The sequence below is a fragment of the Carica papaya genome, chromosome 2 (genome assembly GCF_054855325.1).
Source record: "Carica papaya isolate Zhongbai chromosome 2, ASM5485532v1, whole genome shotgun sequence".
Lineage (NCBI taxonomy): Eukaryota > Viridiplantae > Streptophyta > Magnoliopsida > Brassicales > Caricaceae > Carica > Carica papaya.
The window spans coordinates 30,183,134-30,248,269 of NC_142310.1; the positions used below are offsets into that span (position 1 = coordinate 30,183,134).

The 65,136-nt window shown below is 32.3% G+C and overlaps 4 protein-coding genes across 6 annotated transcripts; 2 read left to right on the top strand and 2 right to left on the bottom strand.

Annotated features, from left to right (window-relative positions):
• Positions 1–8,879: 8,879 nt before the first annotated feature.
• On the bottom strand, positions 8,880–11,684 carry MS1 (RING/FYVE/PHD zinc finger superfamily protein). The gene is made up of 3 exons (XM_022054371.2): positions 11,174–11,684; positions 10,770–11,052; positions 8,880–10,688 (listed from the first exon to the last, which is right to left on the bottom strand). The coding sequence occupies exons 1-3, from the start codon at positions 11,478–11,480 to the stop codon at positions 9,293–9,295; spliced, it is 1,986 nt and encodes a 661-aa protein (XP_021910063.1). The 5' UTR covers positions 11,481–11,684; the 3' UTR covers positions 8,880–9,292.
• A 14,324-nt stretch (positions 11,685–26,008) lies between these two features.
• LOC110823873 (protein BASIC PENTACYSTEINE2-like) lies at positions 26,009–28,252 on the top strand. 3 transcript variants are annotated; one of them, XM_022054367.2, is made up of 2 exons: positions 26,009–26,244; positions 27,142–28,252. In XM_022054367.2, exon 2 carries the CDS (start codon positions 27,147–27,149, stop codon positions 27,987–27,989), a length of 843 nt encoding a protein of 280 aa, XP_021910059.2. In that variant the 5' UTR covers positions 26,009–26,244; positions 27,142–27,146; the 3' UTR covers positions 27,990–28,252. The 3 variants fall into 3 exon arrangements, with proteins under 3 accessions (XP_021910059.2, XP_021910060.2, XP_088070127.1); XM_022054368.2 differs by lacking the exon at positions 26,009–26,244 and adding an exon at positions 26,251–26,354; XM_088214001.1 differs by lacking the exon at positions 26,009–26,244 and adding an exon at positions 26,359–26,377.
• A 1,818-nt stretch (positions 28,253–30,070) lies between these two features.
• LOC110823647 (putative clathrin assembly protein At1g25240) lies at positions 30,071–31,590 on the bottom strand. Its single transcript, XM_022054085.2, has one exon. The coding sequence runs from the start codon at positions 31,501–31,503 to the stop codon at positions 30,367–30,369; it is 1,137 nt and encodes a 378-aa protein (XP_021909777.2). The 5' UTR covers positions 31,504–31,590; the 3' UTR covers positions 30,071–30,366.
• A 3,797-nt stretch (positions 31,591–35,387) lies between these two features.
• On the top strand, positions 35,388–43,258 carry LOC110823649 (uncharacterized). The gene is made up of 2 exons (XM_022054087.2): positions 35,388–36,143; positions 42,636–43,258. The coding sequence occupies exons 1-2, from the start codon at positions 35,565–35,567 to the stop codon at positions 43,239–43,241; spliced, it is 1,185 nt and encodes a 394-aa protein (XP_021909779.2). The 5' UTR covers positions 35,388–35,564; the 3' UTR covers positions 43,242–43,258.
• Positions 43,259–65,136: the final 21,878 nt, after the last annotated feature.

Below are 65,136 nucleotides of genomic sequence, written 5' to 3' on the forward strand. Positions count from 1 at the left end.
CTTTATTTTATATACCCATTTCATACTGACCTTTTTTGCCCCTGTAGGTAGATTCATCAATTCTCATGTATCATTTTTGTAACGGCCCCGGAAATTTAAAATGAAATATGTGTATTAAAAATGTCAAATGCGGAAGCGATATCAAAATTTCGATTAACATCCCTTACACTAAAACCAAAAACGTGCTCAAAATATAAAAGATCAAACTAACTAAAAGAGAAATTCGAAAGTAAAAGCTATGAATATGACTATGGAGTCTTTAGGCGTCCCCTTCGTCGTCTTCCTGCGGAACGGGCTCGGGAACAATGTCTTCTTGATCTGAAATGATTAAATAAGGAATGAGCTACACTAGCCCAGTAAAGACATCACGATATCTCACCGTCACGGAGGTAAAGGTGGGTAGAAAACACGAGAAGACCAATGGAGCATGATGTACAACAAATCCTTTTATTAATAATAAAACTTTTACATCCACTTACCTCGGTGAAATTCATAAAATAATATACGAAAGCAATAACATTATCATCATCATGAAATCATATAAACTATATAACATAATACTTATCACACCTTTTGTAATTCAATCATTACACAACATATTTTTCCTCATTTACCAGCCTACTAGTATCCATGGGGATCCATAGGGGTCCCGCTACCCGTTAACCCTTAACATTTGTAATCAGATTCTAGGGCCGTCCCCATATCCCGTCTGATATGGGCGCCAAAACTATAAACCTCAATACCCCGTCCGGTATGAGGGTGAAACGGGCCGTTCCCATACCCGGTCCGGTATGGGCACCAAAACACATAAGGTCCCCATACCCCGTCCGGTATGAGAGACCACAATCCCGATAGGGTTCCCTACGGACCCGGTCCGTCCATCATCTCCCAGGATATCTAGTCAGACTGACCATATTATACAATTATCAATCTACATAATCTTTCATTCTCCTTTTCCTCAGTCAGCATCATCAATTCACATACAAACAAGCAAGACAGTAATTTATGCCAAACAAGACAACATACAGCATCGGTTTCTCAGTTATTCAACCCATAATCAATAAAACAGTAAAATATGCACATGAAACTATGAAATGAAAACATCAAACCTCATACTGCATTTAAAACTGTAAAATAGGCCAAATAACAGTTAACCGACAAACACACTAGACTCGGGCTCCATTAGCGACCTTAAGCAATTTTACACATTCATTGATTCAAGAAATACCGTTTTATCATTATTGAACTTTAATACCGTGATAGGAAATAAGGTGAGGGGTCCTTACTCGTTTTGGGGTCCGAACACGGCTTCACAGTGCGCCTACAGGCTGTCCCTAATTTTTCCTGAATTTTTTCCGGGGAACTGAAATGCACTACTGGTACCTGCATGTGTTCTAAAAAATCCCAAATTAGGCCCAGGGCCCCTTTCGGCCAATATCACAATTCCGGTACGGTGGCTCCGCCGTGCTCCGGCAACGGCGCCGCCGCTTGCGGCGGCGATTCGCCTCAGGTTGGCCATTTTCGGCCGTTTCCGGCCGAATTCGGCCACACTTGCATTAGTCCATGCGATAAAACAACCCTAAGGCCTTCGGGGGGCCAAAAAAATTACGGAAAACCGAAGCTTACCGGCGGTGGTGCTCTCGGGTTCGGCGGCTCTCTGGTGAGGTTCGTGTTTTGGTGATTCGACTCCGATCAACCTGTAGAGAAAAGAATGGTGATCACGGTGATATAAAAATTGATCAAACCGAGGCCGGGAAGGGCCTCATCGGAGGCAAAAATCGAGGAGGGGTGCAGCGGCGCCGCTGGGTTTCGGCCGTGTTTTCCAGCCGTTTAGCCAGGATTTTGGCTCCGATTTGGCCACAGGGGAAATCAGCGTGAAAAAACGAGTCGGGGGTATGAAATTTACCTCGATCGGCAGTCAAAAATCTCCCCGGTGCGGCGGCAGGTGGCGGCGGTCGACTTCTCCGGCGTCTGGTTCGTCTTCTCCGGCGAGAGCAGACGGTTAGGGTTTTTGTGGTCAGGTGTGGGGGTTCTATTTATACCCTTTTGCCTTTTGATCTCAGCCGTCCATTTTGATTTAATCTGGGCCGTCCGTTTTTGATTGAATCTGGACCGTCCGTGCGATTGCATCTGGGTCGTCCGATCGCGCGTACGCGGATCGCCAACGTGGCCCGTCCCCGGGTCGACGTGGCTGCTGACGTGGCACTCTCTTTTTTTTTATAATAAAAATAATTAATAAGAAAATTACAAAAATACCCATGTTTGGGCGTTACAATTTTTTGTTATTACTTCAATTTTCATATCCATTGTTGCTTTCTAATGTGCTTTTTTTACCACATCTTTAAACCTTCATTCATTGTAAACATAGCTGAATATGCCATGTCTTCTTTCTTATATAAACCTTCTCCATTTACATAATCATCCATCCAATTTGGTTGCCTTCTTAACCTGCACTGACAAATCTTAAATGAAGATCCTTCACCAAAACTAGATGAATTACCTTTATATAATTCATTTATAAATTCAGGTTCCTAAACATTGATGCAACCATTATTTTTAGCTTCATTCCCTTCTCCAACAGCTACATCCAGTTCATTTTCATTATTGTTGCAATCAAATTCAGCCAAAATAAATTCTTCATGACTTTTGCCCCAATCTCAATTATTGTTTTCTTTAAATACCACATCTCTACTTATTATAATTTTTTTTAAAAAAAAAATAGGATCATACAGCCTATATGCCTTTGACTCTTCACTAACTCCAAGAAAAATGCATCTTACACTATTGTCATTAAGCTTTGTCATTTTACAATCAGGAATATGAGCATGAAATAAGCATCCAAACACCTTGAAATGGTCTACATATGGCTTAAATCTACTCCAAGCTACTTCTGGAGTTCTATTTTTCACTGCAAGCATTGGACTTCTATTGAGAATGTGAACTGATCAGTTTACAGCTTCTGGCCAAAAAGTTCTGGGAATTTTTTTGCTGATAGCATACTTCGAACCATATTCATGATAGTTTGATTCTTTCTCTCTGTAACACTGTTTTATTGAGGGCTATATGCAGCTATTAGGTGTCTTTTGATACATTCTCACTGCAAATGTTAGTAAATTCAAGTGAGGTGAACTCACACTCACGATCAGTACGAAGACACTTTATAGTTAAATTTGTCTCTTTTTTAACGTGAATCTTATATTTTTTTAAAAATAATGAAAATTTCTGATTTTTTTTGCTAAGAAATAAACTCAAACTTTATGACTATAGTCCTCACTAAAACTAATCATATATCTTTTGTTGCTATTGGATGTAGGATTGATTGGCCCACATATATTAACATGTACTAATTCAAGAATTTGAGAAGCTCTCAAAAGTGCCTTACTTGGGAAATGGATCTCTATGTTGTTTTCCCACCAAACAATCTTACATATATTCATAGGAGTTTCAAAGCAAGGCAATCCTCTCACCATTCCCTTTTGTTGAAGTTTTAAACCACTAAAGCTTAGATGACCATATCTACATTGCCAAAGTTGAGTTGGATCTTCTGTGAAAGAATTAAAACAAGCTTCCTCTTTCAATTATATTTGAGCAAACAACTTAAACATTCTATTTGAAGAAATTTTGACCTCCATAATTAAGCTTTTATCTAGATGATAGATTTTACATGTTCCTTTGTGTATAAGGATTGCAAGTCCCTTCTTAACTGATTGACCAATGCTTTTTAGGTTGTTCTTTAATCTTGGAACATAAAATACACTTGTAATTACTTGTACAAGACCATTTACCAACATTCACACATTATCTTTACCCATCACGTCCATACTCGAGTTATCTCCTAGTTTCACTTTTTCTATGAAATTTTCATCAAAGTCCGAGAAAAACTAATTCTTGCTACACATGTGATTACTACATCCAGAAGTAAGAAACCACAGTTTTTTTTTTGCTAATTTTCTTATCGTTTATATACTCCATTAACAAGATCTCTTCATTATCTTCCACATAGTTTGCTCTTGCTTATGTTTCCTTCTTTGGACATTCATACTGAAAATGTCCTAGTTTATGACAATTATAACATTCAACGGTGGCTTCGCTGAAACTGTTTCTGCCTCCTCTTTCACGACCTTGCATTCCACCATGACCTCAACACCGTCCTTTTTCTCCCGAAGCATCTCCGACAGTGACCTTGAATGCCTGCTCTTCCATAAGATGAGCCTTCATATGTTGCTCATACACTAACAAACCACTCTGTAACTCCTCAATAATAAGGGCATCAAAATCATTTGATTTTTCAATATAGCACACCACATAATCATATTTAGATGTCATGGATCTCAAAAAATTTTCAATGACAGTTACATCATCCATATTTCCTTTATTAGCTCTCAATTTGTTTACCACAATAAGAGTGCGAGCAAAATACTCTCTACAAATTCTCTCTCCTTCATATTCAACATCTCAAACTCCTTCACAAGAGCCTGTTGCTGTGCTCGTTGAACCTCTGTTGCCCCTTTATATTTATGCTTTAAAGAATCCTAAATGCTTTTAGATGTATCTTTGTTTAAAATGGTTTCCAAGATTGATCAATCTATGGCCTGGAAGAGATAATTCTTTCAAATCTTTCAACTTTACATCATCAATCACCTTTTTTTGTGCTTTAGTGAGTTGAACTCCTTCTGCTATTGTAGGAATTCTATCTTCTATAATATCCCAATATTCCTTTGATCACATAAAATTCTCCATAAACATATACCAGTTATCATAATGTCCATCAAGTTTTGGTATTGCTGATTGCACATATCTACCATCTGTTGCCATATTTTCTTTACTAAAGTCTAAAAAGACTCTATTTCTTAATTTCAATTAGGCCACTATGATGTAGTTCTGATACCAAATGTTAAAATAGCTTTCTGCTTAATACTAATAAACTTGAAACTGGGGAGAAAAGCTTACTTCATTTAGATACTGATTTCGCTACATATATAGCCATACAAAAGAGATTAAGTTGCAGCCACATTTTACACATTTACTAACGTGGCAAAAGAATAAAAAAATAGATAACTAATCTTTAAAACAAAGATATATTCAAATCACTAACATATTATTTTTTGACTCATTCAAAGAGATAATTTTCTCAAAGAGCCTCTGGCTTATATATATACATACATATATATAGTAGAATACATAATAAGTATAGTAATATTACATTATTTCGCAATAAATAAATACAAAATGAATCGCAGTTAAGTTACACTAGAATAATATATCATCCCTTGCATTAAATTAAAAACCAAAATACAAAAAGGAAAGTGCCAAATACATCATATATATGTATACATGTATATTATATAATAAGGAGTTTTAGGTTGAGAAGAGGGGAATCATATCCTGAAAACATGGAAAAACCTTGAAATTTTAAAGATATGTTGGGATATAATTTAAAAACTATATTATATTATTTAAATAATAAAAGGTGATCAGGAAGTAAAACAAAATTTCGTTTCTATGTAATCTATTTATGTGAATTATTCATTGAAATGCTTTATTTATTTATTTATTTATTTATGTGGGGTGTGTGTGAAGATGGTCGACATGGGGAAATGATAAGGTATGTGTTATGTTGAAACTAAGTATTATTGTGAAAAGTACTCTGCAAATTAATAATTGAAGCAAGAAGTCAAAAATGTAATTTTCTGATTGATTAGGCAGCATAAATCAGATAGCTAATTGTAATTAACTAGTGGATTAACACAGATTTAGCAAAGTTAATGACATCATAAATAGATCAACATGACATGAGATGAAAAAAGTTAATTAATGATTTAGAAAAATCATGGTGGTTAACTTGTTAAGTTGAGAGAGAACGGTTATCTAAAACGCTTTAAAATGAGCGAAAGGTGGAAGTTATGACAGGGACCAAGTTTCTACATGGAGACAATTTATAAATTCTTTTACCAACTTATTGCAATAAAATCCTCTTTGCTTTTTTTTTTTTTTTCCTTAAAAAAAGAGGTTGGAATGATGATAAGGTTTTAGGATGACCATCAAAATTGTTTTTTATTTTTTTTATCTTTAATACTTTTAACTTAATAAAGATCATAAATTATGATCTAATTTATACAACTTATACTTTATTTATTTTAAGACTTAATACTTATTATTCTCATTGTTATAGATTTATTTTAAGATATTATATTTATTATTCTCATTGTTATAAAAAATCTACAGTTATTTCGTTCAATACAGTTATTTTAAATAACATAATTTATAATCTATCTGAATAAATAGAGTCAATTCATATATTTAAAGATAATAACTCTTACTATTGTGATCTTATTATAATTATATTGACATTGTATAGTATACAACATTTTATTATTTTTAAGCAACTTACAGAAATTCTTATATAATATTATCATATAATATTTAATAAATATATCTTTGAACTCATCAAGTCATATAACAATAATAATCTATCCACATTTAATTTGATTGACTTGTCGAGTTCATTATTACTAACATTCTTGAAGTTAGTTAAGATCCGACCATGTGAACATTTTTAAGAAACTTTTATCCTATATCAAATTTTAATTTTTTAAATGAGCTGCTACTTTAATGTCTTTATTTCAGTAACTAAATAAAGTTTATGAGTATGATTCTCACTTTATATAAAATAATTAAATTTTTATTTTGAAAATCTCCACTAAATTTTATTAATGATACATGGGATTTGTTATGGAATGCCTTTTGATAGCTTAAATGCACCTCAAAATATTATTTGAGATCATTAGTAAAGTAAATACTAGAAAGATTACTTACAATTTAGTTTGTCTGAAATCCACATTCACAAAAAATAATATATATGATGATTCTATAACTAATTACATAAGCTTGTCAATCTCGTTTACCTTTTTTTTTTTTGTTGGTGAAGTTTGGGAATTAATATTAAGTTGATTTATTTTAATTTCTCAATTGTTGTCTTATTCTTAAAGTAAATAGTCACACAATCTAATACACTCAACTTTCTCGTCTATTATTATTTTTTTAAAAAGTTGATGACTAGTTCATCTGAGCGTAGAGCTTTAGATGGGTACATGTCAAATGAAGAAGTATTACTTCTAGTAAACTTTAGGTCTCTAAAAAGCAAATGCTAAGACATTGTTACCAATGCACAAAAAAAGGACCAAACTCTTCAAGTTCGTATAACTAAAATCATCATCCTTAGAGAGTTAATGATTGTAAGAAACAACATGAACTTGTTAAGTCATTGTTAAAAATCTGACTACCTTAAGTGCCTATAATGTTTTTTATCCATTTGAGTTATCATATTTGTTATGGTATTTTCTATTCTTTTTTTTTTCACTTTTAAATTTTGGAACATTAGCTTTTTAAAATTAGAAAATTTTCTTCTATTCAAACACAAATTTATATTCTAAAATCATTTGTTTGTTTAGGTCCCACAAAAACTCTGTCTTTATAGTGAACAACATCACCAAAAACCTTGCCCTTTGACATAATGTCCTAGTCAATGAAGTTTTCTATATCAATTTAGAAGATCATTTGCCTTACTCCAAAAGAAAGGATTAATCTTGTGTCCTTTTTACAATCTATTTTACATTTAAGTTTTACACATTCTTTTTCTTATTATCATTCTTCTATATCATGAACAAGATTGGATTATAGTGAATACCCTAATGTAATCATAAAATATTAATAAATTTATATTTAAAGTGTTACACATTCTTTATCTTATTATCATCCTTCAAGATCATGAACACGATTAGATTATATTGCATACCCTAATGTAATCATAAAATATTAATAAATTTAATGTTACTGAAGTAACCAATGCCAGAATTATACTTATAAACTTTATCTAGTTGTGCCATTACCCTCCTCTATCTACACCATGTGAAGCGAGGCTAGAAGCAACCCAAATCAATAATATGGAATCATATAGTACTAATAATTAGAAACTATAAATATTCTTGCCTCTCTCTCTCTCTCTAGAAGATGGGATAGAGATACAAATGAATAATTTGATTTGTTTTGAAGTTTTTGTAGGTGAGGAAGAAAACATATACGTTTTGCTCATCTCTAAAAATATTATACTTGTAGTTAACCAAAACCTATAATCAAGGATGGCTTTTTTGAATATCAAGAGGAAACAATTTGGTACTATAGAGCTTTCGGGGAGGAGAAAAAGGCATGGCGAATTCTAGTAGTATGATACTCAAAAGTTTTCTTGTTTAAAGGAAAATATAAAGGTACAACAAATTCTTATTATTTTGAAATCCAATTAAATATATATATATATATAGATAGATATAATATATACATATAGTGGTTGTTAGTGAGTAATCTTTAAGTTTCTACCTGATGTCCCTTCATTCATGAAAGTTACATATAGAATTGATTAATATTGTTCTGTTAATTTTTTTTTATTTTTTTATTTTTTTAAAAAATCTAACATTCTAGCTCACGTCCATTCATGCATATGGGCTTTTGTGATATTAGGTTATTTCGTTATTAATTTAACGTCAAGCCGACAAGAATTGGGCGGCATAGATGGAGGAGTGATTCAATTCCGAATTAAACTGTTATTTTAATTAAGCTATGATTATGTGTGTTATTTGTCATCTTTAATTATATTAGATTTATAACCCACATGCTCGTATAATTGTGACCTATTGCCCCCGTCGGAATTATTATTATTATTTTTTTTTAATATCCGGTGTGTTTATATGTACATGGTAAAATTGTATGTTCAAGTTATCACTTCCCTCAAGAGATCACCCAACAAAATCCTCATATCTTTTAGCAATAAAATTAATTATAAATAAGTTTATAAGGATAATAAGATCAGCATCAACAGATAAACAAAGAGATAATGTTAGTGATATTCAACGATTTGACTAAAAGTATTTTACAAAATTTGCAAATAATAATAATAACAACAAAATTTCATGTGCAACAAATGAGATATGTTATTGCTTGAACTAATAAATAACCTTGAAAACCCTTAATTATGGTGAAAATAATTTCCTCTTCTTATTGTTCTTGTCTTTGTTGGTTTAATTTGGATATTAATTAAAGTAAAAACCCAAATGAATAATTTAGCCCATGTCAATTATTGGGCTCATGAGCCCGATCACGCTGCCTCATGAAATATGTTTTCTTTTTCTTCACTTGAAAATTGACTCGTATCTTTATGATAAAACAGGAAACTGCTTTTCCTTTTTTTTTTTTTTTTTGGAAATTAACAAAACGAGAAAGTAGAGATCTACATGCATGGTTATGGGAGTGAAGAAAGAGGTACGATCTCTCGCTCACATCGGTTGCAGAGGAAAATATGCGGGGCTTCTTGATTATTCGGAATACGAACACACCTCGTATGTTGCCAAACTTCACATATATCGCAAGAGATCATTCTTTCACCATCATCTTCTTTCCCACCACAGGGGCAATCCACAATCCTGTTATTTACACCACTTTCATATATAAGTTCTTTCACAACTCCTCCATCTTTCTTGCAGCTTCCTTCTAAAATTATTTTCCTACCCACTTCAACCACTCCGAATACCAGATCTGTTCCCTTCCCACCATTTAAATTCACTATTGACTCTACCTCTAAATTCCTCAGTCCCCAGTAGATCTCTCTGAAATTTCTCTCCACTTCCAGGTTAAGGTCATCAAATGTATCGTTGCTTTTCATGGTTATGCATTCATATGGTAGCAATGGCCTCTTTGTTGTTGTTGTTCCTGTATTTTCATGGCCTTTTAATATGACCGTGCAATAGAGTCTTAGTTTTGGTTCAAAACCTAGTTCAACTTTTGAAGAAATCTCTCCACAATAGTGATCTTTCACGAAGTATTTGGTGTCAAGAATCACTCTTGTAGCCACTGGTATTGCACTAAACAACCCAGTGTTCATTGCTGCATTGTGGTCTTTCAAAATGTACTTAAACACATAGAACATATCCTTCATGAGTTGAGCTTTTGTGACCTTGTATCGAGCCTTGACATTAGAATTATTGATGACCAAATTGGCTTCTTGGTTAGAGATTACATCAGAGATCTTTTCTAGGCAATATTCTAGTACTTTTGTTACCGGGTTTAAGCTACGACGAACAAGGTAGTTCCCAACTATTTGATTTCCAAGCGACTTGAGCACAAAATCTAGTAAACCTGTATCACCGATATATACACGAGCAGCGTCCCTGACTTCTTGCCTTGAAACCCACCTGAATTCTGCGCTTTTTAGTGCTTCTACAATCACTCTAGTTGCCATTTCAACTCGCTTAGCTGACCATCTACAATTAGCTTCAACGAGGATTCCTTGATTGTAGGAATCAATGGAGCTTTGATCTTTTGGAAGGCAGGATTTAAGTTCTAGCATAAAGTGGAAAAGATCACCAAGAGTAGCCAATGAATTGTCTGATAGTGTTTGGTACCTTGAAAAAATGACTGGAATTTCAAGGTTGAGATTAGCAAGATGATGATTTAGTAAACATAGCGGCATGCCTTGTATGGCTTCAATTGCTTTCTGATAAACAGGTTGGGTAATTCCATATGTTCCACGTCCAAATTTGTATCCCCAATGACCAAACCATGACTCACCATATGCAACCCCATGAAGGAGCCTCAACTCCATGCCTCTCTTCTGTGATGCATCATTTAAACTCACTTTCCTATCCAATCATCAACAAGTATGATTAAAAAATACTTCAAATATGTGTATACTAAAAGTATTTGAGAGGAAATAGGGCAACCTGGCTTTCAATCCAGTGCAGAGACGATCCCAAAATTCCATGATCTGGTGTCCTGTCAAATCCGAACCCACTTCGACTCCATTGATACAAAGCAAATGGCCGAAACCATTAGAGTGAAACACACCATGCATAATATGACCCTGTAATTCCACAAAGTTCAACTTACCCTTTGCAACATCTACCACATCACACCCACCTTCACAGTTCAAACAAGCAGTCACCGTGTCTTTGGAAGGTATCACAAAATGATACTTCTTGTTGCAGATCATATGGTGCCCCCACCCTGCACCGCATATACATACATTACATAGCATAAGTTGCATATATAACATCAAATCCCTCATGTATAATTAAAACAGGAAATATATAGTAACTATGGAGCTAGCTAGGATAAAAGACTTCACCAACGTATTGGCAGTGCTTGCAGTGAATGTTGATTGAAGCCTCAATGGGTTCCTCCACGACAAATAAGAGAATGTGGAATGGAGGATGGCGATGGACTTCAAGCTGAAATGACCAGCTTTGCATTCCACCAAATAAATTACTCTCCAAATTTCCATATTCAAGTAATGCTTCTAAATTATACCTAAACGGCAATGGCCCCTCAAACTCAACTGGGCAACCATGTTCACCAAAAGTCTTGAACCTGAAACCACTTTCCGATTTCCTCTTCCTTTTCCTCAAATCAGTAGTTTGACTCAAGTTTGACATTTTCCAGAGGAACAAGCTGGGAAATTAAGAAACACTGCAAATGGAGAAAGCATATGGAAAATCAAGAGAAATGATGTGATTGATCCAATTCCGAATTGCGTTCAAGGAATTTGAACTACAGAAATCTTGGATTTATAGCTTAGTCACACACTTAGTGCCGGCACAAAAAAAAATTTGGAGAAAGCCCGAAAGAGCCCAAGAGCTTAACTACTGGTGATAGGCATAACTCGTTCCCTGCATGATTTATTTTGAAAATAGTCTCCCATGCAAATATATCGTGCTGTAACGTATGTCGTGACTAGGTTTTTTGCAGTTAATTAATTGTACCATGCATTGAACATGCACTTCCCTGACAATTAGAATCCCATTTAGATTTCCGACAAGTTCTCTAGTTGGACAGAGCGTATTCATGTGTTGTTTTTATCTTCTGGGGACAAAAACCAACATAAAATTTCTAGGCCAACTACCCAATTTAAGTGATATTTTATCATTTGGAGGCATTTTACCATGGAAACCTCACCTGGGTTTTACTTGTTTGCTTCAGAGAAATGGACATATATTGCTTCAACTCTTTCAGATATAAAATTAGATTTGGTTGGGTGGAGGAATGATTTATTGTACAAGGGAAAAGGATACATGGAATGGACCAGAATGTGTGCTTTAATTTTCTGTGAGCCAATTTCTCAAACAACTTATGGGCTGCTAATTAAGGCCTTTTACCAGATTAGCAACCCAAGAAGCAACCCAAGAAACCTTTGTTATGTCTTCAAATTACATAACCCACAAACCATGTATAATTATGAGTGGCATTGCTGTTTGTTTGAGCTTACAACATCAAATTACAGTGTGTTAAATATTAAATTAAAATTAATATATAAAAACTTTAAACCATAATTATTATTTAAATAATATTGCATTCAAATAAAAAATTTAGTGTTCATAAGTAGAGTGTTTAGCTTAGTTGATTTCTTGCTCTTTTTAGGCGTGTGTTTATAATCAAAAGCTTATAAATAAAATAAATTATAACAATATTTTAAAGAAGTTATTAGTAACCTAATTTTTATTCTAGACAGCTAATTAACTATCTAAAAATGTTATTATTAATCGAAACTTAATTATTCATAATTATAAAATTCTAACATATATCTCAATGTTAGAAATTATGATATTCCGTTATTTTTTTCATTCTATTCCTTCTTTCACTAATCCACTATAAAATAAATTATTTCTTAATTAATAGTTAATATTTTTAAAATTTTATTTTGTCAAATAATATATATTCTCAAATTAATGTTAACATAGTAATGAAATTAAACTAAATAAATTAAATATTAGCATAAAATAAAAACAATTTAAAATTAGTACTTTAGGTTTTTAATTTTTCTACACATATAGGTATAAATAAATGCCCACAAAGAGTACATTATAGTTGTTCTAGTGATTAAAAGTAATAGAATTGCTTTTTTTTTTTTTTCATTTTAGCAAAATTATCAACTTGTAAGTTATATCTTTACCAAACACACGAACAAATTGCAGGACCCGACAACCAAAAGCGTATTAAAAAAAAAAAAAAAGAAAAAGAGAGGAGAAGCCCAAAGCAGGTCCAGCTCGGGCATAAGCCCAACTCTTGCTGAAAGCGTCGAAACGGCAACGTTTAGAGGGAAATGAATGCCAAATTAAAGACCACCAAAACGGCGTGGTTCAAGAAGATCTTTATTTGTCCCAAACGACGCCGCTTTCTTTTTATTTTCTCTATCTTGTTGCAGGCATGGTGACTTGGGAAAAAGAGAGAGCCGTACAAAGAAGAAGAAGAAATGGCAGAGTGCCAAACCATGGCATGTGAAGGTAAGGGGGAACGTCGTTCTAGATTTTCACCAAAAAACAAGAGGCTAGATCATTTTTACACTAAAAAGGAAAGGAAACAAAGCAAGCAGACGACAAGATGGCAGAGCTTCAAGCTAAAGGTCAAAAGGGTTGAAAGCTGAGAAAAGAAAGAACAAAAGGACAAGGCATAGAAATGGTTTTCTCGTTTTGGTGATGGAGATTTGTTCGAGGAGGACAAAGGAACTAAGGTCAACACAAGTGAGGCTGGAGATCAAGGGATGAAAACGACCCAAGCATGTTAAGATTTTCGAGGATCCAAAATATTTCTGAAGTCCCCTTCGGCTATAAAAGGAGAGAACCCAAGAGGAAAAGGGGGGACTTTTGGCTGGCTCGAGCAAGCAAGCCCGAGAGACTGAGAGAGTTGAACTTAAAAAAGAAGAAAGAAGAAAATGTTGAACCCAAGAATGTGAGAGCTGAAGATATGAAGTCGAAAGGGAGAGAATGAGAAAAATCTGAGAGTTACGAGGCAAAAAATTTTCCGTTTCCAATGTTACTTGAATTTATATCGAGCACATTATTCATGAGTCGTACTTATATCATGATGAGGAGTCAATGAAAGAGGGGAATACTCATCTGAACTTTCCAGTATGAGTCTTTATCGCTCTTGGTTTCCTTTGATGGATTAACGAATTAAAATGTGAGTTGCTTGCTGAATGATATTGATGGGTACGTCTTCTTTTATGCTCCTTTTGGTTGAGAATGAACGGTGGATATGATTAGTACACTAATCGATGGGCGTAAAGCCTAGATGAAATGCAGCTTTTGCATCTGTTTTTAATGTATAATGGTGACTATGATATGAATTTTTCCACATGAAAGCATGTTTTGCGATACACAATATACTGAAATAGATATATTTAGCATGTGTAATCCAATAATTCTGTAAAAGCTAAAAAGGGTGATGAAATCTGTAGGTTAGGTCTTTTTTCATGGCTATTAGTTTACATTTAGTGTTAAAATATGAAGAGCCCATGTTGAGAAGCCCACAAGGAAGAGCCCAAAGTCAACAACTTGAAGAGAAAATTGGAGCACAACAAGCTGAAGAGGAAAGCCCAAACCAAAGCAAATGTAATCGAGCCTACAGAGGAATGATAATATATGTGATCCACCCTAAAAAGGAATATAAATATATGTGATCCACCCTAAAAAATAATATAAATATATGTGATCCGGCCTAAAGAATAAAGCCCATGTGGAAATTTTTCTAAGAGAAGCCCACTTAAAGATATGTTTGGGAGACGATATTATCGTGTAATTATGATGTAAGAATATCATATTATTTAAGAAAACTCTAGGTATAAACATCTAATTTATACACATTGAGAAGTATCGAGAAAAAATTAAATTCTCTATTCGTAAAAGTTCTACCAGAGCTTTTCTTTAGCCGTTCACTCTTATTACTTTTTTTATTGGATTTTTTTCTGCTTCTTCTGTGTTTTTCTTGCAGATCCATCAATTGCTATATGAAGATTTCTTTTACAAACAAATTTTGATATAGTATCAAAGCATATCGACAGATAAATCTCGACTCAAATGGGAGGTTCAACCATTCATCAAGAAATCTCTCTAATAAGTGGTAATATTCTCAATCACATAAACCTTAATATTCAATATTATATAGGCAATAATGATAGTTCGAGTGCATTACTTATAGCACAACCTCTAGATGCAATAAACTATTATTCATGGGTTAGGTTTATAAGGAAAACTTTAAGAATAAAAAATGAACTAGGATTAACATATGACATTCTAAAAATACAACAGATTCCAACGATTTGTTCATGGATCACCGATTATGATGTAACGACATCGTGATTACTTAAATATAAAATACATTGACACCCGACATCAAGTGTGGAACACTTTATACCGACACTGCTTACCAGCTATATGTTGAGTTGTAACAAAGACATTCAAAATGAAATGCCACCAGGATATAAGAGGTAGAATAAATCATTCCTAACCTTATGTAGAATCAAAACTCAGTGAACACATGTTTTTCCAAAATAAAGGTGTTCTTTAATGAGCTAATGAATTATAAGTTCATTCCAAACTGTACATGCAGAGGCCTAAAAATCCTAGTTGAATACTAACAACAAGATTGGGTGATGAAGTTCCTTATGGGACTAAATATGTCATGTAAGATAGTTAAAGCTCAAGTTATGTTTATAAAGCCTTCTCTTAATTTAAATGAAGTTTATTCAATAGTCATCAAGAAAAAAAGAGGAAAGTGATTTCTTTAGACTCTGTAACAGAAAAGACCATACATTTTTAATGTTAGAGATAGAAACAAAATTACAAGAGAAACGAATTCTCAAAAAGAAAAATATTATTATACCTTCTACAAAACCATTGGGCACATACTAGGAAGATGTTATAAAGCTATCCAAGTAAGCAAGTTTGCTTGTATTGTAAGATAACATAGCACACTATGGATAATTGTTACAAGTTAAATAGATATCCTTGAGGAATAATGCTTAAACAAGCCTTACAATTATTTGTTCAAGAGTGGATTAATGAAGATGAAGAGCTTAAATCCAAGAGAGAGGCCCACAAGGGAGTAAAGCAAAGCCCATTTAGCCTTGGAGGCCTACAGCATGAGCGGGCCACATGTGATTTTCCTTTATCACATGTATGGTTGAGAGGTGGGGGAAGAGAAAAATCTTGTCTACATGTGAATCCTTTTCCCATAAGGGTTTTCCCTCATCATTCTTCTCTTCTTCAAGTCAAACTCAAGTCATTTTTGAAAAAGAATTGTAGTCAAGGAGAAAATTCAAGTTGGATTTGCTTTCTAGTTTTCAAGAAGGGTTTGTTCTTCAAGAAATTAATTAAGTAAAATAGTTGGAATCAAAAAGGAGGGAGGAAACTCAATTCCTAATCGTAGCCAAATTCCCTCTCCCCTCCCCCCTCATGGAGAATTTTTAAGCATCTTCAACTCAACTACTTCAACAAGAATTAATTAAAATTAAAGTTCAAGTTCAAGAAGGAAAAGGAAGAAGCATTGAACCATAACACTAATTCCACTTCAAGAGAAAAGACTTTTAATTCTATTATGTTTGTCTTTTTAATCCATATTTCAATAGTCTCCTAGATAAGCATTTAAGTATAGTTTTTCTAGCATTTTGTTTTTGAATTTAAGTAGAACTAATAAGGCTATACTAATATAAAGGTCATACTCCTTAGGTTGTAATCATCATTTTTCAAGTCAATAAAATTCAGATTATTTTTGCTTTAGCGTTGGCTATTGTGAGTGCTCTTTGGGGAGGTTCTTTAATCGTTTTGTTGAGTTAAAAGTTGAATCTTCTTATCGAGGTAATCTCGTAGCACCTTTTCAATTTTATTTCTTTGTTTCTCAATTACCTTAATTTGCAATCACATATCGGTTGTGGGTTAAGTAGTAAAGGTTTATTAGGTATTGAAGTTTTTCATGCTAAATTGTATGTATGAGTTTTTTATTGCATGTGTTGATTCTGGATTCCTCATCACTTGTAGAGATTAATAATTGGTAGAAGTTTAATGATACTCACTAAAGAGCCAGGACTCTTGCCAATAAGCCCCCCAATATGGGGGTATTATTGTCCTATTATAAGAAAATACACATGCTCTACTAAAAAAAATATAAAATACCACTATTTCAGCTACATCCCTCGTACCCCTCAGTAAGAACTCATCAACCTCAATAACTTATGGCTCTTCATGCTATAGAGAGTCAACATCTTAGAACCCTTCTCCTTGCATCAAAATAAAGAATATTTGTCTTTGTGTCAATTGATTATCTCCCCTCATGAATTGAAGTTACACCATTAAATTACATGACTAAGAATGCCATAAGAACCTTTATATGCGAAAATGTTTATATTCAATCTAATAACCTTTAAATTAATGCTTTAATCATTTTCTTCATGTAAAAAAATTAAAGAGGAGTCAAGACGTATTCACGACTATGTCTTAGTCAACAACCACCATTGGGAATTGTGAAATAAGAAGAATACTAATTGAAAATGGTACCTCACTGAGATAGTCATATAGGAACCCTTCTACCAGATGAATATTCCACTGATAAACTTTAAAAGTTCTACCACTTGCAAGTAATGTTTGGTATAAGCACAAATCAGTTAAAAATTCCATTTTTTTACCTCTCAATATCCATACTTACCAAAAATAATCTATGGTAAGACTTGAGTTCTTGATGAGAATTGTGTCAGCTTATAATGCCATCCTTGAACACTTAACCCTATTTACTGTGGTATGGGGAATATCTTAATATACCATTTAATAATGAACTTCCTAACTCTAAGTGGTATGGGGAAGCATGGGGAGATTAGTACATGGCTTTAAAAATGAAAAGAGTTTTATATAATCATTAAAAATTATCATCTATGAGCTTTTCTAAACTTTTCCAACCACTCGAGTTACTTGTGCTAAAAGAAATTAGTGATTTCTTTCCATTTAAGACTTTTTGTCCCCACAACTCTTAACTCAAACAACTCGTGGACCATATGATAAAATATACATTTGCATCCTTGGCAATGAGAAATCTATCTAAAAAATTTTGTGCTAGGGGTTATATCGTAACTAAACTATAAAATATATGTTGATGTGCCTTTATTTAAGAATATTTTGTATATATTTTGAGAATATTTTATTTATATTATGATAATATTCTAGTATATTTTAAAGATAGTTTGAGCAAAACTCTAATAATTTATATATATAAAGGTTTATAACTCTATCGATAATGTACTATCGTTTTTTATTATAATGGGAAGTTTCTTCTCAGAATTACTTGTAGATGTAGGCATCTCTGTTGAATCATGTAAATCTTATGTATTTTCTTATTTTACTCTTTCCCTTGTGTGGTTGTGTATATATTTGAAGTTAATTTTTACAAAAATTTATATCAGAGCAAGGAAAGAGAAAGAGAGAGAAAACAACAAAAGGAAAAAAGTTGTTGCACTCGGGCCACTAAAAAAAGGGGAAAAAAAAGAAGCATAAATGGTTCTTATTAGTGTTTAGGATCCTTTTTTACTCTCTTTGATTCTTCCCAACCAACCAAGAAAACAAGTAAGGAAGAGGACCAGTTATGAGGGAAATCTAGTCGATTAATGCTTGGATTCTGTCCAGGCAGTAGTGAAACCATAATAGAGGCCAGACGTGTGAAAAAGAAACACATGGTTGTGCATTTTATTCAACAATCTAACACTAGTGGCCACCTCTTATCTCTCCTACTCACAATCAATTATTATCTCACACAAGAGAATTTTTCTCTTATTTTATATCACTCACAGAGGACCAATTTCTTTTCAAGAGTTTTATCTATGTATAACTCATGTTAATTCATCGAAAAATGAGTCTTATAATCATACGAAGCCAACCAACAGTATATTCTAATAGGATTACACATAATCGTTATCAAAAAGAGTCATTAATATCCCTTAGAATCTTGGGTTTTTATCCCTTTTATAAGTGAAAGTTAATTACTCACCTTGAGAGAGTTCTTTTCAAGTTTAGGGCATGGTAAAGGATTTTATCCCATAAAACTTAGTTGGGATTCCAAGAAACAATTATTTCTTACTTAGTACCATATATTAGAACTATGATGAATCAAATAATGAAAAAAGTAGTTTGAAACAAGCCTACTCAAGTATAACTCCATGAACTTATCACACAATAAAACTGACAAAATAAAGTTTCATAAACATCTTATCCAATTGTCTATAAATAATTTACTAGTTTTTTTTTACAATTGATAAAATTTTTATTTTATTATTTTAAAAAAATATTTATTTTAATTTTATATTGTAGATGACATCATAAATTTTTGTTGGAAAAAATTAATTTATAAAGCATGCACAATCATACCAAAGCAAAAGTAGAAAGAAAAGAACACAAGATTTTTACATGATTTGGTAGTGCGCCTACATCCACGGTCAAGACTGGTAAGAAAGAATTTCACTATGTAATCTGAGAGTACATCACCAATAAGTTAGCAAATCTATTTATAAAGAGACTAGTAAAGTTTTTCACAAATAAAAACTCTCAAGGATATACATCAAATATTCTCCATGATAAATACAAAAAAAATCCATATAAATTATCCATCAGAATATAGATAAATATCACTAAAATTTAAGATACATTAACAAATCTTTCCCTTAACATGAATTTTCTCTATCATCAAAGCAGCTGACCATCTTGTCACACTATCTTGCCAATATGCCCACACTTGGGTGTTATTGAGTACCACATACTCCAACCAAGTCTAGACCACACCTAAACTTGCTATCTACTCCCTGAACAAAGTGATATCTGTCATCAAGTTCTTCACATACAACACACCAATCATCTTATCAACATCTGAACTTCCTAATTCCTGCAAATCAACTAACCCTACAACTAATAAGTTATATACAACCATATTCTCATACCTCTGTGGCCGTCTAATTTGTCTTCTCTCTCTATCTGTTACAATACTATATGCACTATCACCTTCTTAATTAAGATCATGCACTTTATTCCAAGGATCATTGAACTGAACTTCTAACTATGTTTGTTTTCTGACATTGTGATCTGATTCTATTATTATCTTCCCCTACTGACTGTCTAGTGAACCAGACTTATTAAATGTCAAATTTATACTGATAATCAACCATGAAGACTTATGATCACTACACCACAACTTGTAGCCTTTTACTCCAGATGCATACCACAGAAATATGTACTTCTTTGTCATCGACTCAAGCTTATCATATTTAATATGAGCACAAGCATGATAAGTGACCACTCTCAACTGAGAGTAATCAACATGTGACCTAGACCATACCTTAAAAAGAGTTTTACTGTCAATAGTTATGGATAGAGATTTATTAACTAAGAAACTAACAGTATTCACAGTTTCAGCCTAAAATTCATGTCTCAGACATGAATGAGACAACATGTTTCGTGCCCTATCACAAAACGTCCTATTAATGCATTTTGCAATATCATTCTCATGTGATGTCCCAGCATAAGTACAATGTCTCAATATACCTTCCATACTGCAAAAATTATCAAACTCATGATTGTAAAATTTCAACCCATTGTGAGTCCTAAAACACTTGATCTTCCTCTTTGTTTGCTTCTCAATCATGGTCTTCCATATGAAAAATGTCGAAAATGTATATTTCTTGAATTTCAAAAAATACACACATACTTTCTTTTAGAGTAATCATCAATCAATGTTATGAAATACCTGCCACTCTTGGAGGAAACTCTATATGGACCCTATAAGTCAGAATGTACATAATCTAACTTACCTCTGGTCTTGTGCACTATTTTTTGTTGAATTTCACTCAGATCTGCTTGCCAAATACACAGTATTCACAAAAACCCAAAGCCCCTTCTTTATACCCCTTTAACAAACTCTTTCTATACAAAACAGATAACTCATTGTCACTCATATGAGCCAAACGCAGATGCCATAACTGATTCTGATTACTGCTCCCTGATGCTACAATAGTTTTTCTTGAAATTACATTTCCCTGAAGAGCATACAATTTGTATTCTAAATTGTCTTTCATGAGTACCTCAGATCCATTACATACTTTAAGAGTATCATTCTCTGCATGATACTTATAACCCCGAGTGGCCAATGTAAAAAGAGAAATTAAATTCCTCTTCATCTGAGGAACATGCCAACACTCAATAATTCTGATGATACCATCAAACATTCTTAATATGATATTATCAATCCCAGCTATAGATAACGAGCTGTCTTCTCCCATGTATATGGTAACATTATAATCAAGAATTCAGGAGTTCTTTTTATGATTTAAATTCACAGATAGAACTGCTCCAACACTACTACTATTACTATCATTAGAATTATTCATGTCAAATATATTAGCAAAACTCTCCTGCTCATTTTCTCTCTTCAAATAGGACAATCTTTTCAAAAGTGACCATTCTCCCCTCACTCAAAATAGTTTTCATTTTTATCTCTAGATTTTGATTTGTCTCTTCTTTGTGTCTTTCCCCTATTTACCAAACCTTCCCTTTTGTCTTATACTCAGTAAAGTTCTTTTACAACTCTTTTAATTTTAGTGCATTGCTAACATCATCTTGTGAAATACTAGTTTTCTCATACAATAGAGTATCAATATAAGTCTCATAAAAAGATGGTAAAGAACACAGAACAATTAATGTCTAATTCTCATTTTTAATTTTAATATCTATGTTATTCAGGTTCATAATTAAAGAATTAAACTCATCAAGATGTTGTTTAATGGATGTACTTTCACTCATTCTGAAATTGTATGGTATTTTCTTCATATAAAAGCGGTTAGTCAGCAATTTTATAGAGTACAACTCTTTAAATTTCATCCACGCAGCTGAAGCTAAAATTTCTTCAGCAATCTTCTACAGAACATTGTTATTAACACTCATAAAAATTGCACATAAGGCTCTATCATACATATTTGTCTTTTCCGACTCTCTCATACTCTTAGGATATCTTTCTTTAATTGCCCCCACAACTTTTGAAACTAGAGATTATCTCATTATAATCTTTTATAGACTGAAACTTGTACCACCATCAAACTTTTCTATTTTATACCTTGTGGATGTCGCCTAGAATCCCTAGACTGTGCACTAAAAAAACAAACAAAGAAAAAAATTTGTCGAAAAATAAAAAACCATTCCCAGGGAGTCATCACTGCACAGAAAACCATCAAATGCGACCACTGAGTGTAATAGCCTAAACTCTCATCCAAAGTCTTGAACGAATGCCCACAATGTTATGATGAGATAATCAATAAGAATATTTCACACAACAAATCTTAAAATAATAAAAGTACATATCTTGCATACGTAACTCAAAATATTCAATATCTATGGGACATTTTTAATTTCTAAAATAAATACTTGCTAAAAATGAAATAATTAACATGAAGTACTATTCGAATTAAAATAAAAATTAAATAATTTCATAACAAGTTTCTCACTATTCAGGAGTGAGACTCTGAATATCTTGATATGAAAAAATTGAATAATAAATAGGGTGAGCTTAATATGTTCAGTGAACATATAAGTACCAACAAATAATCAGATAATATGTTCAAGTTGGTAGAAACATAAACTATCGACAGAGAGAGTTAAAAATACATTTTTCTTTAATTCAGAAAACACGTAGTATCTATACCCTATTCACTCACCAAATCTTTTGAATCAGTTTATTCAGTAACTATTTGGAATTTCTTATTTTAGTATCATAACTCAGGACATAAATAGTTCAATAAATAACATAATTCAGTATTTAATATCCCAATCTAATCGGTTTATATTAATTCAGTATTTTAGTATTGTAAACTTTACTCATAGCTTCCTTTTCATTCCTGTCAGTTTATATCTTAATAGGAATAGTTTCATCACGCGATACCATTTTCACCAATATCAACGAGAGTAATAAGGATCCCCTCTACCATGTGAATACGTCACAATTCAGTTCATAGTTTACAGTACACAGTATGTAGTTTATAGTTTCACAGTATTTATCGTTTTGCCACATCTGACTAAAGTCGTAATCACAAGTAAAGTTCACCACAGTCACATGTTAAAAGACTACACACACACCCATTCCTCGATGATACCGGTTATATGAGTTTTATACATCTTTTAATATTTATTTATTTATTTCAACTTACTAATAAATTTTTTAATTTTATTATTTAATATTTCTTACACCTGTAATACACATACTATGAATATTCATTACCTTAGACTTTTCTACATATTCTTAATATACTTACAATTGTATAATAAATAGTATATATACGAATTAAGTTATAAAATATAGCAAAATAATTTATCAAAAATTTTAATAATATACATAAATAAGAATAAAACAATCAATAATAAAATTCAATCGGAATCCTGCACCTAATTATCAATTATTAAACGTAATAATTTTAATATCTTAAAAAGATTAAACTATATTTGTAAGTGCTTACTCACTTACCTGATTTCTACCTAAATCCCTTTCGTGAAATTATCTCTGAGATAGAAGATGAACATGTTGCAGTGATATGTGTATCGAGTTGGTAATGAATTGGTAATCTCCTAATTTCAAACATTCGTGTTTAGACTTATTCCTAATTTTAAACAAACAATTCATTACATTAAAGTTAAATATGATTAATTAACCTTAAATTTAAAATGGTAAACCATCAGGATTTTTGAACTCACCTAACCGAACTGGGTTCTTAAGACTCACTATGCGCAACCACCGGAAGTCTGCACGCCTCCACACGCGCCGTCACTGGATCGTTGTGTGCCGTTGCCGCTCACTGCCAATCGTTGCTGCTTGTCGCTACGAATCGACCAGAATTAACCATAGAACGCTTTACGCCCTCAGATTCGGCACAGATCTGGTGGTACCATGTCAAAGCATGCTCAAGAACGCGAAGTCACACTTGGCCACCACCACAGGTTCTTCTTCTCCCGTCCCACCGTCGTGCGCAGCACCGGCTTCTCCTTCTCCTTTTTTCTTCTTTTTCTTCCTCTCCTCTCTTGGTTGCTGAATAATGGTAACTGCATCCCTTCTCTTTCTCTCTTTCTCTCTCTCTCTTCCTACACTAATCTCATTCTCTCTCTTCACACAGCCCACTTTTTTTATAAGGAGGAGCGAGAGGAGTCCTGCACGACCTTTCTTCCTCAGCATGCAGGTCCCATTTTCTTCTTTTTCGACCAGTGTGCCTCTGCCTCTTTCATCTTCCCCGACCAGAGATAAACACGCCTCTGGTCTTTTTTTTCTTTTTCCAAAATAGAGCTATTTTGGAGTTTCCCAAAATGGACATTGTTTTAGTCTATTACACTGGAACATCGCACGCGCCTCTATTCGCCGCCACGCGCCTCCACGCGCTATCATGGGCGTGGCCATCGGAGTTGTCACGCACCGCCGCCGTCTGCCACTTGTCATCGTTGGAAATTACCAAACAAATGGATCTAGTAAAAACGCGTTGAAAAACTGCTAAGAACACTGTAAATCAGACCTCGCACACCGGGCACCGCCGCGTTGGTTTGTCTTCTTTGGCATGCATTCTCTCTCACCGGCTTTGGTTTCGCGCGTAGACAAGCTTAGACAATGCGGAGCCGCCTTTGGTTTCTCTTCTCCAGCCCTCCTATTCAAGCAAATTAGTTTTTTTTGTTGTGAGCCGCCGCACATTCAAACTTTTCTGTTTCAGATCTGGTTTTGACAGTCGCCACTCGCGCAAACTAGCTTTCTCCCTCACGATCTAGTCGAACATATATGAATACGGACCATTTCGTCTCTTTAAGCTGCGTCGTTCGCTGTTTGACCTCTCCGTGCGGTTCACCTTCTTCAGGTCGTAGTGAACACACAGAAAAATAAATAAATTTAATTTTTCTTTCTTTACTGACTAATCTACTTTTTCTAACTTAGTTCAAACCTGAGCTCTGATACTGCTTGTTGGGAAAAATTAATCCCTGAAATATGCACAATCACACCAAAATAAAAACAAGAAAAAAAAAAAGAATATAAGAATTTTACGTGGTTTGATAGTGTGCTTACATTCACGGATAAGACCGATAAGAAAGAATTTCACTATATAATTTGCGAGTATATCACTATTAGGTTAACAAATTTATTTATAGAGAGATTAGTAAATTTTTTTCATAAATTAAAACTCTTTAGGATATATATCAAATATTTTTCAAAATAAATACAAAGAAAATTTATATAAATTATCCCTCGTAATATAAATAAATAACCAAAATAAAAAATACATCAACACATATACAATTAGGAACATCTAATTTTTGTTAAATGTTTCCACGGCAAAGGTACAAATAAGATTTGATGTAAGTTTTCATGAAAATTATTTAACTACTATTTAGTGACTAAAACAAAAGATTGATTAGTTCTATTTCAATACCTTACTAGTTTATATATTGGTATAACTAATCCTCGTTAGGCTTTAAAAAAAGTGATGTGATATATTTATTTTCATATTTGGCACCTCAAATTCTTGTCTAATTATTCTAAAAAAATCTTATCTAATCGCGCACTTAATTAGTTATGTAATTAAGTTTAACGTAACTGAAGCACTGAATCTACCTAAACAAAAAGTGAATAAAAAAGAAGATAAATTCATTTTTATTTTTGGGGGGTTAAATATAAAAATAAAATGGTAGTTAATTAATTTATCATGTTTGTCCACATCAATTTCACATTTTTGTGTTCACTGGTGAGAAGAAAGGGAAGGTGGGAATCTAAATATTGAAAGAATTAATTGAAAATTATTTTTTTATAGAAGTAGGAAAAGTAAGACTCTAAATTAACAAGAGAATAAAAAAATAAAGTGGGTATCTAAAATTTTATACACAGAGGATAAGAAATAAGCTTTTGTTGTCACATGGCATATGCCCTACACGCCCAACAGCGGCCAAAACAGAGCGAGAGAGAGAGACATATGTAATGTACTTATATATATATATATATATATATATATATCTTTTAGATTTTCTTTATTTTTTGTTTTTAATTATTATTATTTTGATAATTATTAAAATAAAAAAATAAGTTTGACATATTTATCTTTATGTTTATATATATATATATATATATATATAACGCTTTGATAGATACACATTTTTAGGTCTTTCTCTTTCTCTTTCTCTGTCTCTCTCTCATGTATTCGCCCTTTTCTCTCTCCTCTCTCTTTCGTTCTCTCTCTTAGGTTTCTCTCTCCTCTCTCATCTTCTCTCAGGTTTCTCTCTCCTCTCTCCTCTCTCATCCCCTCTCTCTCTCTCTCTCTCTCTCTCTCTCTCTCTCTCTCTCTCCCCCCAGAAGGGCAAAACCTTAAAGTCCCGTTTACACCCCCAAGTAAGTTTTCTCTCTCCTCTCTCTCTCTTTCTCTTTCTAAAATTTGAATATATGGGGTCCTTGTACTATTCGGCCTTCCCATTCGCTTATAAACATATGTGCACTCGCAGGTGTTGTTGTGAATGTTAATCTTGTAATATTTTATTTGCTATTTCTCATCTTGTTGTGTAGATCTGCATTTACGGGTTGCAGATTTTGAAACCCTAATTTGGTTAAATGTTTTACTTTTGGGGAACTGGAATTAATAGATCTGGAACTAGGGTTTTAGTTGGGATCTGTTTGGTTTCTGAAAATTTGTACCTTTTCTAGAAAAAAGATCGTTTGTTTTGATTGCAAACTCAAAATTTTCTATTTTCGTTTATTAGTGTGTTAAAATTTTCCCCCATTTAGTTTCCGGTTCTTAATTTTTTCCCCATATCTTAGATCCGGTTGAAATGAAGGTGTTTGGATTGATTGAGATAGGGTTTTCATTTTTTGATAAAAATGTCATGGGTAATTCGATTCGACATTTGGTTTTCTCATCTTCTCTTTTCTATGTTTCCGACCGGAAACTTAAGCATTGTTTGGCAAATTGCTCAACCATTTTTGGGCCTATTTTCCTGGGTGCAATGTGGTTTTCTTTGTTGGAGGGTTATATCTGATCGGATCTGTGTATTTGAGAAGCATTTTGTTAAAGATTTACCTTTGCTGCTTGTTGACGTGTTTAATGCGTTATCTTTAAGAACTTTGCTTTGTTCATACGCTTGGTTTTCGTCTTCACTTTTCATCTCCACTTTCTTAGTCTTTGTGAACTGTTTGGTAACCGAATGATTGAAGACGGATTGCTATGTCATTAGTGGGTAGGTTTAGACCGTAAGAGAAGCTTAACGTTTCTGCCATTGTTGTTGCATTCTGTAGTTCTCATGGATGATGATGCATTGAACATCCGCAATTGGGGTTACTATGAGCCCTCCTCATTTAAGGGGAACTTGGGTCTGCAGCTCATGTCTAACATGGCAGAGCGGAATACCAAGCCCTTTTTACCTGGTAGAGATCCCAGTCTCATGGTTGGTGGCAATGGGACATTCCATCCCCGTGATTGCGTTGTTTCTGAAACTCCTATGCCTATGAATTATGCTTGGATAAACCAGCATAGAGACAAGTTTTTTAACATGATCCCGGGCAATACTACCAATTATAATGTCCTTCCAGAGACTTCCAGTGCTCAATCCATGCAGATTTTGCAGCCACCACCCAGTTCATCAAGGGACGAGAGGGCGGTGGGTAGAATTGAAGAACCTGTTCCTAATAAGGAGGGTGCTCAGTCGAAGAAAAGACAGAGTAGTGGTGCACCCAAAACCCCAAAAGCAAAGAAGCCTAGGAAGCCAAAAGATAATAACAATCCTACAGTTCAACGTGTGAAGCCAGTGAAGAAGAGTATGGATGTTGTAATAAATGGGATTGATATGGACATTTCTGGGATCCCAATTCCAGTTTGCTCTTGCACTGGAACTCCACAGCAATGTTATCGATGGGGCTGTGGTGGTTGGCAATCTGCTTGTTGTACTACTAATGTGTCAATGTATCCATTGCCAATGAGCACCAAGAGACGCGGTGCAAGAATAGCTGGACGGAAGATGAGCCAAGGTGCATTCAAGAAGGTGTTGGAGAAACTGGCTGCTGAAGGTTATAACTTTGCTAACCCAATTGATTTGAGGACTCACTGGGCTAGGCACGGTACCAACAAGTTTGTCACTATCAGGTAGGTTCACTGTTGTTGATTCTCATCATGAGACTCCAGTTCCATGCGGTCTGCTTCATATGTATATACATCGGTGACCTTTTGCGGAGATCTTTTGGGTACTTTGTTAGGTCATGAGCTTTCACAGTCATGATACATGTTTTTGAATTCAGACATGGGTTCTTTCAAGTTGTTAATTTTCGTTTCTGCATGTGTTATAAGGGCAACCAGTAATTTCTGGGCTCCTCCAGGATTTAGGATGTGAATGAGTTTTTATTTTCTGGATCATTCTCGGGTTTTCATTCAACCATCCTTCGGTCAAATTTTATCAAACATTAGCAGCTGAATGCTTCTTTTGCCCTCTGTTTATTTACTGACTTGCAATGACAAATTGTTTAGTTATTGCATTAGTTGAAACAATTCACTGATGCAAGTGAAATTTGAATTACATTTCTTTCATGTTGGATTTTGTTTCTACTATCAATTAGTTGTACGGGGTATATTGAGGTTCTATTTAATAGATTCAGACTACTTTGAATAAGTATGGTAAAGGGTTAATGTTTTTACCTAATGTGTCATGATTGATTTGAGAAAGGTGGTGAGGACAAGTGATTTCTGGGAATCTAAGCATCAAAGATGTCTTCCTAATTCGGTCGGCCATTTAGATAGAAGCCAAGTTATTGATCTGTTGTACTGTGATTGGTGTTTGTGTTAACTCATGGAAACTATGAAAACAAATTGGCAATTTGGATTAGAAACAAGTTTATTGATCTGCGTAATGGAGTTGTTTATTATTTAACTCATAGAGTTAGTTATTGTATTCAGTCAAATATTTGATAGGCATGTATTTAGCTTTAGATTCTACTTGATTAAGATGTTCAACTTGAGCTTATTTAGATAATCAAACTTGTGTTAGATATAATGACTGTATATTTTCATCTGCCCTTTTTTCCTAATTGATCTTGGTTGGTGGCGGTGAGGCATTTAGTTAAGTAGTGGAGTTGGGAGAACTCTCCTTCCACCATTCAATTCCTAATATGTGGAATTATAAGTTCTTTTGTTCTTGAATTTTTTATCACTTCGATGCTCATTTTCAATTTATTTGTTCCTAACACATTCGCGGCCGGCTCAATGTTGATTTTAATTGCTAAATTTTGCTATTGACTGGTATTAAATATAGTATATCTTTTGAATTTTTTTAAAAAATTTGTTACTCAAAATTTAGGAATTAGCTGTGACGTTCATATGTGTTATGGCTTGCAGTAAATGCTTGATATTTTAAATTTCTTTAGTTATTTAAGTATGATTTTTTTTTAAAAAAAAAAAAAAATTTGTATTTACATTACGAATTCAATTCGAAACTATATTGTTAAATTTAAATAGTTATAGACAGTTTATTTTAGAAGAAATAGAGTGCATATGTTTGATATAAATTATTTTAGTTTAGTAGTTTTTTTTTTTTTTTATAAAACTATTATTGTTTTATACAATTCTTATGGCTATATGAAAATTTTAAATCAGTAGAATAACAATAACTTTGAAATTACTGTTAATTAATAGTGATTAATATGATATTTAGTATTTTGTGAAGTAGAAGTTACCAAAGAAAAATTCAGCTTGCAATTATGTTGTAGTTTTATATTCTGAAGGTAACAGAAAATCGCATTTTAAAAAAAAGAAAAACTATAAAAAAGGTCATGTAAACCTTGCAAATTATTTTCAGTATCATTTAGAATATATATATATATATATATATGTAAAAGATAGTAGGCAAGTAAGATTGTAAAAGGTAGAGACCACAAAATTATTTAGTGTTATATGAATGATTGTAAATATTAGACTAGATAACCCTTTACATTATTTTGTGATAAATAGTGTTTAAATAAATCACACGATAATATTTGCAGTATAAAAATATACCTTTTTCTTTAAAACACTTTTAGTTTAATCTGATTTGACTCTGTTTAGAGCATAATTTTATACTCGTGTTTATTTCATTTTAAATTAAGTCTATAGTTTCAAATGGGAATTTCAATACACCAAAAAAAGGGATACAGAGAAATGAAAACCACCTCATGATTTGATTTCATTTTCTTTCTGAGTAGAAGCAAAAAGTCAAATGAATATGCCATTTAATTCCATTACATATTATATATGTCAAGTTGACTTTCATGTCATCATCTTTTTTTTCCTTTGACAGAGAATTAAATAACAAGATCTTCGACTCCAGAATGTTTAACCCCTCTAATTATGTCTCAGTTTTTCTTGATCAGTGGCCTGTTAATCATGCATGAAGATCAAATTTTCTGCAAAATGAAATTAATTTGCTTGCAGAGAGCAGTTGTTAATCAAGTAATCCATTAACAGGCCAGAGAGAAAGTATCCAATTAACCCAAATTTTACTAGAAACGAATGAAATCTGGAATATCATCATAGTTTTTATAAGCAGGTTCGTCCACAGGTACAAGAGGTAGAAGAAGATGATCTACAGAGGCTGCAGAAGGAGTTTGCCCTGTTTCCTTGGAATGATCTCCATTTGAATTCAAATTTTCTTCATCGAACACCTCCCATTTCTCTGTTATTATCGTCTTCATCATCGACTTCTCTTTCTGATCTCTCACCTGCTCCTTCTGTTCAACAATGGCCTTATCATCTACTTTCATGTCCGATTCCTTCATCTCTGTCTCTCCATTTATTATCCTTTCGAGCTCACGTATGTCTTCTTCAGGTATCTGGGTAACTTTTGGGAACTCATTCGCGTTCAAAACCCCAAAATCTTTGCAAAATTCGAAGTAAATGGAGATATCATCCGCTTGCATGGTTGCCTTTTGAAGAACCTTAAGCGCCATGGCTGCTTCAAGTTTCCCAGCCGAACATATTCTTACCAGAACATTGGCGACCGCACTGCAAATTCTGCTGTAAACGTCGAATAACTCAATGATTATACAATCCATGGCTTCAAGAATCAGGGTGGTTTTCATGTTATCGGCAAGAGGCCTTATCTGAAGCAGAGTATCAAGCAGAGACTGCCATTTTTGAAGCCTGACAAGCTCCTGCGACATTGGATCTCCACTCTGTTTCGCTTGATCTCGCAAAAGGGCAGATCTCTGGTCAAGAAAAGCAAAATAAGCGCGAACAAAAGCGTTGAAACCCCACACCTTGCATGCTCTGTCATGGCCGTCGCTGAAATTTGAGAGATCAAAAGGCAAACGACCAATCCCTAGGAGAGCAGGAACCTTACAACAGAAGACGCCATGCATGAGCATCAACCCCTTGAGCGCAACGATCCAGCTTCTGGTTTTCTGCATGCGGGCCGAGAGAGCCCAAACGAGAGGCTTGATGTTGAGCGGAGAGGTGCGAATCCAAGCAAAAACTCTCTGGGCATTTCTGTAATCGACGTAATGCTCATTGTGACTCGTCGCTTTGATGATCGCCGATTCAAGATCGGGATTTCTAAAGGACGTTCGTCGGGTGAAACCAGCGGCGAAGAGGCTGCTCTGGTCTTTGATAGCACCGGCAGCCCGCTTCCATAGCTTCATTTCCCGAGCTATTCTGACTCCACCAAGTTGTGGGGCAAATGGGGTTTCCCTATTTTAGCTTTCTCAGACCCTTGCCATTTTTATTTTTATTTTTTTCTTTTCTTAAATTTATTTCTGTTTGGTGTTAATCAAAGCCATTAATTGGTAATGGAATATACGTGTGTAAAAAATGGTAGCATACCAGAAAACAGTTGACCCAAGTTATTTTAAAGGGTTTTATAAATTATTTTCTTTTTCTGGCGGCGAGATTTTGATTTGCTTGCGAAGTATTAATCAGTGCCGCGGCGGCATGACAACTTATTTTGAGGCTGTCAAACTAGAGGACACGGCTACTTAATACATGGAGAACACATATATGTTTTATATTAATAATGTGACTGGTGACTGATCTTATTAGTGTTTTAAATAAACTTTGTAATTATGATATTAGTGTTAATCCAATTTCATTTTCTTTTCGGCCCACTTCATAAGCTTAAATTGTCTTAGACTCAAGCTCCGACGTCTAATCTAATCCAGATTTCCTAAGTATTAAAAGCCTCATTATAACCCAAACTCATTCTCCATTAAACCCCACTCAGTTTAAACCTAAATGCCACGCCCATAGGAAAGATGAAACTGAGGCCGTAATTAATGGCCATTGTAGGCCCAAATCTAGTCATTAGTTCTTTAAAATTTTTTCCCTTTTTTTTAGCCCAATTCATTTAAAAAACTAAACCCATTTTTAAGACCAACCTATTTTTTCTTATATCCAAAACTAGTCCAACCCAGTTCAACCTTGTTAACCGAAGCCCATTCTCCATTAACCCCATTCAGTTTAACCCAAATGTCCAGCCCATATGAAAGAGGAAACTGAGCTCGTCCTAATAAACATTTTAAGCCCATATCTAGCCTTTCCTTCTTTTTAAAATAATCCCTTTTTTAAGCCCATTTTTTCTTAAACCCAAGATTAGTCAAACCCAATTAAAAGCCTAGCCTTAACCTTGTTAACCCAAGCCCATTCCCCTTATACCCCAGATTTCCTAATATTTAAAAGCCTTATAATTATTATAGCATAGGCCATTTGGGTAACCAGTTTCCTTTTCTTCGTATACCTGAATTATTTTAGACCTAAGCTCACGCATTTTAATTTTTTCCTTTTTAACTTAAACCCAAATTAACCCATTTTATTCAAACAAATCTAATTAACCCACTTCCAGCCCAAAAAGTAACAGCGGCGAAATAGATATCCGGCAGGGAGAACACAAGAACGGAGCTTCCGGAGCCGAGAAAGGGTTTCCAAAAAAAAAAAAAAATGCAGAAGAGAAGATAAACGAGAGACAAAGCTCAGAGACAGCGGAGATTAGAATTAGACCTGCATAAAAAGGAAGCATCGACCCGAAGCAAGCAATCCAATCTAGGAGATAGAGCAGTGATTAGAATTTGTTGGGCTGGAGAAAAGCATGGTATTGAAGAAGAGGGGAGCACAACTTAAGGGATTAGGTTTGTCACTATTAAAAGTCCAGAAAGAGCTTCAAGGGGAGGGACTGAGAGTGAAAGTCGAGAGGCAACATAAAGGGCACTAAGAAGAGGGTGAGAGAAAGACGTAGAGACAGAAAAATAAAGAAGAAAACCATAATGAGCCTGTGAAGAAAGCCGAGAAATTGAGAGAAAAGGAAGGAAATATGGAGTAGATTACAGTGGATAAGCTAAATCTATCCATCCAGAATCGCAAGCTAGCAACATATTCCTACTTATTGGAAGCTGGTAGTACGTACTAACCACATAATCATATACCTACATGAATCCTTTTCATGGGACCCTCCAAAATCTGTAAAACAGCAACCAATCTGGGATGATAGCTTCTTTGTGGTTTTATTCAGATTTAAACAAAATGTCTTGGATTTTTTTAAATGTGAAGAAAATTTAATTTTTTTTTGGGTATTACTAACTTTAAAAATTAATAAGTTATTGTACTTTGAAGATTTACATTTAACTCAAAACTTTTAAAATTAAATTATCATTATCTAAAAAATAAATATATTAAAAAATAAACTGTTACTGATTAAATAATTTTTTAAAAAATAAACATAAATTAAATTTAATTAAAAATTAAATTACATTTAAATTTAAACTAATAAATAAAATAAATTATAATTTTTAAAATAACCTTTCCAAGTTTGTTTTTTCTCCCTCTTTCAATGCTCACATATTTAGAGTTCAATAAAAGAACCATTGAGTTCTTTATACAACTAAGTTCCTTTCTCTATTTATGTATGTATGAGCGGAGTGCAAATGATATTAAAACATGTACTTATACACACACACAAGCACACACCCATATATATGTATATATATATCACCATATACTTTTGAAAATAAAAACAACTTTATACAATATGATGATAGCTAGAGGGCTCAATATTACATAAGAGTAAATATGATATCAATATTGTTTTAACTATTACTTGGTAAATTCATAAATTACTAAATATAATTTTAATTCAAACTAGATTCTTAAAAATTATAATTAAGCTGTTCATGCCTTACTAAAAAAATTTTATCGGCACCTGATGGTTTATTGTTCACTTGGGAGTTATCAGTCTTCTTAGCTTTAAATAATTGAAGGGGTTTGTTTTCAAAAATGAAAATTTGTAATTTATTATTTTATTTTTTAATAATAAGAAGGATATATATATATATATATATAACCACTTCATTAACTACCAGTTACAAAATAACTTCTCCTTAATTTGCGTATTTTAGAACTTAATCAATTATTGCGTTTGTCAAATCTGAATTCTTCATCATTAAGTCTTCAGTCTCATTTACTTTTTCTTTGTTTTTTCCACACATAATTGCCACTCCAAAATACAAAAAATAAATGCAATTATATTCACACACACACACACATATATATATAGGTATTAATGTGTATATAGAAGCGTTATAACTTACACTATCAACAGGCTGTATGAAAAAAAGCGTGACTCCCTGTCTACAACTTCTTTTTACTTCGAAGACATCAAAAAATTTTGGCTGTTTTCTCCTTCCTTTTTGTTTTTTTTTTTTTTAAATATATATATATATATATATATATTTCAAAGTTAAAATAGGAAGTAAATATAAATGTATATATACTAACATATTTAGAGAAATAGAGAGAGATGTGCATTAAAAACATTAATTTATTTGGATGGTATTTATTAAGTGTTCCATTTTCAATTTTCTTTTGGTAAAAAAATATGGAAAAGAAATCAAAATTTAAAATACATTAATTATATTTACATAATTGATAAAAACAAAACACTTAACAATATAAATATAAGAAAAAGAAAAAGAAAAGTAATTTGGCACATCCACTTAAATTTATTGAGCTTAAACGATATAAATCAGATTTAGAGCTTATTAATTATATTCTCATAATTTATAATTAATCTTTTAAAAAATATTTGATTAATTAAATTTAAAATGTAACTGTAGTTATTTTTGCAGATTTTGTCATCATTAATCACATAATAAACTTTTAAATAAGGACACAGAAAATACGAAAGAAAGTGTAACTGACAGGTCCACTTAAAATAAATTATAAAAAATTTTAAAATACATTATTAAAAACCAGTTAATTATTTTGTTATAAGGTAAAAATAAAGAATAGAAATGGAAAAATTTATTGCCGTTGTGAATTTAAATTGTTGAAGTTAAATATAAAGTTTTGCTAATTATATTTACTGAGACAAATATTACAAGAAAACAGGGGGAAGTAAAATCAAAACTGCTGTGTCATCTTAAAACAGTGTGAGTTCAAATGGTTCTCTCTTTAAATTTTTTTTTTTTTTTTAAATGACAATTTTGCAATTTCATGCATGCATCAACTTTAGCACCCCCCCTCCCCCCTCACAAGGCACCACAGGCTTTGTAACCGTCTCTCTATTCCTGACACCGCCTCTCACTGGCTGACACATCACCACCTCACCCTCCCCCATTCTCCGCTCTCACTCTATAAAACAGCGGCTAAGCTCACATGGACTTCAGACCAACCCACCACCAACCCTAAAAACCAGTTTCTTACAAAGCTACCCCCAATGGAGACCCAAGTTTACATGGAGTGCAATCGAAACCACGCCGCCCATCTCGGTGCTTACTCACTAGACGGCTGCCGCGAGTTCCTCTCCCAAAACGAGGATGAGTACTCTTGTGCAGCCTGTGGGTGTCACCGAAATTACCACCGCCGTATCCCGCTAATCGACCTTGAGACCGAGCCGGTGCCGGTCACCGTCGAAGACGGCGAGGGGAGTGGTGGCCGTGGTCGTGGACGTCGTCTTGGACGGCAACGTTTTAACTTCAGCCTTCGGGTCATCAAGAATATCGCCCGCTTACGTGGCGAAATGGTCCGGAGTGAGCGCCCCCAGCCCCCAGCCCCTGTGCCGGCTGACCCTCTGGGGTTCAGGGCCAGGCCCAAGAAGGCGAGGTTCACCGTGGCTCAGCGTGAAGCGTTGCTGTCCTTGGCCCAGAGGCTCGGGTGGAAGATGAGGCACAGGGGTCATAAAGCCGAGGTGGATCGGGCCATCAGCGAGATAGGCGTGTGTCGGCGCGTCTTCAAGACTTGGCTCTACAACAACAAGAGGTTTTACCATGTCCGTGAAGCAGCCTCCTCCTCCCATACCCCATAGATGGATTTTACACCGTCTCTGTGTTTGTTGTGTAACTTGTTGTTGATTAGGGTTTCATTTGTGTGCTGTATTTTCTCTTTCCTGGTTGTATGCAGCTGCTTAATTTCTGTAATCCTTGTTAGTTTGGGGTCTTTTGTTAATGGAGTATCGTTTTGTTTCTGTGTTTAATTTTGATTTCTTCTTGCTCATGATTCTGATTCAATCCCAAAAATGCAAACAATGGAGTTCAATCCTTGTGACTGATTTGTCTAACCTAATTAAGACCGTTTTCTAGTCTCTATCCCAGAGACTAGAAAACGACAAACAAATGAAAAAGTAAGTATTAGGAAAGCACATAACCGTAGCCAACAAGTTGAGAGTGGTTAAACCTGGAAGAATCAAATTTGAATTTGTTTAATTTCTTCTAATTTAGCTTAATTATTGTATTCTAAGTGCCTTCATCCGGACAACACAAACACATGTACTTCGCTCAGAATAAAATTGAACAAACACTCATTGTAAGGCAATAGGCGTATTGGGTTTGGTATGATAAAGAGATAGATTATTCCAGAAAGATAATCATTGCATATATATATATATATGTGTGTGTGTGTGTGTGTATAAAATATAGATATATATATATATATAACCGGCCATCCTTTATTGCGTTATTACCGTTTCTGGTGTAACTCTTAGTCATAAGGCTTCACAACTACCAAAAACAAAAACAATATCTTCTTAAATGTACATTGAGCACTTCTCTAGCTAAATGCTGGAAATTAATATATTTTTTATCTAGTAATAGTTCATTTTTTTAATAATAAATTACATAACAAAATTAATAAATACTTAATGAAATTAGATATTCATAATTACCTTATACTTTCATAAAGAAAGAGGTTTCATTAGAGTTTAAACATTAATTTTTGTAATATTGTTCCATAGGCAATGAGAAATGCATTTGAAGTAGTTATGCTAACTCATCTTATGTTAATGACTACATGTAGAACACAGTATAAAATACTCCGGTAACCCTTATGCTTAAAACTCGTAAAATTATTAGGGTTTGCAATTTTTTTAACAGTATACATATGATAAATAACCACAAAACCCTATAATAAAAAAAGCAAAAGTGTTGGATCGATCCACATAACTAATTCTCTAAAATAACAATTATGATTTATAGATAAACTTTACTATCTCTAAGATTCACTTTTTTAAGTAGACACACGCGTGGAATAAATTGAACAATAATTGTCTGACAGTTTCTAAATAAACGACAAAAAATAATTTTAGAACAGCATATCTATCTAAATAAGCGACAAAAATTAATTTTATAACTATATCTAAATAAACGACAAATATCTATAATAAAGAAATAAAAAGCATTAAACTAATATACAATTTCTCTAAAGATCTGTTAGATATATTTCTATATGGAATAATTATGGCTATATAACAGTAATTCTCTTAATTAACTGTCATGTTTTTTATTTGACAAGTTCTCTCTTTTTCTAATTGCAAATGTTGCTAGTGGATAATTTAAAATGGTGGACGAGGTTGTAAGAGCACGTGTAACTATCAATTTTTTGTCAACTGCCTCAAGTTGGGAGTAATCATTTTATAACATATGGAGGAGGGTTTACTTTGATAGGGATAATACATAATATATTTAGTATTCGCTATGTATGTTTTTGCATGCATTTGCGTTCAGTTTCTGGATTTTATGATTCTACTTCAATGAGCCTCAATTTTTTTATTGTACATAAGAAAAAATAATTAATTCTCTTAATTTATTGTCATATATTTTTCTAGGTTATTTTCAGCACGATACGATTTTTTCAATATGATTCTTTCTTGTATTTTTGTGTAATAATTATGAAATCATGTTTCGTAGTCTTTTTAGCTTTCTCTTTTAGGTCTTTTTTCAGACTATAAGTATTTAAATTTTTGGATGTATACCTTTGTATGAGGCATAAACTTGTTTTGCCACCATTTTCTAGGCTACACCAATCATGAGGTCAATCTCTCTTAGGTCAATTGCCAAATAAACTCTGAATCTTTAAAATCTAATTTTTTAACTAGACACGTGCGAATAAATTAAATAATAATTGTCTATAAACGACAAAAATTAACTTTAAAACTGTATATCTACCTAAATAAATGACAAAAATTAATTTTATAATTATACCTAAATAAATGACATAGATCAACAATAAAGAAACATAAAACATTAAATCGATTCATAATTTTTTTAAGGATCTGTGAGATATATTTCTATTACATATGTATATGGAACAATTATGGTTATATAACGACAATTCTCTGAATTAGTTGCCATGTTTTTTCTTTGATGAGTTCTCTCTTTTTTTAATCACAAATGTTGCTAGTTTAAAATGGTGGACGAGGTTGTAAGAACAAGTGCAACTATCAATTTTCTGTCAAATGCCTCTAGTTGCGAGTAATCATTTTATAACATGTGGAGGAGGATTTACTTTGATAGGGATAATACATATTATATTTAGTGTTTGCTATGTATGTTTTTGCATGCATCTGCCTTCAATTTCCGGATTTTAAGATTTTATTTTTATTAGCCTCAATTTTTTGATTGTAAAAAGAAACAACAATTGACTCTCCTAACTTATTGTCAAGTATTTTTTTAGGTTATTTTCAGTCAGGTGCGATTTTTTCAATATAATTTTTTTTTTCATATTTTTGTGTAATAATTATGAAATCATGTTTCGTAATCTTTTTAGTTTTCTCTTTCAGGTCTTTTTTCAGGCTATAAGCATTTGAATTCTCGGATGTATACCTTTGTTATGAGGCATAGACTTGTTCTGCCACCATTTTCTAGGCTACATCAATCATGAGGTCAATCTCTCTATGGTTAGTTTTCAAATAAATTCTGAATCTCTAAGATCTATATTTCTAAATGGACACGTGCGAATAAATTAAATAATAATTGTTTATAAACGACAAAAATTAGTTTTAGAACTGTATATCTACCTAAATAAACGACAAAAATTTATTTTATAATTATACCTAAATAAATGACAGAGATCTACAATAAAGAAATAAAAAATATTAAATTGATCTATAATTTCTCTAAAGATCTGTAAGATATATTTTTATTACACGTGTATATGGAACAATTATGGTTATATAACGACAATTCTCTAAATTAGCTGCCATGTTTTTTCCTTGACGAGTTCTCTCTTTTTTTAATTGCAAATGTTGGTAGGGGATAGTTTAAACTGGCAGACAAGATTGTAAGAGCAGGTGCAATGATCAATTTTCTATCAAATATCTCAAGTTGGGAGTAATCATTTTGTAACATATGGAGGAGGGTGATAGGGATAATACGTATTATATTAGTGTTTGCTATGTATGTTTTTTCATGCATTTGCCTTCGGTCTCTAGATTTTAATATTCTAGTTCTATGAGCCTCAATTTTTTTGGTTGTACATAAGAAACAACAACTGACTCTTTTAACTTATTATCAGATTTTTTTTAGGTTATTTTCAGTCATGTGTGATTTTCTCAATATGATTTTTATTTTTTATTTTTGTGTAATAATTATAAAATCATGTTTCGTAATCTTTTTAGTTTTCTCTTTCAGACCTTTTTTCAGGCTATAAGCATTTAAGTTCTTGGATGTATACCTTTGTTATGAGGCATAAACTTGTTTTGTCACCATTTTCTAAGCTACACCAATCATGAGGTCAATCTCTCTTAGGTCAGTTTCAAAATAAACTTCGAATCTTTAAAATTCATTTTTCTTACTAAACACATTTGAACAAATTAAATAATAATTTTCTATAAACGACAAAAATTAATTCTAGAACTGTATATCTACCTTAATAAACGACAAAAATTAATTTTATAACTATACCTAAATAAATGACAGAGATATACAATAAAAAAACAAAAAGCATTAAACCGACCCATAATTTCTCTAAAGATCTGTGAGATATATTTCTATTACACGTGTATATGAAACAAGTATGGCTATATAACAGTAATTCTCTGAATTAACTGTCATGTTTTTTTCTTTGACTGAGTTCTCTCTTTTTTTAATTGCAAATATTGTTAGGGGATAATTTAAAATTGTGGACGAGATTGTAAGAGCAGGTGCAACGATCAATTTTCTGTCAAATACCTCAAGTTGGGAGTAGTCATCTTTTAACATAAGGGGAATGATTTATTTTGATAGGGATAATACATATTATATTTAGTGTTTGCTATGTATGTTTTTGCATGTATCTACCGTCGGTTTTTGGATTTTAAGATTCTAGTTCTATGAGCCTCAATTTTTTGATTGTATATAAGAAACAACAACATACTATCCTAACTTATTGTCATGTATTTCTCTAGGTTATTTTTAGCCAGGTGTTATTTTCTTAATATGATTCTTTCTTTTATTTTTGTGTAATAATTATGAAATCATGTTTATTCTTTTTAGTTTTCTCTTTAAGGTCTTTTTTTCAAGCTATAAGCATTTGAATTCTTAGATGTACCTTTATTATGAGGCGTAGACTTGTTTTGCCACTATTTTCTGGGTTACACTAATCATGAAGTCAAACTCTCTTAAGTCGGTTTTTAAATGAACTCTGAATCTCTAAGATTCATTTTTCTAACTAGACAAGTGAAGAAAATTTAAATAATAATTTTCTGTAAATGACAAAAACGCTTTTAGAACTACATATCTACCTAAATAAACAATGAAAATTAATTTTATACCTATATCTAGATAAACAACAAAGGTCTATAATAAAAAAACTATAGCATTAGGTTGATATATAATTTTTCCAAGGATCTGTAAGATATATTTATATTCCATGTATATATAGAACAATTTTGACTATCTAACGATAATTGTCTAATATAATTAGTTGTAATTAACTGTTAGGTTTTTTTATATGCTTTCTCTCTCTCTCTCTCTCTCTCTCTCTCTCTCTCTCTCTCTCTCTCTTTTTAATTGTAATATGTTTAGGAGATAGGTTAAGATTGTGGACGAGATTATAATATCAAGAGCAATAATCAATTTTTGCTCAAATGCCTCAAGTTGGGAGTAATTGTTATGTAAAATTCTTATACATGCTCTCTCTCTCTCTCTCTCTCTCTCTCTCTAACTCTAACTCTTGCATAGTCGCAAACAAAAATAATCCATTAGAATCCTCATATATGATGCCAATTCTTGCATAATCATTCCTCTAAATCAAACCATCATAATGAATCTTAAAAAAGCGTAATAGAGGGAGGAGTCTATCCAGACTAACATTGATTACCTACTAAGTAGAATTAATCTCCAAAACAAAATAAAATTTACTCATTTATCATACAACTTTTGGATCAGCATGTGGGAGAATCCAGATTGCTTGATGTACCCATTGATTATGACTTAGACCAAATTTCCCAAATAATATTCATTAACAATGTCAAATCATAAGGATCAAGTGTATAAAGCAAACATAAGGTGCTTAAAAAGGCCCTAACAAATGTATAAATAGTTGCATATAGTGGACTCAATTTCTTGATATTGTTAACACATGTGTACTTGATAAATGATCCATATTCTAAACTTCCTCACACACAAACACAAATTAAGGTAGTCACAATGGGTTAAAATCAATAGAACTTTTTTTGTAATTAAAAAAATTAAAAAGTGATAACAGAAAAAATGAATTGAGATTATATAGAATTAGACATAGAAAGTTATTTTCAAAATTACCATATTGCTATGCTTATATATATATATATATGTATATTACTTTCTTTCCTGTTTGAAACTTTATTCCTAATTTATTTTTATCAACAATATATTTGTCTTCATAAACAAACATAAATTTTGGAAATTAAAAATTCACAATAACTTTCAAACAAAAGATGAGCTTTAATTAATATCTATCTCAACTCATTTCTTTTTGAATTTGCTATTGAAACTTACGTATTCAAATTAAAAGAGATGGTAAAAAAGGACAAGAAACGATTTGTTAGTATATGGGTGATAATTCCTATGACGGGAGTTACTCAACATCACCTTTAGACTTGAACTTTTCTTTTTACCCTCAGAGAGTTCAAAAAATACAAAAACATTCGAGGAAAAAAAAAAAAAAGGAGGATTAGACTGAACTAAACTTGCAACATGTTTCATCCTTACGCCCCTATTAACGCCAACTTGACCTCCTTCATAGACACAAAGAAGTGCATTAATCACTTTGTAACCGCTATATACGATGTATATAATACATGTATATGTATATATACACACCAGGATTCCCTAGTAAAATAAACCATTTCAAGTATACATATGAAAAAGATAGATAGAAACCAGAGCTGCGTGGCAGCTGGTTCATTAAGCCCCATAAGATTAGTACATGTGTTGCACGAAGATTTGAGCTTCATTTTTGCTCACCCTCAATATTGAAAATAAGGAGTTGGTGTATTTTAAGTCCTTTAGAAAAGAGAGAGTTGTATTCTATTTAACCATTAGCGAGGATATAGAGAGAGAGAGAGAGAGAGAGAGAGAGAGAGAGAGAGAGAGAGAAAGAGATGGAGAGAGACCTAGAGATGGAGAGAGAGCTTTACAATGAACCCGTTACTCCAAATCACGGATGGAAGCTCAACTACATCCAGATTGACGATGATGATGATGATGAAGGCTGCCATGATTACTTGTCGAGCGAGACCAGACAAGAGTACTGTGCTAATTGCGGCTTCCACCGGAATTACCACTTTTCCGTTGTGTTCGATGAACTCCAGAACGGTGCACCAGGCGGAGACGGTGATTACGACATAAATTTATTGCGAGCCGCTTGGATGCTGACTCTCCTGAGCATGCATGGCACACCTCCTTTTGAACCAGAAGCAATACGACGCCGTTCTGCTGATTCCAAGAAGAACAAGAGGTCGAAGTTCAGTGAAGAACAGAAAGACTCAATGAGAGAATTTGCAGAGAGCTTGGGATGGACCTTGAAGGACAGAAGCCGTTCAGCTGAAGTAGGCGCTTTTTGTGAAGAGATTGGGATCAGTAAGTTTGTTTTCAAGACATGGGTTAACAATAACAAGAAGTTTTATGGGGCTTCAGGATCTACTTCAAGAGCTCGTTAATGAATTACTTATCCGACATTTCTCCTTTCTCGCAAAATCAATTGTCCTTTTTTCTTTCTTTTTTTCCCCCTTTCCTTTTTCATGTTTGTATTAGCAAATGGTTTCTGTGTAATTTCGTTGTTGATTGAACTGATATCGCAATTTGCTTTAACCTCAGTAAACTCAAAAATGGTTTTAAGATTCATTCTCATCTGCTACTAATTAACTCCATGAATTTTAACATTAAGATGATCAATGGCGGACAACTGAAACAACCTGCAGTTTAAGAGCGGCGAGAAGAAATATGACCGAATATTCATCCGTCAGGCCGAAAGTAACATCCCTAGAAAGAGAGAGATTTTTTGAACAATTTTTTGAGAAAATATTATTTTATTGGCTTAAGATGGGGCCCTTAGCACATGAATCGAGGTGGGTCCACAAAAGTTAGAGAGAGAGAGAGGGAGAGGGAGAGAGCCCTTAATTACACGTGTACGAAAAAAAATTACTTTAGTCATAACAATAACGTTTTAAAATTAATTTTTTTTATATTGAAAAGTTGATTAAAAAAATTATGCAAAAAATATACGAGCTGCACAGTTTAAATAAATTTTTCTTTCACCAGAAATATTGATTGGTCATAATTTTTTTTTTTTTTTTTTTACAAATGTTAGAAATATGTAATTTATTATATATTTTCTATTAAAATAATAAGGAGAAAAATCTAAAATCTAAAATTAATTATTAAATTGTAGAATAGTGACCTTGTTGACCCTTTTAAACTTTTTTCTGCTCTGAATATAATGAAGGCTGGACTTAGGTTATATATATTTTATATTTAGAGTAAAGTTGTAAGTACCATATAGCCCCTTCTTGGTTTTATTTTGTAATTAGTGTATTTTTATGTTTTTTTTTTTTAATTATTAAAAGATAAATAGTTAAATTATTAATTTCTAAATCTAGAATGTAAAAGGCTTATAGAGCAAGATTACGGGTTAAAGAATTCATTATACATTTTGGGGATCCAAATGAGACTTACAAATATCAAAATTGTGGCCCAAATGCACTTGCTTCCAAAATCACCTTTTTAGTGGCCCAGTCCAAATGAAACTCCTATGTGGGCTAAACCATTATGCATCATCATCATGAAGATTCAAATAGCTTCTTTAGTAGTATTTAACCCATTGGCATTAAATATATATATATATATATATATGTGTGTGTGTGCGTGTATATATATTTTATGTATATCATTAAAGGTTGTTTCCTTTTTCAAGTTATTAATGAACAGAGAAACGGTTTGTTACATACCCTTCTACTTAATTAGTGGTGTATGCTATCTTTTTTCATTTATATAATTTGTTCAGCGAGGGAGACTAGTCAACAATTCGAATTAATGGCGGGGGTTACAGCATAACCTCCCCAAGCTCCATGAGTCTCAGGTTACTATACTTAACCGTGGATTATGGGGGAACCACCACATTGAGAATACCATATTACTTTTAGGCTAATAAGTTTGTGTAACGCAATGATGAAGCTCGTAAGTATATTTCATCTCTCGTTATTAGTTTTTTTTGTTCCAGGAAGATACATCACATATTGCACTTGGAACTATATTATTTTATGAGGCATGCATAATTCTAGTTAAAGCAATGTGTCGTTTGCATTGAAACATATGAAATGATTGTTTTGTTGTTTTAAGTTGGATATTGTTGAAATTGGGGTTTAATTAATATAATAATACTTGTAATCACTAATATATATATATATATATATATATACACACGCAAAGATAGGAATAATAATATTAATAACACAATTTAGAAGCATTAAGAAGATTGGGCAAATTAATAAATAAAATGTAGAATGGGTATTATATAATATAAGTTTAGGGTTGAATTGGGGCATGATTGTGGAATTGGGTATTTAGTAAAATGGGTACAGGAGTATCATACGGAATGAGTAAACACTTTGAATCCCAATAAAGTGGGCTGGCATAGATTCTGGAAAATTGACTTGGTTTTGAATTCAATGGTGGGTCTGGGTCTTACTCCACGATAAGGTTAAATGACTACCAAAAAATATAATAATTATAATAAAATAAAATAAAATCTAATGTGTATTTATGAAGATTTATCACGAACAATAATCCTTATGTATGCGAAGGCTACGCCGTCTTTGATTATTATTAAGTAATGTATCAAACTTTGAAAATTTATCTTGTTTTGAGTAATTAAATGACTGATGGAAATTATGAGAATGTTTTTAGTAATGTTAGGAATGGAGTGGGTTAGAATTATGCATTTGTTACAAATGAATTATTGCACGATATATTTATTTAGTACAATTAGACACTTGTGATTCTATTTAGATGATGAGTTGTGATAAAAAAAGAAATGTTACAAATGAATTATTGCACGATTTATTGATTCAGTACAATTAGACTCTTGTGATTCTACTTAGATTATGGGTTGTGATAAAAAGGGAATGTTACAAATGAATTATTGCATGATATATTGATTTAGTACAATTAGACACTTGTGATTCTATTTAGATTATGAGTTGTGATAAAAAAAGGGAATGTTACAAATGAATTATTGCACGATTTATTGATTCAATACAATTAGACTCTTGTGATTCTACTTAGATTATGGGTTGTGATAAAAAGAAAATTTAATTAGGAGATCTCGTATTTTTTATTTATTTTATATGCAGAATATTTTCTAGTTTAATTTGAAATGTGGAGGCTAAAGGGAGAATTAATGGTCTTAAAATATGCAGAGGAGCACCATATTTAACTATTCTTGATATTACATTAGAATAATGGTGGTATCCCACAATCACCATATTTAACTGTTCTTGGTTCCAGCTAGTTGAATTTGTGCAAGCTGCAGTTATTAGGATCATCGAGGTAGGTTGGATGTTTCTTCAAGGTGAAGATGGAAGATGGAAGAAGAAAGGCTCCATGACTTGATTCTTTCTTAGCTTCCCTATATATATATATATATATATATATATATATATATTCTGTTTCTTTAACTTAAATGGGTTAAATAGATTAGTGATTTGTGTTTTATTTTTGAATTTTTGTAAAATTGTAATCTATATGTTAATTGCTTAAGCAGTTAGGGGCTCAAGTAAGAAGATTTTTTTTTTTTATTAAACGCATCTTTACATATTAGGCTCTTAATTAATTGCAATAAAATATTAAATAATTGATTATATATTAATGCAAATTAATTATTTTCAAATCTCATTCCACAAGTATATTTTAATTCAGACCTAAAATTAATGACTTAGGTACTCACATTTTAAGATATATGTTATTAATATCGTTAGGGCACTCTTTAGCAATGAGTATTTAAGTTAATTTTACATGAGTTAAAAGTTTTTTACCGAATCAGATTTAGAAATAATTAATTAAGAATTATATTATTATTAAAAAAGGAAAGTAAAAATGGCAATAAATATATTATCAAATAAAGGAACAAAAATATAATCTTGCACCTATAAAAGAGATCATTTTCATTTTTTAATAATTTTGTATTGAGAAAACATATTTGTATATATTATATATAAAATCTTTTAATATTAATTATCATAAACATATTGTTAAATATGGAAAAAGAAAGGCAAATTAACTCTTGAAATTTACCGAATCAATTGCTTTTATTATATTATCTTTACTATCTAATTAAAAAAAAAAAAAACAGAAAATAACTTTGATTAGGAAATAAATTCCCTATATAATATGGTGAAGATGAACCAGCAAAAATCATCAGTCAATTTGAAATTATACAGAGTAACCATGGCTTCAAATAAGCTCTTTACAGCCCATTTGGCTCTCTTCTGCATTGTTCTTGCAATTTTGCTTCCTCAAGATCTTTGTATACGTAAATAATCTTTCTCTCTCTCTCTCTCTCCCTCTGTTTATGTGTGTGTGTGTATATATATATATGTATGTATTTTCAATATTTATATTTTTATGTTAAAATTTCTTATATGTTGACTTCGTATGATCTCATGACTTTTTTCTTTTTATTCTTTTGATTTGGTCTGTACATATAAACAGGTGATAATATTGGGATCCATAAGATCACGTTGTTGCCATGCAATACACAGCCGCTTTGTAACGGGGTGCACACATGTTGGTGCTGTTTGACTGACAAGTCTAAAGGATGTTACAGCAAGCATGATGATTGCGTTAGAGAGTGTCCTCCCTTTAATTAAAAACATATTTTCATCTTCTTCAATCTCTTCATATTCTACGTTACATACATATATATATATATATATATATGCAAAATATATATTATGTATGCTTCCTGCAATAAGTTTGTTTCTACTTGAATAATCGTCAATGGATTTTGATCAATGACATTTCAAATTTTAACATTTCATTTTTATTCATTTATACAATAATTAGCACTTTATTTTTTTTATTTAATTATTTATTAGATAAGATTTTAGTGTTCCGATTCACTGTGATAAAATTTATTTAAAATATATCAGTAATAATTTTTTAAAAAATATCTGATATTTTTTTAAATATATCACTAATGATGATGAGAAAAAAGACTCAAAAGAATTTTTCTTGATGTTTATCAGAAATCCGACAATAATACTTTAATTTTTTTAGTGTTATTATTGAAAAAAAAAATTTAAAAATTATAAAAATTTAAGAGATTCTAAAAATTAAAAATATCACAGTAAAAGAAAAATGAAAATGCTATTAAATGTATCATCAAATAAAGAAACAAAAATAGAATATTCTACCTATAAAAGAGATGTTTCTCATATTTTAATAATACTAGATTAGGGAACCATATTTATATATGTAAAATTTTTTCTGTTATTAAATAAGGAAAAAAGAAAAGTAGATTAACTCATTACAACTTAGCAAATTAATTGGGTAATGCAATAATTAAGTTCATAATCTCCCAAAATCAGGTTTTGTTATAAGAAGATACGTTACAGATAATGTACTGATCATCCTTAAATTATTTTATTTTATGAGATATAATATTAGTTAAAGTAACAAGTCTTTTGCATTGAAATTATGTATAAACGAAATATATGATATGGTTGTTTTGTTGTTTTTAAGTTGGATATTATTGAAACTGGTCTTTAGTTGAGATGTTATCACTTGTAGTGAAGCATGTAACAACTATGCCGTACCTTATTTTAATCATCAAAGGTGTAATGACGCAAGAAATAATTAAAAAAATTATTTTAAATAATTAAAAATTTGGGAGAGAATCATAATTTAAATAGAGATTGAACCAAGAGGAAACTATAAATTAAGAAAATATTAGACACCTCAGCGGGTGACGTGTCCACTAAAGCCAACCAGGGCCAGCCCCGTGTCCAGGTACCATAATGGGCCACATTCAAAATACTGCATTCATACCTGAGTCTCAGTTACCGTAATGGGTTTAACACAAGGAAAAGAATTAGGTGCATATTTCCTAATAGCCACTTAATCCAATCTTTCACTTTCCCATAGTGGGTCGAACCTAAATGTTGCCTTTATAAACTGAACAAAAAAAAAAAACTGAAGAATAGCAACCCATGTAGTTAATAGGAGATGAGTCACTGGGTCGAGGTCCAATGGAAGAAGACTTTAAGTTGGTGAAGTAATACTTGTCATTTAAAATATGGGAGAATAGAAGCAACATGTGAAATAATAATAATAATAATAATACTACTACTAAAATATATTTATATATATATATATACACAAAGATAGGAATAATAATATTAGTAACATAATTTATGAGCATGAAGAAAATTGGACAAATTAAGAAATAAAATGCAACGAATGGGTATAATAAAAGGGATGGAATGGGCCATGATTGTTGAATTAGGTATTTAGTAAAATGGGTAAAGGTAATAGGTTACAGGTATCGAATAGCATATGGAATGGGTAAATTGGGTACACTTGCATCTCAATAAAGTGGGCTTGCATAGATTCTGAAAAACTGACTAGGTTTTAAATTAGATAGTGGGTTTGGGCCTTAGTCCATAATAAAGTTAAATGACTACAAAAAATTCTAACATGAATTAGGGGAATATCAAGATAATTAAGTATCAAGCTTTATCACGCACAATAATCCTTAGGCATTATGCCTGGTGAACAATCAACACAAAGAACAATAAATGTGTTACAAAACCAAAATAGAAGAGGTTATGCAATCAAGAAGATAAGAAATAATAACAATAATCCAACAAGAAGATTATAAGTAAAATCCATGCTAGAGGGAATTAGCTTGAAAAGATAAAAGAATAAGTGTGGAGTACTAAGGAGATCATGTGTGATGCAGAGATTGGTATACCATTTAATCATTTATCATTAAGGGATGTATGTTGTTATGTGTGGTCGAGGTGATTGATGTGAAACCTCTCATGTGGACGAGAGAGATTATTGATGGTAATGTGCATTGTATTTATTGTGAGAACTAGTACGAATACAATTACGTTTACGGTGCTCTGTGTCTGCTGTGGGAGTTGATACAGAGACGACTACGGTGATTGTGTATCTCGGAGGGGTGAGTGCATGGGAGGCCGGTTATGATCTAAGTGGTGAACTCTATCTAGAAAGCATGTAATATACTATACCATAGTAGGTCCACAAAGGAGTGGATGTGTGTGTGACCATTTATGGTCAATTAGTGAACATCGGTTGATAGAAGTATCGTATGATTTTCATTGTTATATTATTGTGATTGTGTCCATGATGATTGAGGTATTATTAATTTTTTATTTTTGATAATGGTTTAAACGGCATTGTATGATGAGATACCGGCATCTACTTATAGAAAGAAATGAAAGATACAGGTTGTTGTAAATTATATTACTACTATAGAGAGAGAACTATTTTATCTGGGTAGCAAAAGGGAAACAATGCTTACAACGTGAGTTATAGAATTCAAAAAACTAAAAGATAGTGACACTTGTAGTAAATCTTAATACTAATAATAAACAGAACTAAATGTAATTGACCAATTAAGGAATAATATAAGAAACTAAGGAAAATGGTATGAAGATGATTGAAAATAAGAATATTATACAAAACATAATCATTCCAAAAATATTAGATATAAGGTTCAGGTAATGGTTACTTAGGGAGGATTCACTTATATTACTTACAATTTATACATTAATTTATTAAATGGTTCTAATTGAGCATGTGTAACTTACCCCTTTATATTCTTTCATAACAGGAAATTTCGCAACTAGATCTTAATCAGTTAAAGTAGTGACCAGACTCTTTGTGCATATTCTATTTTATGTAGAATGTTTTCCAGCCAATTTGAAATATAGACACAAAATGGAGAATTTAGGGTCTTAAAATGTGTAGAGAGTCACCATATTTCAATTGTTCTTTATGTGCATTAGAATAGTGGTGGAATCCCTCAAATCACCATATTTAATTGTTCTTGGTTCCAGCTGGTTGAATTTGCACAAGTTGCAGATATCAGAATCATCAAGCTAGGTTCGATTTTTCTTCAAAGTGAAGATTGAAGATAGAAGAAGAAGAAAAACTCCATCGCTTGATTCTTTCTTAGCTTCCCATAATTTTTATTATGTTTCTTTAGCGTAATAGATTAGTATTTTGATTTTTTTTTTGGGATGTCATTTTTTATTCCTATCTGCTTATTAGAAGGGGGAAAAACCAAAATGATGTTGTTTTGGAAAACCCCAAAAATGATGTCGTTTTGATATGAAGGAAGGAAAAATAGAAGTAGGTGAAACGACGTCATTTTGAGAAACGACACTGTTTTAGTGACAGAAAAAAAATTAGCGCAACTAGAGGTATACACGTTGAAGAAGACGAGGAGGAAGTCAAAACCTGCATGCCGAAGAAGAAGGAAGAAGAGGAATGTAAGGCTCTCCGTCCTCCTTTATATTAAAGGAAAAAATAAAAAATCAAAAATAAGAGAGAGAGTGGATCATGAAAAGAGAGAAAACAACTCAGGAGAGAGAGAGAGACATAAGGCAGGTTTGGTGCGTGTGACGATCAAATCTACGTGAATCCAAAAGAACGAAAGGACCTGGCGTGCGACCAAGAAAGAAGGAGACCTGCAACGACTTGCAGCCAGAGAAGAAGGAGATCCGCAACGGTTGGCAGGACGATCTCGCATACTCCTTGCTCCTTCCGGCATAATTTCGCCATGTACGTGCCGGATTTGCGTGCACAACTCATTTTTTGATGGGTTCCAGTCGAAGCATGGTGGCACGTGGGTAGTTCTAGTGGTGCGTGCTGGTTCCGGTAGCACTGTGTGTGGCGGTTGTGACACTCCGACGGTAGTGCATGTGGCGGCTGTGACACTCCGGCGGCGGCGAATGGTGAACCAAGAACACACGTATGGTGATGTGTGGCGACTTCAGTGATCGAGATCGCGCTATGGTAAAACTCAATTCTTTTTTTGTATTCTAATTATTTTTACAAGTGTCCATCATTAACCTAAATATTTTGTGTGTGTAAACGAGAGAATTATTTAAATAATACTGGATTTAAAAGAGAGCATAGACCTGAGCCAATAGGATTCCGACACCTTTCGATTCGACTGTAGGTAAATGATTGGGTTAGTCTCATTCAGAGGCCCCCATGTTTTTATGAAACCTTATTTTCCATTAAAATAAATTGTTTACAGATCTTATAAACTGTTTAAGTTTTCTATACAAGCTCTGCGAACTCATCATATGTGTGCGCATATGATTAAAGATCTACATGATGTTGTGTATGATGTATAATCGTATATTCATATTGTTATTTGTATGTGTACACATATTTTATGCATGCTAGTTATCGAGTTATAAGTGTGTATGACACATGTATATATAGGTATAATCGTAGGTTATGTAACATGTGTATGTATGAGTGAATAACTTATATGTGTATGCTTATAGAATACACATACGCCTTGTGTGAATATACAAGTATATTCATGTTGTGTATGTTGCGTGTACATATATATTTATTTAAGTTGATAACCATATATATAAAGTGTATATATTATGCTTATTGTGTAAGCATGTTGATGTATAGCATATATGCTATATAAGTAGGTGCATGCTCGAGTAGGTCATCTAGTGATGAACTTGATTAGTAAAAGAATAATATAAGAATCTTTAAAAGAAGAGAAAATCTGTTTAACTGGTATCACCAAGGGGTGGGTGTGTCTGTAGCCTTTTCACGTGTAACTGTGGTGAACTCTACCTATGAATACGACTTTAGCCAGAAGTGACGAAGCGATAAGAACTGTGAAATGTGAACTAAATTATAACGTATTTACGTGGTAGAGGGGATCCTTATTGCCCTTGTTGATGCTGGCGGAAACAGTCTCGCATGGTGAAACTATTTTTAATAAGATATAAACTGGTAGGAAGGAGTAGGAAATCATGAGTAAAGTTTGCGATACTGAAATACTGAATTAATATTTACTGAATTGCTTACTACTTAAATTGTGATACTGAATACTGAATTATGTTATTTATAGAACTATTTATACTATGAGTTAATACTGAAATAAATAAATTTGAATGCTTATTAAATAAACTAATTTAGAAAATTTGTTGTTTGAGTGTGTGCATGTCTTTGTTATGGGCACTGCTCCTTTTCTTTACTAAATCCGTGAAGTTCACTCCAAGTCACACCCCCCAAGATAGATTAGTTCAGATCAAGAGCAAGTTCAAGGTCGAATGAAGACTTTGAAGTACCTTTAGTGACAATAAGAGTTCATTTTATAAAGTCAGTTTAATTATGTTATAGCGATGCAATATAAAATATCTTGTAAGTCTTATGACTTATAATTCTGTATAGGGGATGATTGAATCTTAAGTTTTCACTTACTACTGTGTAAATTTATCAAGTTATGTATGTGAAGTAACATTCATTTCTTAATGGAGAAAGTGAGTCGTTACAATTGGTATCAGAACCTACATTCCTAACCATCCCTTGTATCATGAAGTTTAAGATTCTTATAAGGTTTAAAGTCAAAAAGTAATTAGATAATATACACCTTAGGAGATGTTTTAGAACTTCCTTTAAAACACCTACAGAAGAAGTAGGATTATAGTTCCAAAAGCCTGAAAAGGTAGAAATTACAATGGTTGGAATTTAATAAATCTAGAGATCAAAGAATTAGAGCTTCACCCCGAAGCTAAGTAGAGATGGCGAATAAGTAATAACCATAATCTACCGTACTACATGAAACCATAGAAAGCTTAAATACTACTAAAAGAGATTATTTACTAGGAACAAGTGAATAATTTTTTTAGGAAGACTCTGAATTTTCCTTAAGTTGGGGAATGAATTTTAAAATAGAAAGATTCCCCAAAGTGAGAAGAAAATCCCTCGAATTGGGGAACGACCTTTATGAGAGAAAATTCTCCTAAGTGGAAGAAAACCCCATGGGTCTTGGAAAAGTCCCCTTATATAATCAGATAATTACTGTAATATTTTAAAAGTTTGCAGGGATAAGAACCTTCTCTCACCCTTAAGGCTAACTATCTTCACCTTAGGAAGTGTCTAGTTCTTAGACAATGTTGATATATTCCCAATTATCTCTTTTTAACAATGTGACAATGTGTTCAAAGAGGTTGTTCGAGTTATAGTTTGAGGATTTCTTTAGATGCACCTTCGAATCAATATAAGACATTTGGGCTTAAGCATTTGCTATCATTACATTTGCTTATGACAATTATGCTATTTAGTCCATTGTTGAATCATGTCTTTCAAGTTTTCTTTATTTATATTTATTGATACACCTGTTTTTCTTTATAGTGATTTATAATGATTATTATCCTTCCTAACTAACCATGTTTAATCACCCAACCAATTCCTGATTTGCATAGGGGTATTAAATGTAAGATTGCAATTAGTAATACAAGTTATAAATTTGTTAAATTGTGAAATAAAGGACCAAGGAGTTTGTTCTTACTGATAACGTCATGGTCTGCATCAAAATCACAGCATAATAGAAAATTTAGAGGTCTGGATCACCTTTTCATTTTATAGAGCTTTGACACAACCTATTTACTTGATTTACTTATCACATGGATATTATTCGAGTTTTCATCATAAAGGATATCCTCCCAAATTGAGAAAGTTTTTAGCTTTCTATCTCCCTTGTATATGTTTTTGCAATGCTTCAATATTGCTATCTTCAGTAATAACCACTATTGGAAATATTTTGGTTAGTCGGTAATTTACCTCTAATTAATTCTTTATGAGATGGAAGAGTCTTTCCTAAATTTACTGGAGACCAAGAAGGAAAGAAATCCTAAAACAAGTAGACTCCAAGAAAGCATTTTGGGAGACCTAATAATCATTTAGTACTTTGATAAAATTTAAAATTTCTTATGAGTCTTCTTTAGGGAGAACGAATACCCTAACCGTTTCAAATTTTTACTGAGATGTCATATAAGAGTTTTAATGTTACTTCAGAAACCCTTAAGCATTAAATCATCATATACTTGATGAATAGAAAACTTATGTATCAGATGGTAAGAGTGTGTCTAATTAGAACTTGTCTTTCTGAAAGTCCTTATCCCTCATAAATTAAATTTTCATGGTAGAAGAGGTTATCCTAAGAACATATTTTAACCACAAATCATTAATAATATAATAGTAACTCATAATATAATTCCTTTTTGTAAAAAAGTAACACAAAAATGATGCAATACATCTGGATAAACATTATTCAGAGTAACGCAACGGAAGTGTGTATAGATCTATAAACCACCACACATAAAAGATTTCTCTCTAAACCATCTAAGAATCACTATAAGTGAAATTAGCATAATAGAAACCCTATGATCAACCCTACTACTACTACAGACTGCTCTAGTATGAAAGTATCTAACCGCCCTACTCTCTCATCTAGGATAGACCTTAAATTTTCTCAACTATTGATAAAAGTATGCTCTATGATTATGACCAATCATGAAGAAAAAGGAGAGAAGACAATTGTAGATCCAATATCCTACAAGATCGACATTTGATCAGGATACTTCAAACTAACCTTCCTAAAAAAAAAAATTTCTAAATATAGTACGACTAATAATAAATTCAGATGACCAGAATTAACCCAACTAAACCTGCATTAGCCATTAGTTATGACGATATTTTTTAATAACAAGACTGTTAGTGTGAATAACCCTCGCATATTATTTGCTTATTCTTAAATTAGAATGTAAAATTTGCACGTTATACAAATATATTAAGATGGATCTTTAAAGTAGACACTCTCAAATTAAAATTTTAATACATGAATAAATACTTTTCAAGTTAACAAAGATTAAATGAGAACATGACAAATCTACGAGTCATATCTTAGTGTCATACCTAAGAATAATCACTTGCAACATTAGGAAGCAAAAAGTGTAATGCTTAACCATAATAAAGGGAATGGAATAAGTAGAGAATATTATCAATTTTAGCTAGGCCATTATGTGACCCCTCTATCAAAGACTCTTAATAATTTTCAGTAAGAAGTAGGAACTTCATAATTGTTTACTTAAAAGGACTTTAAGAAAAATCCAATCAAATACTGAGGTGCTTTGGGAATCATTCAAACCTTGATGGGGTAGAAGTACAATTTGGCTCAACTAAGAGTAACTTAATTAGGCACCATACCTATTGAGTAAAGAGGAGGAAGTACCGGTACTAAAACATTTTTAAAATTTCCAAAAGTAATTTTTAGAAATCAAATAACAAATTATTTTCACTTAGAATATAAAAAATCTGAGGGAAGGTAAACATATCATAGTATTTAGGTAATTAAGAACTCATCTTTGTGAAGAATAGAGAATGAGGAGTATATTAGGAATTTTCAGTCTTTGAAGAAATTAGAGTAACAATACGAGTTAGTTAAAGGATAATCTAAGTAGACATCAAACCATCAAATATGGAAGGAAAAGAATCTTAAAAACTGTAACACCTTATAAAATTCACAAGTCAAGATTTAGAAGTTATGAAATCCTAAGTTCTTAGGATTGACGCGAATGTTTCAATATTAATACCTTATATTAAATTTAATAGGTGGTATATTCTAAGTAACCACATATTAAGTCCTCAAAAGTTGAAAAATGATAATTTAATTTAGACAAGTGAAATTGGGGAACGTTAGTGAATTTCGAGGATTACTGTAGCCCTAGATGGCATTTTTTATAGCTAGAGTAAATGTTCAAAATATATATATATATATATATATATATATTAAGTTTATAAGATAAACTCTTAACAACTATACCTTACTTATGGAGTTAGAAAAGAATTGACTACAAACTAAAGAGATCCCACCAGTAAAAACATTACAACAAAACTATTAGGTTAAAGAGAAAACTTAAAAATGAGTAAGAATGTCTTCAAACCACCTGGTCATGGCAAATTTGAAAAATCAAATTTATTTTAAAGGGGGGAGATTGTAACAACCCACCCTGAGAGAAACAAACCCAACCCATTTGCTTCTTAGAAGTAGAAAAAGCCAAAATTACGTCATTTTGGGAAACCCAAAAAATTGACGATGTTTCGATTTAAAGGAAGAAAAAATAGAAGCAGGTGAAACGACGCCATTTTAAGGGCTTCAAAAAAATTAGGGCAACTAGAGGCTTACATGCCTCTAGTCGCTAAGGAAGACAAGGAGGAAGTTGAAACCTGCATGCCAAAGAAGAAAGAAGAAAAGGCGTGCAGGGCTCTCCATCCTCCCGTTTATTAAAGGAAAAAAAAGTCGGAAAGGAGAGAGATAGTGGATCATGAAAAGAGAGAAAACAACTCAGGAGAGAGAGAGAGAAGGAAAGAGAGAGAGAGAGATAAGGCGGGTCTGGTGTGTGCAACGATCGGATCTAAATGACCGACAGTTGTGTGAATCCAAAAGAACGAAGGGACTCGGCGCACGACCAAGAAAAAAAGAGACCTGCGAAAACTTGCAGCTGGAGAAGAAGGAGATCTGCAACGGTTGGCTGCACGATCTCGCATACTCTTGGCTCCTTCCAGCACGATTTCGTCATGTACATGCCGAATCTGTATGCGCAACTCGTTTTGTGATGGGATTCGGCTGAAGCATGGTAGCACGTGGGTGGTTCTAGTGGCACGTGCTGGTTCCAGCGGCGCCGCGTGTGGCCGCTGTGACACTTCGGTGGCAACACGTGTGGTTGTTGTGACACTCCAGTAGCGATGCATGGTGAACCAATGACACGCACATGGTGGTGTGTGGCAATTCTAGTGATCGGGATCGCGTTACGGTAAAACTCAATCCTCTTTTTATATTCTAATTATTTTTACAAGTATCCATCATTAACCCACATATTTTCTATTTTGTAAACGAGAGAATTATCTAAATTATACTAGATTTAGAGGAAAGCATAGATTCGAGCCAATGAGGTTTCTGACATATTTCGATTCGACTGTAGGTAAGAGTTTGGGTTAGTCTCATTCAAAGACCCCCATGTTTTTATGAAACCTTGTTTTTTATTAAAATAAATTATTTACAGACCTTACAAACTGTTTAAGTTTTCTATTACGAGTTCTGCGAACTCATCATATGTGCGTGTGTGCAATTGCATATGATTGGAGACCTACATGATATTGTGTATGATGTATAAATGTGTATTCATATTGTTACTTATATGTGTACGTAGATTTTATGCATGCTAATTATCGAGTTATAAGTGTGTGTGATGCATGTATATATAGGTATAAGTGTAGGTTGTGTAACGTGTGTATGTATGAGTGAATAACTTATATGTGTTTGCTTATAGAATACACATATGTCTTGTTTGAATATACAAGTACATTCATGTTGTATGTATTGTGTATACATGTATATTTATTTGAGGTGATAACCGTACATATAAAATGTATATATTGTGTTTATTATGTAGGCATGTTGTCGTATGACATATCTGCTATATAAATAAGTGTATACCTGAGTAGGTCATCTGGTGATGAACTTGATTAGTAAAAGAATAACATAAGATTCTTTAAAATATCAGAAAATTTATTTAACCGATATCACCGAGAGGTGGGTGTGTGTGTAGCCTTTTGGCGTATGATTGTGGTGAACCCTACCCTTGGATACAGCTTTAGCCAGACGTGACGAAATGATAAAAACTGTGAATTATGAAATAAATTGTAACGTATTCACGTGATAGAGAGGATCCTTACTACCCTCGTTGATACCGACATGAATGACATCGTACAATGAAACTATTTTTAATAAGATATAAACTGATAGGAAGGAGTAGGAAATTATGAGTAAAGTTTGCAATACTGAAATACTAAATTAATATCTACTGAACTACTTACTACTTAAATTACAATATTGAATATTAAATTATGTTATTTATGAAACTGTTTATGCCCTAAATTAATATTGAAATAAGGAATTCTGAATGTTTATTGAATAAACTGATTTAAAAGATTTAGTGATTTAGTGTATGCATATTTTTGTTATGGGCATTGCCCTTTTTCCTTATTAAGTTCGTGAAACCTATCCCAATTGACATCCCCCAATGCGGATTAGTCTAGATCAAGAGCAAGTTCAAGGTCGAATGAAGACTTTGAAGAACCTTTAGGACTTGTTTGTATGATAGTTCAATAATGATGGTATAGTTTTTTCATAGTTTTTTTTTGTTTATTTGCATTTGCAAACACGTGGTATAGCTTTTATGTAGCTGAGTCATGATTCTCAAAACTATTATTATTTTTTTCTATTTTTTCAAACCACCGATTCGGTGGTTTTATAATGGTTTAATAATTTTTTTCCTTTATACCCTTAATATTTTTAATTATTTACAACATTATCCTTCTTTTTAATTTCTTCTGCCCAACACTACTTATATTCTTCTTCTTTTCAAAATATTATATATATATATATATTTAACTATATATATATATAAAGGTGTATTTATATGTTCAATTAAATTCATATATTTATATTTTTAATTATATATACATGTATATAAAATATTTAGTTATATCGATTTTATATATACATATATTTATATATTTAATTATATATATTTTATTACATATATACATAAATTTATATATGTATATATGTATTTATATATTTAATTACATATAAATACATATATATAATATACTTAAATATATATATATTATCATATATATATATTTATATTTTTAGGTATATATTATACATGTATATAATATTTTAATTATATATATGTATATAATATATGTAATTGTATATATATCTTTAATTATATATATGTATATATTATATATATATATATATATTTATATATCTCTATATTTAATATTATATATTTTTTAATTTTTTATTTATTACTATATATAATAAAGCAGAGACAAAATAAAAAATTTGCTCAAATATACAACCATACTATCTTGTCAATCCAAATAAAAACAGTTGTCACTATCAGACATTAATTGACCATCATTCAAATATGATTAAATTTGAATATTAATAAATCTTGCACATACTCGACCGTATATGATATTAATGAACTTTTATATAAGTCATCCAATTAGGTCCTTAGTGATAGTAAAAATTCGTTTTATAAAGTCAGTTTAATTATGTTATAGCGATACAATGTAAATGATTTTATAAGTTTCATGAATTGTAATTCTGTATAGGAGATTATGAAATTTTAAGTTTTCACTCGCTGCTGCATAAATTTATCAAGTTATGTAGGTGGAGTAATGCTCATTTCTTAACGGATAAAGCAGACTGTTACAGTTAGGGCTCAAGTAAGAACAAAAACTAAAGTAAGAACAAAAACTATTAAGCTCTTAATTAATTGCAATAAAATATTAAATAATTTATTACACATTTATGCAAAATTTGAACCATTTTTTTATGGTATGAATTAATTATTTTCAAATCTCATTCCACAAGTATATTTTAATTCTAACCTAAAATTAATGACTAAGACACTCACATTTTAAGATATATGTTACTAATATCGTTTGAATGTGAGTATTTAAGTTATTTGATATGAGTCAAAAGATATTTTATTTAAACATTTGAAAAATTTTAAAAATGTCAGCATAAAAGGAAAGTAAAAATGGCAATAAATATATTATCAAATAAAGGAACAAAAATATATTCTTGCACCTATAAAAGAGATCATTTTCATTTTTTAATAATTTTGTATTGAGAAAACATATTTGTATATATTATATATAACATCTTTTAATATTAATTATCATAAACATATTGTTAAGTAAGGGAAAAGAAAAGCAAATTAACTCATTGCAAGTTACCGAATTAATCGCTTTTATTATATTATCTTTACTATGTAATTAAAAAAAAAACAGAAAATATCTTTAATTAGGAAATAAATTCCCTATATAATATGGTGAAGATGAACCAGCAAAAATCATAAGTCAATTTGAAATTATACAGAGTAACCATGGCTTCAAATAAGCTCTTTACAGCCCATTTGGCTCTCTTCTGCATTGTTCTTGCAATTTTGCTCCCTCAAGATCTTTGTATACGTAAATAATCTCTCTCTCTCCCTCTGTGTTTATATATATATATATATATATATCCAATATTTATATTTATATGTTAAAATTTCTTATATGTTGACTTTGTATAATCTCATGTCTTTTCTTTTTGTTCTTTTGATTTGGTTTGCACATATATGTACATGTAAACAGGTGATAATATGGGGGTCGATAAGATAACGTTGTTGCCATGCAATACGCATTTGTTTTGTGATGGATGGAATAAATGTTGGTGCTGTTTGACTGACAAGTCAAAAGGATGTTTCAGCAAGCATGCTGATTGCGTTAGAGATTGTCCTCCCTTTAATTAAAAACATATTTTCATCTTCTACAATCTCTTCATGTTCTACGATTATATACATATACATATATAAATATATATATATGTATTATGTATGCTTCCAGCAATCAGTTTGTTTCTACTTAAATAATCGTTAATGGATTTCCATCATTAATATTTCAAATTTTAAGATTTCATTTTTGTCCATTTATACACTACCTTGCACTTTATTTATTTATTTATTTTTGTTTAGACTATTCAATAATTTATTAGATAGGTTTTTGGTGTTCCTATTTCTGACTATGACAATATTTATTTCAAATATATCACTAATTTCCCATTTCCTAAAAGATTTACAGAAATATATATTTCATGTACCATGAAATTTGTTCATCCTTTCTGGGCAATTTTCATTTTCCCTATTCATGTCCTCAACTCATTTTCTTCAGTGGTTCTCTGCAAATTTAATCTCATTCTTTGTTTGGATCTAATGAAATGGGTTTTAGACTTGGGAATTACAAGTTTAGGGTTGGAATGGGTTTTGGTTTTTGAATTGAAAATTGGATATTTGAATTTTGTTCTCTTTTCCTTTGTTCTTTCCCTTTTCTTTAAAAAAAAAATTCTATCTATTTATTTTTCTCTTGCCATTATAAAAAATTAAGAAATTCTAAAAATTAAAGGTTGAAAATATCACAACAAAATAAAAACAAAAATGCTATTTTTAATATATAATGGGATTCTAAAAATTAATTGCTTTTAATATATAATCTTTACTTTCCCAAAAAAAAAAAAAAAGAAAATAAAATATTTTTAATTAGGAAATAAATTCCCTGTATAAAGAGCTATATAATCAAAGATGATCCAACAGAAATCTCTAATTACTTTGAAATTAATCAAAGTTATAATAATGGTTTTAACTAAGCTCTGTTTTGGCTCTCTTCTGTATTGTTCTTGCAATTTTCCTGCCTTGTAAAATCGTATGTTTCTTTGGTTTTTGGGTTCGGTCTATACATCTATATATATATATATATATATATGTATATAAACAGGTGATGATACGGTGATGGAGAAGATAAAGTTGTTGCCATGCGGTAAACATTTGTTTTGTAAGGGGTTCCATGAATGTTGGTGCTGTTTGACTGACAATAGAAAAGGATGTTACCCCAAGCACTCTGATTGTTTGAGAGTTTGTCCTCCCTGGAAATAACCATGAATTCATCTTCTTCAACCTCTCCATCAGATTCTACATTTTACACATCATAGATTATTCGTGTAACAAATTTGGTTTCTTGAATAATTGTTAGTGGAATAAGGTTATTAATATTTCAAATTTCTACTTTGTATTCATGTAATAAATTTTCATTTAGGGAATAACTTGCCTATTATTCTTTTTTTTTTAAAATTTAAATAATTCGATTATTTATAAACGACCTTTACACTTTTTAAAAATATAAAAAAATTTAATATTTTTTTTCAAAAATAATTACTTGACAATATTCAAATGATCATATAAAATAATAAAATAAATAAGATTAAAAATTATAGATGTAATTGGGTAGGTAGCTTAGAGCCTTACATCCTCCTAATTTTTGCATCCTTGCTTCTTCAAGACAGTTCCCAGATCTGATTTTATGAAGTATTTTCTTTTTAAAAAATATTATTGGCAAATTTATTTGAAAAAAGTAAAGAAGAAGATGAAGAGTATAAACATAGGCAATAAAAATTTCTAGGACTACCACCTTTTTTCTTCGTTAGATACTTCACACTTTGTTTGTTTTTTTTTTTAATGGTATCCTTTGAATAGTAAAGTTATAGATATATTTTTATTAAAATATTATATTATTAGCTCGGTGTTGCATAATTAATAAAAGTGTAAAATACATTTTTAATTTTTATACCATTCATTTTTATTTAATTTAGTTTATATTACAATTTTTTGTAAATTAATTCTTATATTTTTTAAAAATATTTAAATTAGTCGTTCATATTATTAACCTTTAATAATGTTAGTACTCAATGTGGTTAAATACAATTTTGACTCATAATATGTAACACCTCCAAAATTTTATTATTATTCTTATGAATATTAATTTTAAATTTTATTTTAAAATTTTTTAAATTTTAAATTAAATAAATGATTATTTAAGTAATAATATATGGTTTTAATTTAGTTTAATTTAATTAAATAGAAATAAAAATAATAATAATGACAAAAATGGGTAAAATTATTTTTGGGGTTTAATTAAAAATAATTTTAGAAAAAATGATAAAATTTCGGATTCTGGAGGTGTTTTTGAAAAGAAAATCGGAAACCGGGGGTCAAAATACAATTTAGAAAAAATTACGCCACGTCAGCAGCTCCGGCCAACCAAGACACGCCGCGTGGCAGAGACGTTGACGCAGGAGGCCACGCGGAACGGAGCCACATGAGCGATCCGCATGCGCGCGATCGGACGACTGAGATTCGTTCCCGCGCGCACAGACGGCCCAAATCAAACGCGCATGTGGACGATCTAAATTGCACGCGTGCGGACGGCTCAGATTGAATTACGCACGGACAGCCCAGATCGCATCGCGATGGACAGTCCAGATTCATTTCTAATTTAATCGCGATCAGACGACCCAGATTAAATCGTGATGGACGGCTCAGATTAAAAGGGAAAGGTTATAAATAATCTCATCCACACCCAACCCCAAACCCTAACTGCCAGATCCCTCGCCGGAGAAGACAGCCAAGCCACCGGAGGAACCAACCGCCGCCACCCGCCGCCGCACTGGAGTACTTTCCGGCCGCCGAACGAGGTAAAATTTCTTTCATTGGCTCGGATTTCGATGCTGAACCCACCTGTGGCAAAATCAGAGCCAAACTACCAGCCAATTGGCCGAAAAATGCCGCCGAAGCCCAGCGGCGTCGCCACAGGTTTTTTCGATTTTTGCCTCTGATGAGGCCCTTTTCGATTCCCGTTCAATGTAATTTTTACACCACTGTGACCACCGTCCTTTCCTCTACAGGTTGACCGGAGCAAAACGCCAAATTGCGACTTGCACCGGAGGAGCCGCCGTACCTGAGAGCTCAGCCGCCGGTAAGTCTCAATTTTCTATATTTTTTTAGCCCACCGAGGGCCCTACGTGTGTTTCCTCGTAGGAACTGGTGCTAGTTTGGCTGAATTCGGCCGGAAACGACCGAAAACAACCAACCCAAGGCAGATCGCCGCCGTGGGCGGCGACGCCGTCGCCGGAGCACGGCGGAGTCGCCGTGCCAGAATTTCGAAATTGGTCGAGAAGGCCCTGGGTTTGATTTGGAGTTTTTTGGGGACATGTACAGGTACCAGAAGTGTGTTTCAGTTCCCAGAGAAAAATTCAGGGAATCTAGGGACTGCCCGTAAGCACAGTTAAAAATCAATTTTAGACTTTGAATCAAGTAAGGATCTCTCACCCTATATCCCATCACAACATTAAAGCTTAATAAATGATAAAACGGTATTTTATGAATTAATATATATGTATAATTGATTAAAGTTGCTAATGGAGACCGAATCTGATATATTTTTGGTCAGTTACTGTTTTAGTTATTTTACAATTTTAAAGGCATTATGGTGTCTGATCTATTTATTTTATGGTTTTGAATGCATGAATCACTGTTTACTTCACTACTGCTTGATTTTGTGAATCCGATGATATGTCTGCATTGTTGGATGCTCGTTACTGATTTAAATATTCATGATTATGAGAGAAACAGAAAACTAAGAAAAGAATAGAAAAGGTATGTGAGAATTGATAAGTGGATAAGTCGACAGCCTCACTAGATATCTTGGGAGATGGTGGACGGACCGGGTCCATAGGGAACCCTACCGGGAATGTTGTCTCTCATACCGGACGAGGTATGGAGACTTTAAATCTTTTGGTGCTCATACCGGACAGGGTATGGCGACGACCCGCTTCACCCTCATGCCGGACGGGGTATTGAGGTTTATGATTTTGGTGCCCATACCGGACGGCCCTGGAGTTGAGTTATTAAGGTGAATGGTTCACGTGTAGCGGGAACCCCTATGGATCCCCATTGATACTGGTAGGCTGGTAAAAGAGGAAATTTGTTGCCTGATGATTGAAATATTAAAAGTATGACATGTGTT

Coding starts and splice junctions, on each gene's coding strand:
- LOC110823873 (XM_022054367.2), top strand. CDS start 27,147: ATGGATGATGATGCATTGAACATCCGCAATTGGGGTTACTATGAGCCC.
- LOC110823647 (XM_022054085.2), bottom strand. CDS start 31,503: ATGAAGCTATGGAAGCGGGCTGCCGGTGCTATCAAAGACCAGAGCAGC.
- LOC110823649 (XM_022054087.2), top strand. CDS start 35,565: ATGGAGACCCAAGTTTACATGGAGTGCAATCGAAACCACGCCGCCCAT. Junction 36,144..42,635: donor AAGCAGCCTCCTCCTCCCAT/ACCCCATAGATG, acceptor GCGAGGATATAG/AGAGAGAGAGAGAGAGAGAG.
- MS1 (XM_022054371.2), bottom strand. CDS start 11,480: ATGTCAAACTTGAGTCAAACTACTGATTTGAGGAAAAGGAAGAGGAAA. Junction 11,053..11,173: donor CAAGCACTGCCAATACGTTG/GTGAAGTCTTTT, acceptor TATGCGGTGCAG/GGTGGGGGCACCATATGATC. Junction 10,689..10,769: donor TGCACTGGATTGAAAGCCAG/GTTGCCCTATTT, acceptor ATGATTGGATAG/GAAAGTGAGTTTAAATGATG.